We start from the raw sequence: 72,089 nt of genomic DNA, 5'->3' as shown, positions 1-72,089 counted from the left end.
TCGTTATTCAAAATTTAAACGTTATTCAACTTTTGTGTTTATCGTTATTCATAATTAAAACGTTATACAATTTTTGCGTTTATCGTTATTTAAAATTTAAAAGTATTTAGATACCTGTTTTAATTTTGCGTTTATCGTTATTTAAAATTTAAAAGTATTTAGATACCTGTTTTAAAAGTACACAGGCCGCAATTTTTAAAGTATATGACCTTTTTTTGGGGACATAATTTCCCTATTCTGAGTTTTAAGTAGGTATTGTTTAATTTTATTTATTTAATTAAATGGGTTAAACTAATATAAAGAAAACGTATGCACGTTAAAACTATAAGTATATTAGTATAAAATATAAATATTAAACATTTGATAACAATTAGACAAACACTGACGTGTGAATAAATCTGAGCAAACTGAACACCGAACACAATAGTTGAATAACTTGAGTGGTATACATTTCGACCGTAGTACAGATAGTACAGTACAATATTATTAGAGCATCACTATTATTAGCTATTGGTTATTAAATTATTCTATTAATAACTTCTTATTAAGTTTTAAAATAATATCTAATACGGGATCTCCCGGATAGGCCAGATACGGAATAAAATTAATTCTTGAATTGAATAAATAATTGAATACTACTAAGTATTATTAAATAATTGGGAATTAATTATTTAGTTTAATGGAGTACAATATATACCGTTTTGCGTTATGTTTTGTTTAATGATACATCATATATTTTGTTAAACGTTACGTTTTGTTTTGTGTTATTTATTTATTTATCGTTTTCCGTTATAATTACGTTTACAAATTTCAATCGTTTTTTATCAAATATAACGTTATTATAATGTTTGCAAGCCCTGATTTAAACATTTTTTTGCTTTTTGAATTCTAATCGCATCATCTTGGTCGAGTAATCTAATAATATGACGAACAGTTTGTATATTCTCGCAATAATAGGTAGCTGCACACGAGTACGAGCACACGAGACGACTGTATAACATTAATTGACTATACAATATTGATAATCGGCGATTAATAATCGCAGTAGAAATCGATAAAAAAAACCCAACAAAATCAGCAGATAACAAAAATTAGAACCAAATACCTACGAAATTATCTTAGTATTATATCATACCAATATATAATAGCTGTAGGGGCGTTGCATCATCGTAATCGGTCTATTTTTAATCTACAGGTACATTTACAATTTATTTGATAATTCGATTAACAAAAATCTAAAAACACATTTAGTAAGATATAATTTCCTAAAATATGACAGATTTTGATTCAAAAACAGGTAAAATGCAAAAAAAAGCTAAATAATAATTTATTAGAATATATTATTGTATAATTATAATTATACTTGTATTATAATTTAATGTCAACTAAAAACATGTTTAACATAATAACTAATAAGTTTGTACATTTAGTTTAAAATATTATTCAAGTTATCTTTTATTTACAAAAAAAACTTAATTTAATCATTCTTAAATTAAGTCTTACAAAATTAAATGATAACTATGAAGACGATAACATGCAGTTATATGTATTAAAAAATATATTAATATGTAATATAATATATTAACACAATATTATAATTTGTACCACGAGTTTGGGCCTATTCTTCAAAAATCAAATCTTTAATAGAGCCCAAAATTGTTCTACCTACTTTAAAGAATTTTATAGTGCTAAACGACTAGAGTATGTTATTAAAAACAATTTTTTTTCACACAATTTCCCTTTTCACAGATATTACAGTACCTAGGTATAGATCATGTGATATGCCTATACCAATAGTGTGTTACTTTAAAAATATATTCAAGTTCCAGAATTCGTATCATATAAATGTAAAAATCGAGACTCAATGGGTAAACCTTGATAACGCAATCAATAGGTACATTAAATAATGTAAAAATAAAATCTTAAATCATATAGAACTTATGGAAGCTATACGTTGATGGTTAATACCTTACTCCAGAGTGCTCCAAAGTTGTGAACTCTACTTCTAAAATATTGAAAGTATTTGCCGATGAGTAATAATAATAGGTACTATTAACTATTATATATTAATAAAAAAATACAGATTTAGTTAATAAAATACAAAACATTGCATAAACTGAAACATGGAAGTACACGTGACTCGTTATCCGTGGAACTCAAACATGGTCAGGATCGGAGGTTACACATGCAGAAAGTAAATCGCTAATACACATTTACACACATAAATAAACTGTTTATAAGCTTTTGTGTGGTGCGGCATAGGTATGTCACATCTGAGATATTTTGTTGTGCACATCGTATGTGGTACAGCGGGTGGTTAATCCGATTCCGTGTGATTAATAAAAAACCCTGCTCGTGTCTGTTTGTTTACCAGCAGATTGTATGTGTGATATGACGTGTACTAGCGATGTTTTCCGATTGAATTTGATAGAGAAAAATATGAAATCATATTTGAAAAAGAAAGCGGTAGGTATCAAGACCATATTATAGTAAACCATAAACGAGAAAATAATTGCATTAGGACTACTGTGATGGGAAATCCACACCTGTTACAGCTACAGTAGTTCCAGCAGACGCGGTCTTTAACAAACGTCTTTAGCCACTGGGCATACCTTTCTAATGACACCATCGTGGCCCGTCCAAACCGGTGATTTGCAACACGTCGTCTACCCCTTAATCACTCATTTAATTCCAACGTAGCGCTCCGATATTATACGAAAGCACCCAAATTTATGATTACCTACTGGCATTAGACATACAAACTACAACTACCCCACTTCTCCACCACTTCGAGTTTGATCGCTGATTAAATATACGATTTTGTACTAATACGTAATAGCTACAGCTGTTTCTATAATATGATATAATATGAATCATGTCAATATAATAGCAAATATTATTACTACACACGCATAAATAGTAGAAGATTAAGATTCATAAAATATTGCGATTAATTTGTTTTATTGATTTTTGTTACTCGATTCAATTAGGTATATAATATATGTTTCTGTACTCGTTTGAACAGCAGTTTTCCAGTTTATGGATATTTCAATATTTCATTGTTACCAATTGGCAATTGCGTTAATACTTCTGTATTTACAATAAATCATGGTATTAAAATATGGAATCTTATCAGGGCCGCATTTAAGGGGGGGCGCTGGGTACAACTGCCCCGGGCGCCAGTATTTTAGGGGCGCCAAAATTTTGTGGTCAGAAATTTCTTTACTTATGAATTTTTAAAATTGTATAGTTTAAATTATTTTTATAAGATTATTATATAATATAATTTTGTATAATAGTATTATATTATATACCAAGTACTATGCCATTTGAAATGTATTATTTAAACAATCAATGTATTTATAGCAATATAGGCTATAGCTATCAGCGATCGATAATTATTAATACACCTATTAATAGTTCCCAAACTTGTTGTGATTATGGCAATGGACATCAGTTATTTATAATAATACGGGTAATACCAATACGGTATTACCCGTATTATTATTATTATTATTATTTATAATAATACGGCGTATTTTGCTATCGACTATCGTGTGCGGCAATTAATTTAAATATTATATTATAATATAGTTTTGTACTTATGATTAAAATAAAGGAAGTTCCTAAACAATGATCTTGAATATTATTCTATATTATAAACATTATTAATTTAAATAGGTAATATTATTTAATTTTTTACTATTAAGGTTTTGTTTATTATAATCATTATTTTTTGTAATTTCTACAAAATTAAGTAAGTAAGAATCAATTAAATTATAGGTACCTATGTAGAGATTCAAAGATAATTAATGTTTAATACATGGTAAGTTGTTATGAAACAAATTTATGCAGGTCACTTTTTTGTCACTTTTATGAATAAATTCAGTTATCGCTTTTTTAAATAGCTTTAACCACTTCTAGCCCTGTATATATTTACATTGATTTTATAAAATAGTATACACAAAAAAATATAAAATATTTATTTGCATAGTTGTATATAATTTTATTTTATTTATTCATGAAGATATGAAGTACCTACTTAAATATGTTAAAAAACACAACTTATATGATGAATTATTAGCAAGGTTCAAGTGACATAAATTCCAATATATTTTTGTGGAGGGATCAAGCAATTACTAAACAATATTTTTTTTTTAAAAGCACTCGTAAAACAAATATTCTTTACTCCACTCAAAATCTAAAAGGTTAATGAGGATCTATCTCACATATTTTCCGTGGGTGAAGCAATTTTTTTTTGCACCGGGGCGCAAAATGTCTAAATGCGGCACTGAATCTTATATAGTAATAATTGCGATTTGAAACTTATCACATATTAAATTTAATATTTTATCTACTTCTAGAAAAATTAGCAAAAAGAAAAAACTGACAAATTGTCCCTACTTTTATATTTTATTACGTATGAATAGAAATGTATGTTCAAAGAACAATATTTTAATAAAGTCTTATTAATATTTCAAATCTCATAGGCCATATTTCCTATTGCATGGTCGTCTCTCTCTACTTTACATTTTAGTTCGTATGAATAGAACATTTTGTTCAAAGAAAAATTATTTTATAAAGTTTTATTAATGTTTGAAATCGTATAAGCCATATTGGTCTTCTCTCTTTTTCTCTGTGCTTAAAAATAAATTACTGCATCTTTCTATGTCATCTCAATTATATTTAATAATATTTATGTATTTTAACAAGGCAAAAAATCGACTAATGCTAAATTAAATATGTGAGAGAAAATATCAATATCTCATATAATTTTTAATTTGTGAAATACCGAAATGTTGTTTTTGATAAAAGTGCTATTTTTTTCACAGCAATAATACCCGATTACATATTTTATTTCCTTCTTCGAGTTTTTTTATTCACTTTTGAAAACAGGATTACTGATTTTCACATTTCAATCTACGAGTTTAAACCGACCATTGATTTTCAAAGAATAGAATGGTATGTTATTTTCACTTAAATTTCAAACACCCTAGAGAACAATGTCGTCTGCTCCCGTTATCCAACTAAATTCGTTTCAATTTGTTTTTCCTTGGTCTTCCTTATATATACTTCAAACATTCCGAACCTTAAGTACGTGCTACGCTGTAATGCTGGTTTTCGTATACATTCATTTCCCACGACACCGACAAATATACGTCTAAAATGGCTTCGAATTGAATGGTCGTTTATAACAGTATCTATATAATTCAACTTTCATTTTTACTTTTTGGCTTTTGACAATTATAATATGATGAACCAAAAACTCTTAAATTTTTACAAATTTTAATAATTAATTAATACTCATGTAATACGTAACCTGTTTGGATCTGTTATTCTATAATTCCATGTTTACTTAAAATAATGTCTTAAAACCAATGTAAAAATAGTAAAATAGTAAAATATACAATGATTGACTTTAATCATAATGAAAACGATAATACCTATTGAATAAATATGATTATAATATTATATACATAAATAATGTAAGAGTTTGCTGAGTACAGGCGTATACTGGCATCTGGAGCTTTCGTAAGCCACACAAACTCAGCCAATCTTCGTTAGATATATATTATTATATAAAAAAAATGTATTTAGATGTTATTTGTTTTTACAGATATTGAGGGGTAAGGAAACCTAACCCGGAAATTCACTCTTATGGAGATGAATTGTTCGTATAAATTATAGAAGCCCATTATACAACAAAATAGGGAGAGAGAGAGAGAAGCTAAACTTAATGCCAAACCAACGAAACCCGCGTGTATTTCATTATTTTCTTAGCCCAAGGGTATTTCGCTGACCCATTTTTTATACCTCTCTTCTTTTCAGTGTTATTCATGATTTATTTATAAGTCGACCGTCTACCCCAATCCTATGGTACGCCAAACTAACATTTTCCAATAAAACAGGTCGTCATTTCTGATTATGTATATAAAAGGGATATGGCCAACGCAAACTTTGGATTTGAGATTTGGCTAGAAATTGAAGTTCAAAAGATAACTCGCCTAAAGCGTTATTTTTTATTTTTTTGAAAAATAGGTGACTAGAAGTAAGCTTACCGATTTTAAAATTTGAAATTATTTATGACTCCTCCTTGCAACCTTGATATAATATATTTTAATCGAAACTTGAATCTATTAAACTTGATCTATTATTTCATTGGATAATTTTATAAAAATCGTGAAGATTTAATAAAATTGACAATAATTATAATTAATAATAATATACATTATAACATTCAATAAATTATTCCATCTAAGATAGCTAGAAAGAAAGAGTAATTGAATGTTGTTTAAAAATGATTAAGATTTTGTAAGCAACTAGCACTGGTTTTAAATTTCTTTCTTTTCATATTTTAGAGTTCAATTGTCACAGAGAAATTAGAAAAATTAATTCTTGAAAGTCGTTAAATTTAACTTTATGGTTTTTTTTTAATGTTAAAAAGTGTTTGCCGGGAAATAATCGCTTTATTATATAAAACCAAAATATAGCTCCCCATAGCTTCACTTTGAATCCAAAACAAACATTTATTATACTTAGTAAATTACCGGTGGACCCTAGGGACGTGTGGTTCTCTTTGTAAGTCTCGTTAAATGTATAGACCAAGCCTCTAGCACTTATATAAAATTACTGTTAATATACTTATTTTTTCTAAATTAATTTAAGTGACATACAACGCATTAAATATTAATTAAACAAATATAGGTGAAATAAATGGTTTCTTTTATTTTTGGTAAACGTTAAAGAACAATGTCGTATATTATTAATCACATTTAAATAAGAAATAAGATTTAATATGAGATTTTTTTTATAAAAATCCAATTTTTTTTTAATTCAAGACTTTCAATAAACAATACAATTACCTAAATTATACATATAAAAAAAATAGTTTGAAATAATATACCAAAATATTTTGAGTTGCTGTTTGAAATTTATATTATAGAAAGTCTTAACACCTAAACTAAATTACTTTTACGAATTGTAATAGTTTTATTTATTATTTTATATTGATAAATGATAAATGATAAATGATAATAGATATAGTTTAGATTTTCATCTGATGACTGATGTTTTAAATAATTGTATTTTAATAGCACTTACATTGTGGTTGATTAAAAATAATTCTAAACAATATAATTTCTTATATTTCATTCATGAAAAATGATTAAAAAAAAATGTTCTAATATTGCATGGCTATCTTCGTCAACCTGCAATGCATGATTCGACATTTCGACCCTACACAAAACAAACAATATTACACAACGAAAAAACACTAAAGTTCGTCTAATCTAATAATACATAAATGGTTTACAAATGTATTCGTTTGGAGGGTTAAATTGTTTAATTTGATGGTTTTTTTTTACTCTAATATATGCGAATGCACCTTAAACGTTTTTATTTTTAACACGGAGGAAAGAAAGGAAACCGCAAAATCCAACGTGTGCCAGGCTCGTATTATTTTTTTCCCTCCCATACAGAAGGACTTTCCGGGTCATTTCATCGGAAAAACAAAAAAACCCTTTATTCGACCCTACAACACTGAGAGCTTGTATGCATTTTTTTCCAATCCGACACAATAACAGATTGCGATTGCGTTTATGCAAAATAGCCTTTCCTGGTTTAGCACTCGTGTGTTTTCAATCAGATCGAAGTATTATGGACACGGAATAATTCCGATTCATTTTGTTTTTAACGACTCGTCATTTTTCATCGGAAACCATCTCGCCCGGAATTGTCTAAAACGAAAAAATGGAAAAATTGTATTAATAACGGAAAAGTGTAGTATTAATATCTGTGCAGGCATCGCCCCTCGCTGCCGTCTGCAGTAATAGTATAATATATTATAAAATATAGAATGACAAAAAAACCAAACAATTAATATTATTATATTCTATTTTGTAGGCTCTAAAAACAAATATTATAAAAAATACACCATTCACAGAATTCACTAAGTTTAAAAACTAATCGTCAGTAAAATGATTTAGAAAAAACAAAGATGACAATTGTATTTTTCTTTAACATTATTTTTGTTAGTAATTATTTTTATTTCATCTCTTTTTTTGTATGCTTGAGTGCAAATTTATTTTTTTTATTAGGTTTTCCCTGAAAATTCCTAACATAATACAAGTAGTCATAACACAAATTACTAATCTTCATATTTATGTATCACGTTAGAAGTACATTTGCTGTATCACTAATGTACGTAAAACAGTTTTTTGATGACTTGATTAAAAGTCAACAACAAATTTAATAGTAATGTATAAAAAAAATACTCAGTAATGGCTATAATTATTTACAATAAAAATTAGATATATTTAAAATTCAATTTTTCCAAAAATATTAAATACAAGTAGCTTGCCATAACCATATATATGAATAGTAATATAGTAAAATATAATGTCCATATAAAGTTTTTACTTCATCATCCATTTGTCAACATTAGGTATTTGTTCTTAATACCAACGGACTATACATATAGCATGATTTTATCGAGTTCCTACTTCCTAGGTAAAATATTGAATCTATACCTAAATATTTACAATACAGTATTTGCATGCATATGTAAACACAATAGTCCAACTATAAGTTAAAGTTCTAATCGTCTTTAAAGACGAGAACTTAATCATTTTTAATAAACCTAGCTTATTGTTATACCTAATAACAATTATAGATTGCTACATTTTTTTGTCACTATACACAATATTGAATTTTAAATATATATAATTACTTCTTAAAATAAAAAGATTTTATTTAATTTCTACAGTTTTCAGCCAAAAACGTTTTCAAAGCCATTGCACATTATTGTTTTATACTTCATAATACTAATGTATAGGATATGATTTGACATATTTACAACTAAAAATAATTTAGAACTACCTAATTTAAGTGTATTTTAACCAAATTTTTCATTAATTATCCATATCAACATATAATATTAATATATTGAGGATTTGAGGATCTTAAAAGAATACGTATACGTCTTTACAAGTAATATTATATAATTTATAGATTGTACTACAGATTGTTGCAGATAGCAGTTTTTGAGGATGGATAAGGATGGAATTTATGTATTTTATAATAATTATAAGCGTCAGTTGGACAGTAAATATAAAAAATAATATTATTTCCTGTAATTCATGACTTAAAAAAGACCATTTGAATAAACGACCATGCAACTAAAATTCAACTACCTATACATGTATATTGTATATAGGTACGTTTTGGTGTCTAAAAACAAATACAAATAGACAATAACAATAAATACGTGCGGGTATTCAGACAGCTGTTGATCGAAAGGTGTATACATATTGTATTATATGAAAGAATAAGGACACACAATTATGTAGGTACATAGCATGCATATTATACACTACATGGTAAATATACATATACTTATAGTGTATTATTTCAACAGCATATAATATTTAAATAAACCTTGATAAGCTTATGGAATGTATTATTTGAGTATTTGACCGCGATATATATACGTTTTTAAATTAAGCCATAAATGATAGTATAGAATAATGATATTATTTTTTCGTTATAATACACTTGTTGACTTTAAGCTAAATAAAACTATTCTAAAAATTACTCGAAAAAGCGTAAAATCTGTTCAATTTTCATTCTGTTATTGATTAAACTATGAAAATCAATAACAATATACCTATATACCTCATAGAGTCATAGGTAATCAATATTTATTGAGTACAATATTAATAGGTAGGTAGTTAATTACCTATGGCATTAGGTACTTTCTCGCATTCGAGTAAAAGACAGGAGAACGAATTAAAATTATATTGAATTGTCGTTTTGGATGAAAAACATAGTTGAATAGTACCTCATAATATTCAAAGTCAACAATAAGCGACTATTGACTGTAGTTTATGTTTTGGTTTGAGTGAAGCTAAAATGCGCGATTGCCTTCAAGTGTCAAAGCTAAACCCTATACAAAACCTTGATCTAGATCACAGATTCTTAACTACAGATGAGGTCACAGGAAAGTCTAACATCCATCAATAAAATATTATTATACCTATGTATATAGGTACTTGTACACAAATTATAAAATAAATATGTAATATTCAAAGAAATTTTAATAACGTTTTAAATTAATAATTTCATTTTTCTTATACATACATAGTATTATGTACCCATGGGCGCCTATTTACCTATCTAACATAACATATCCACCCTAACTATAGCTAGTACATTATATTAAGCACTTAAATAATATGATCTTATAAGATCTGCCATTGAACAATATATTATTGCAGTACCTATATAATATACTATTTTTATAGATCTAAAAACAACATAAGTTTTTTTTACAATTAGCAAATATTTGACTCAGTTTCATCATAAATGATTTCATGTCAAACTAAATTTCAACCAATACCATACAATATCATCCAAAGATATGTAATTTGTAAAATTGAATATTACAATTTACCAACACTTCAGAACGTATTTTAATAGTTATATATGTTTCATTTTTTTCGAAGACAAATATATTAATCTATCTTTTATTATTTTCCCACAATGGCATAGAATATTATATTATATTCAATATAGGTAATATTTAATATTTTAAATTTCAATAATTATATTTTTTCCTGGTTGTATACACAATCACCAAAAATGTAATGAATCAATAATGACTTAACATACCGATTTTAAATTGTAGTGAACTATTAAATAAATCAATTTTTGTATGCAACTCGGATTTATAGGGAGGTACTACTAAGTAACTGGATGATTTATTTTTCTTAACTAGTGAATTTTGGAAAAAAAAATAAAACCTGTGAAAAAACTCACATATCACACTCAATTATTTTTACTTTGTAATATTACTTTATTCAATATAATATTTAATTACATGAAATTTCAAGAAATTGCGAAAACTGAGGAATTAATAAAGAGACTGTAATAATAGTCTGGTACACGTACCTAAATGTTTGATCAAATTTTAGTTAACATATTAACTTTAAAAAAAGTTGCAATATCATTTGAATCCGCTCATCTTTATACGTATAACTAAAATAATGTAAGAATATTAATAAATATATTTTTAAACAATGGTACAATATTATTATTTATTCATTAAATTAAAGATAATACTAACAACAATTTCAATTTTAGTACAGGTACTTAATTATATTTTCCGTTATCAGATTGTAATTTATAATTACATTATTTAAATTTGTATAGTTATGTGCTTAGTTAATTATTCCTCTAAAGTCCTAAACCCTATTTCACTCACATAATTCAGCTGCAATCAGAAGGTTTGTGTGAGTTAATTCCAGCATTATTTTTTATTAGAATGTTTAACTACCTAATTCGGTCTGTACTATGAAATTACAAAAAAATTATAAAAATTATTTTCCAAACACATGAATATGGGATAAGTCAACAACTTCAAAATAAAACTAATCATTGTATTATGTAATATATCGAAAAAAAGTTGTCCCGGATTGGGTGAATGACTTGAAAAATTGGTCACTTGAGCGAGTTTATTTAAATTTGAAAGCGATGATAAATCAATGCGTAAAAAAAACTATTCATACAGAACTTTATATTTATTCAAAATTGAACAAGGTTTTGTTAAAAATATTAAATGGGTCATTGAACAACTCTTTTTTCATAATGTTTTAATTCGTTTTTTTGAAAATAAACTGTATACTTAATGACGTCGTTCGAATTCTATGTTACCAATATATGTTTCTTTCCTTTTAGATAAAATACAATAATAATAGATATGCTAAAGTGCTTATTACAACTATAATATGCTGAGGTTCAAAATAATTATGCTTCAAAATAAAAACAAAATTTTTTCGATTCTTCAAAATCTGAAGTTGGCTGTTATCGAAATTATTACAATAAGATATTAATTGAATGAATTCATCTGAAAATAAAAAGTGTGTCCAAAATCACTTAAATTATTTTTATTAATAACTAAGGTAAGGTGAACGTACTTGTTTGGCAGCAGCTGAGTGAAATACCTCCAATGTAACTTTTTTTAATGTGCAGGCCCCCCGGAACTGGTTTAATTCATGTAAATTGATATTTTGCTAAAAAAAATATTAATCAGCATACACAACCTGTCATGAAGAGTCATGTTTTATTCTTAGATGAATTTGTATTGCTACTATGAACAAGATATTAAAATTAAGTGAAATAATATCTTTTAACTGACGAAACACCGATGGGCGAGGTGTGATGTTGAAATTACACGATTATTAAACTGAGTAGTAATGAATAATATAACCCTATACTGATGATAAATAACAACTTATGTTGTAATAAACGTACCTAAAATGACTTAGTTATTAACTAACCATTTAGAGCATATTATATTTTACAATATTTACTCCAGACGTCTATAAACTTTAAAATATTAAACATTCAAATGGATAGCCCAAAATTTGATTATTAATGAATTTATTTCTTTCAGTTTCAAATTAAAAAAATATATTCAATATAATATTATCATTCATATGAATAGCATATAATTTTAATTTTAAAATATCAAATCAATGTACGGAGGAACAGTGAAGTAATAATATAATATGCACTAAATCTGACACACATAAAAAAAGTATAATATATTATTAATGTGCAAGTAATGCATAATGCACAGAAAATAATGAATAATATTATGCAACTCCAACTGCAGATTTTCTCTAATAATTGGGTTCACATTATGTTATGTTTCAAACACAAGTAACCGACAACCAACGTTTGAAAGTTTTCAAATAGTGCCCCAATCTTTATCACATTGAATTTCATAATCGGAACTCGGAAGCAGAATATTTTTAAGAAAATGTTTACTCGTAAAGAAATAACGTTGAAAAATAATTCACCCGTTAATATCAAAATTCCCGGTGTATTTCTCCCTCGAGATAAAGTAATTGAATCCTTAGAAACTCTTAAATCATACTTTATAATATAAATACAAGAGCAGCAATGGTACAATAATAATAATCGATCTATTTATTTTCATGTTATAATATGTTATATACTGTTACCATAGCACGAACAGTACCTACCTGTGTACGAATTTAACCAGTCCGACCTCGAATTTCGGCCAAGGTCGATCCATCTCCCAGCTGTACCTCAAGATCTTCCACCACAATACTTATAACAAATACAATATATTATAGGTATATGATTGTATATGTTGCATATTATATCCGCTTGCACATTATGTATTATACACTGTGCTATAATATCTGCACCTTTCACTCTGTTTGTACCTACACCGACTCGATCGCCTTGATTACAATAAAATATTTTATTTTTAATAATCGTATTCAACTCGCCGAAGAATTTACCGAAAATGCGCTACATTGCGACCTATATTAAATTACTATTATATTACAGTATGGTATTATGCGAGTTGAATACGTGTTAACATAATCCAGTTGTAGGTAGTTTCTTGTACTTACATAAAAGTACGCAGTATAATAATACAGTTATTTGTCATCCATCACGATTTATTACTGTTTACAAATTAATTAATTATGTAGAAGGAATGGGAAATAAATTCAAATCAATATTATGTTAAATATCAAATATGCATGGAAATATCGTGGATTTTAAACTGATCATGTCAAAAATTCTCAAGGGTTTGAAATACCCTTATATAGTCGCATACTCGCTGCTAATAATTAAATTCAAATTATTTATAAACAGTGATGCCGAGAAATTGAGAACGAATGTTATTACATTCTGTTAACGAATAAAAGCGTATAATTTAGGTATGTACATAAATCTTTCGATTAAATGTAAATAATTTGCAGTAGTAAAATTGCTAAATTCATATTTTAATAAAATCAAGTCGATCTGTAACTATAAATATTATTTGGTCACAACAAAGTTTAATCAAAAATATGTGCATAAAATATGAATGGCGTGTATTTAATGAAAAATAAATAATATTACTATACATTTATGAGTTAACATATCGTGTGACAGCCGACAGCGCAACACGTATTTTCTAAAACTCTGTGGCGGCACAGTACACAAACATAATAATCATACAACAGAATAGAATACATTTGACTTAGGTATTCTGTGACTATGCCAAGATTTTATCGTGATTAATTTAGTACCACTACACAATAATGACTTACCTTCCTCTCGAAGAATCAACTAAACAATCGTTATAGGTAACGATTAGACTTGTGGAAACTCTGACAATAAGTTGACCTTAGGACGTCAAAATACGAATGTTTTACTTCATATTACAATTATTTACAATTCACACAGTAAATCGGTAACAGGGAATGAAAATGTGTATTTCCATCAACTGCAATAACCGCGAGAAATACCATAATGGTTATAATATCAACGATGCATTTTCATTATTGAACTTCGTTCTCCTTCCGTTACGTGCACTTATTAATGACTAAGTCGGTTTTTGAAACTCATTTTTGGAAAAATATTAGCTTAAAAATTCAACACCATAATTTATTGTACAATATCCCATTTAAAATACAAGTTACTATAACGATTAATGGACAATCATAGTAAATCTTATAAAAAGTGAATTATTAGGTGTTGTACCACAACTGTATTGTGTGGTCATTATATCACTGAAATCTATGTACATAATCATTAAATTGGAGTATAAAAAAATTATGGTACATATAAAATGAATAATTATGATTTAAAGTATAATTAATTTTACTGTGTGAAGATATAATATTACCAGTCACCCAAGTCTAGAACTGTAGTTGCACTCGGACAAGACATGACGGGTTCGAAATTCATACAGATACTATAATATTAAAATTTCTAAATTATGAACATATTATTTAACGTTGTACGAGACCTGACATGTATGTAGGCAAATAACTACGTAGTTATATGTAATCAACTTTTGTCGAACGGTTTCTTCATCGATCCATTTAATTTACGCGCATTAGAAATCAATATTGTTACTCACTTACCACCATCATATACATATATACTGTATGTAAATCAATTTTTTTTTGTTTTAATAACTTACAACGTTTTAATAAATCCCGCAGGCAGTTTTTTGATTTGTTTAGTACGTTATAAATAAGTAAAAAAAACCACAAACATAACCGTCGCCAATTAGTACACGAGTAGGTCATTTGTATTAACTAATAATAGATAGGTAGCTTTATTCGTCAATTACGTAATTAATTTAAATTAAGTTTCGAAAACGTAACTGCAGCGGGTACAACAGTTCGAGAGCCGTCATAGTACAACTCACAACTATCAAGTATCAACCATGTAATATTTTGTTATTTTAGATTCTAAGAGGAGCTTTGAATGTATTGATTTTACAATGATGTGTGTTTTTATTTTTTTGTTGTGTGTCTGTCACACCGTTTGGGGCAGTAAAAGTGTTTCGATTTTCTTCAACAGCATTTTTCTGGTAGGAAAGTGAATCTTGTTGGTACATTTGGGGAATCAAAATTAAAAATTCCCAATAGTTTTCAAAAGCGATTAGAAAAACAAACAACAAATTAAGGAAAAACGGGAATTTTTAAACCAGTTTTCGAAAAAATCGATTTTGGTTTATATAGTGCAAGTGTGCAACTCTAAAAAAATTGACCATGGATACATGAAATGTTCACTGAATGTTTGTGTTAGAAGTGTCCATACTCCATTAAAATTCACCAAAATATTTTGACTAGTGTTGAACTATTCAAAGACACGTTCGATTATTATTTATTATTTATCTTTTTTTTTAAATAAAGTCGATAAAAAAATGTTAACTCTGTCAAAAATCTTGAAAATATAATACAAGTTCCTCCTAAGTTGTTGTTAGTGGAAATTAAAAAAAAAGTTGAGAGTAAGTCCACTATAATTTTTTATGAGCGTCTGAATTTCAAATTTCGCCAAAATAATTAAAAATCAAGAAAATTTTAAACTATTTTAAGTTTAAATTTAAGTTTAAATTTCATAGTTAAGGATTGAAAATTTCAAACAAAGTTCCACTCAAGTTGGTTATCCTATAACCAAAAAGTCTAAAAATATATAAACACAGTTTTTTCTTTTTAGTTATATGTATTTTCAAGTGTGGTCGAAATTACTTATTAAATAACTAAGAATAATGGTTTATGTTATTTTGTTGTAAATTAAAAATATTATTCATGGGTACTTGAAACTTTTAAAGTTTATTATTATATACTCATAATGACTTTTCAAATGTATTTTTTTTTCAAAAATGAATTTAATCTATTACGTATCACATACGTGATATTATTTTTTAATCACAGTAATATCATCAAATAAACTAAATTAGGTACTATTGTACTAAGTTATATTATAGACTGACAGAAAGTCTTCGCTCGGAATCGTTTTTTGTATACAATGATTTTATATCATTGAATTCAAATTTAACACCATCCATTACAGTGAACCACTAACAACCTACTATACAGCAGAGCGACATCCACTTACTCGCTTTTATATAAAGTATCTTTGTACTTTGGGATTTGTAAATTGAACGTATCAAAACCTTCTGATACTTATTTGTTAAATGTGTAGGCTCAACATGAAACAAATGTCATCAATTTCTAACAAAAAATAGTATCTACTATTATAATATAACTCGTATAAGCTTATGACTAGTAATTTTTAAAATGTTATAAATGAGGAACAATAAATATAGAAATTGACAATCACTGAAATTCCATTTTTATATTTAGCAAGTGTGTGTGACATGAACAATATGCTATTATTGTTATATTAAATATTACAATATTTTTAAATTAATAACAAAATACAAGAACATTCAGTTATATAAAAATAGTAGGCAAAATAATTGTTTATTCTGATTAGTTTAATACTAATAATATGAGAGTCATTTTTTTGAGCGAAGAACCTACCTTTTTATCCACCTATAGTTGCTTAATAAAAACAATTTGCTTAGGCAAGTATTCCTTATACGGTGCACTTAATAATATTATGGCACAAATATCAGTTTTGGTCTTAAACATTGGAAACGTGTACTCGTATAGTGTTAGTTATTACTTATTATATAAAGTGTATCAAATCCGGATTTTAAAATGTAATATTTATTTACTACAAAACGAAATAAACGATACATTTCGATTGAAAGTTATGTTTTCAGCGAATCTAATCACTTGGAAAACAACTCGCCCAAACACATAACAATATTTTAAAAACACTCACCCAAACGCATTATGTTAAATTTCCCAAACACATTGCTACTTTTACAAACTAGCTCAAACGCCAATCGTCCAATAATCATATAAAGTTATAGGCGGGTACCTATATTATGCATTATACGCGGTATTTTCATCGAAAATTATTGTGTATTTTTCATAGTGACGTATTGGATCGTTAATAAATATCGTATGCCAGTGTCAAGTTTATAAAGTTTACACATATTATTTTACTCCAAGCACAAAATGTATTCATTATATATACGCACCACATACACGAACTATGGTACCTATATACCTACATACTCATTTCAACATAAAAACTAACAAGCGTTGAATGTTCATTGCTTTTAAATTAGAGACGGTTACGCGGAATTCACTGCTGCAGAGATGTATACCGATCGTTTTGATTCGTACTTTTCAATGGCCTTGAAAATAAATACTCAAGATGTTAATCATCATTATAACCACCCACATTTTGCACAAGGTAAAATCTGTACATTTTGTACAACGTTCAATACGCGAATGTTTATTCATCACGTTTATATAATAATATACCTACCTGTTCTCTACCTACATGTCAGCTTGTTAATATATGTAAACACTTTATAACCCGCAAACCCGAAAATTACTCGTTTTTAGTTGTAATAATACCTATATAATATGTATGTTTGACCAAATATATTCGGAAATGTTTGCATTTAAATTCAATCATTAATCATTATTATACGGATTTATAAATTCATTGCAGGATTACTCATATTATTATTATTACATATTATTAAATTGTATTGTTCGCAATGTACGAAAGCTGTATAGGTGCATTATTATACTTGAAATTGGATATCGTACGGTTACAATGCATACTTATGTGTTTCGTTACGTGTAATCTATTATTTAAATTTTACGTACATATATAATATTCTATTCTATAAGCAACAAATAATTTAGAAATTAATTATGCTCGTATACAACACAGCATATATCTATGTATACTTATCGAGTTATAGTTACAACCTATTATATAGTTATCATTTGTTTAATAATACAATATTCAATTTAGAATTTATTATTTATTACAATATTTTAACTGCCTGCATGTTCATATTTTAATTATTTTACATTTGAATACAAAATGATATATTATACTAACTGAACAACTCAGCTTTGCTTGTGTGCTGTTTTTTGTATTATAACTTTTTTATTAGTTTATATATTTACTGTAGAGTTTTCCTTTAGATCATTACCATTATTAATATTATAATTATTTATTAGATCAGCTTTATTTATTAAAAACAATTGTTTTACAACACTGTTCCAAAAAGTTATAAGGTACGACGTCAGTTTTGATCTCATTTAACCAAGTAAGTAATAGGAACCATTTAAAGGCAAACAATTTAAGTTTCTACTGATAATCTCAAAATCCTTATTTATAGGAGCTCCTAAAAAATGAGAATTTTTAAAAATCCTTTCTTAGTGGGTCTTAACATAAAACGAAACTACTGACCAAATTTAATACTCATAGGTTCAGCGGTTCCAGCTAAGACGATGATGAATGAGGACAAATTATTTTATATACACGTACATATAGATTAACAATATAAGACGTATCTATTATAATCGTACAAACATTTTATGTTTTGAACCAAAATTGTACAGGAAAAGTATACTGAAATTATCGTCTGTATCCATAAGCGTATAAGCAACCCAACTGCTGGAAGTATTATTCGAGAGTAGAGTTGGAACTACAACTTGGAACAAACTATAACTTTTAACAAATTATTCTTGAGAACAACTTACTTATCATCGTGTAGGACAAATCGACAATGCCCGAAGAGTCGTTTGGCAGCGCATCGCATTGCATCCGATTGGTACACAACGAGCTTACTGTTTATAATCAAGTGATTTTGAGTCTTATTTTGTTTTTATTAAATCTAAACGAAACGTTGGAATTTCATCACAATGAGTTGTCGACTATCATTTTATGCGTGGTCATGGTGGATGTAGAAACGTTTTTGTTCAAACCAGGAAACTGGAATTCATATGCTCCTGAAAAAAAAAAAAAAATAATATTATCCATAGTGAATTTATACACGGTTGTCGGTTAATATCCGATGTACCTAACCAGCTGTATGTTTTATATAGATTTATCATTTAAAACAATATCGATACAAATACCGCAATAATATAGTTCTTATTGTTTATTTTTCCGCTGAGGTCATTCAATATATAATTTTGTATTATTATTTATTAACAAAAAAAAAAAAAAATTGGATCAACTGGTTAACACAACACTCGTTGTAAGACAAACATAAATGAATAATAGTAGAACATTGTTGACTTAATTCTATTCAATAACGTACGTCATAGTAAATCATTTTATTATTATACCGTCGTCCTTACGCGCCTGTCTGAGTCAAGGCGGACACTATACGGTCTCTGCAGGCATGCTCGTGACTAGCATTTGCATTTTGCTAACTTTGAGCATTTATAACGAGTTCCTAACAAGTTTATGTTCTTTTGATTAAAATACCACAGTAGTTAAGTACCTAATATATATCTGTATACAATGTACATTTTAAAATATGTAACAATATTATCCATGAACAATAGCCATACTGTTACTAGATCTTTTTCTAAACGGTTTACAAATGACGATGAACGACGAACGTTATTCCGGAAAAAATTGAATTGCTTTACTGCTACTAGATCCTAAATATTTGTGTTTATACTTAATTGTATTTGTTGTGCCCCCGGAAAAAAAGAAGACTATTGTTGCGCCCGGCAAAATAAAAAGTGATCTTTTTAATATACACTTACGCCACTGTGTGGCACATTAAAAAACATACAGGTAGTATAATATTGACCAATAACTCACTAAAGAAGTCAATACATAATAAATGTCTTTATTTGAGAGCCTGAGACGCTACAAGTTCATATACCGGTAAATAATATGTTCTTGAAATATTTAATATAAATGATATCATTATTCATTATTTATTTTGGAATAAAAAATATCAAGCTCTAATCAATTTTTTGGTAATAAAAATTAATTTTAATAAAATATATACATATTACTCTTTCATAACATCTCATAGTGACCACATTGTTTAAAAATCTGATCCTGGATTGCTTTTTGTATGCACAGGCATCCAAATATTTTCTAGATGCAAAGTGTATATTTTATTTAATAACTATTGCCATACATTTTTAAAAATCTGACAATATTATTATGGCAATTTATTTATTTGAGAATGCATGAACGACAATGTTGAAACATAGCTTATTTGAAATGGAAACATTATCGCAGGTTAAAAGAACATAAATAACGCACAGATTCAAAATAACGAAGAAACATTAAGAAAACATTTTTTTAAAACAGATCAGTTGTGTATACTCACGTGTTAGAAAATTGTATTTCAGCCTTCGGGCAATAAGCACTGTATTGATGTATTACGATAAGTGCGTATGGATGTCGACTGTCGAGTCTTTTGCAGAGGTGTTCCGCATATTTATGAACATTCACCATGCACACAGACCATGTGGCTATAAAGCGGTAGAGGAATGCAACTCATTCTTTATATTGCCTACACCGAACTCCTCAAAAATGGACAGTTTTGAGACCCCATTTAGAGCAAAATTTAAACAAATACTTATATATTAAGCATATTTTTCTATGATATTATTAAAATTTAGAACACTGCTTTCATCTTGACTGTGCCCTTCAGACACCACCCTTAACCACGCACTACCAACACGATATTTGTTAAGCTTTTTTCACAAATAATATAGGTACATTAATTAATGAACAGTCTTTGTAAACCACACGGGTGATTCAGTAGTAAAATTTATAACTTTTTAACTATTTCTGAGAAATTTATTTTTTCTGAATTTACTTTCACATCCACTTGAAACAACTAAAATGTTCTAATTTCGTCAACATAAACACCCAAATATATATCAAGGAAAATAAATATTTAGTGAGCGTGCGTGTAACTTTTCATTAATTTAATTTTTACATCATAAAAAATGTTTTTGTAAATAGTTCATTTAACTTTTTTACATTTTATACATTATGGCGCTACTGGCCTACTCTGCTATACCTATAGTACTCAACTGTGTTTTTTTTTGTCTAATAGGTCATTAAATCTTTTTGCATTTTTAAAATAGTTTTATCTGTGGACTCCAGGGGTTCTCTGCATATTTGTTTTTATTATTGTAGATACTAAATTTCATTAATTTTTTTTTTTGCATTTTTAAACAATATAGTACAAAGTTGCAAGGGAACCTTTTCCGATTTCTGGGTTTCATTTCATTTAATATTTTTTAGATTATAAAACAAAGTAACCCTTGGTAGCAGTAACCAGTAGACTTCGGGCTACATTAGTACATACATAGTTTTATAGTTCATTTATTTATTTTTAATTATTACAATTATAACTTGTGGGTGCCCGGGGACGTTTTACCCATTTTTCTCATTTTTGTATTTAACTTAATTTAATTGTTTTGAGTAATAAAACAAAGTAGTTATCTTATAATACCTACCTAGTCTTATTCTCGTTATTTATTTTTGCTTATTGAAATCATTTTGCTTACGGGTGCTCAGGTTCCTCTGCAAACTTTTTCTGTTTATTGACCATTAAAAAGTTCATATTATTTTTTAAATTTAAAAATAGTTTTGCCTGCGGGTGTCGTGGTGGTGAAGTTTTAGGTACATATAATTTTTAAACAATTATAAGCAGTTAATGATTGGTAAAGTGCAATTTACAGTCCTCACTTACATTTTCTTTAATAATATATTTAATATTTATTAGTTTATTGACTACGGATACTTAAAATAAAATAATTTTTGTTACTAATATAATGTAATCGACCACCTATTCCGTCTTGGGTTTTTGCATTAGATACTCCAAGAAACTTATATTATGACGAATGTTTGTACTTAGTTATTCTTAAAAGTCCCTGGGCTATTCAAAGTATTGAAATATTTTTATATTTTCATATTTAATGAAAAAATAATTTTCATTACCCAATATTGTTGTTTACTTTTTTATATAACTAGTATTTTTATTATTTATATAAATTGATTGAATGAATAAATATTATTTTAGTGTTTTTTTAGTATTTATTATTATTATTATTATTAGAGTAAATTAACTTCCATTTCATTAGTAAATAATCTACTAATTGAATCATATTATGAATAATTATTGAACATAAATAATGTGCAATAAAATATAAATGAATAAATGTATTACCATGATAATAATTTTGATTAGATCAATGTTGTAAACATTTTACATTAAGTATTTTGGTATGAATTATTATAATAATTATACAATTGTAGTTTATTGATATTAATAATATTTCAATATGTTTTTATTTTAAGATAATAAAAACGTAAATTTGAGATGAAGAAAATAAATAATAAATGTATAATTTAAATAACATTTATGCGTGTTTTGTTGCCTACTCAAAAGGAAAACAATTTGTGATTTTCTGTATCTCACGAAAGTTGCATAATAAAATACTATTCACTCCAATTTTTAAATTCCAAGTGAATACTTTTAGAAGCAATCAAATTAATCGAAACTTACCGGCATGTCACTACTTTAATAAGGTTTTCACATTTACTACCTAAAAATAAGGTCCTATTTTTTTTTCTATCCAACTATCCCTTTTCAACTACCCTGGAAGCACAAATAAATTACTCATATACGTAGTATAAAATTCATTAACTTTTAAATAAATGTATAAAATATTAATTGGTGAAAATAAAATAAAAATGAAAAACTGTTTGGCATTAGTTAAGTAGCTCTTATATACAAAAAATCGGTTCAGTTATGAATGATTATGTTTTTATAGTGGGCCAACCTCTACACATTTGATCTTTGAACCAAACTATTTGATTTAATATCAACTCAAGCTATTTGATTTAGTACCGAATCAAAAATAAATATATATGCATATAAATTATTAGGAAATCACAAATAACAATTATGATACTAATAATAGTGAATGCCGAATAAAATAAATACCCGTTTTTAATGATTTAAAAATAATCTTTGGAGGAGAAGATATTTTCTTGTTCAGCTCGGAATTAGGTTTTAAGCTGTGTGTGATCGTGTTTGGCTTTCAAACCCGAATATAACGATTTTTATGATATAATAATGTATGTATTAATAAAAATAAATCAATCCTCGAATTGTATACATATTCGTTTTTGTGTTTTGTACAGAGCTGGTATTTAAACCGCAAATAATACATTCAAATCGAGTCTTGCAGACGTTATACTACTGTAGACGATTATTAAAAAGGTGTTGATTAAAAATTAAAAATTACTATATATTTTATATTACCATAAAAACGATAAAATGTATGATAATTATTATTCATGAGTATACTTATCCATGAAATACCGAAAATGTTCGTAATTTGTTTCGTGGTGCCCATTACAATAATATATAATACGTAGGTGGTGGGTACCTGCAGTATAGATAAATATTTGTTTTCGAACAGATGAAACGAAAATAAACGTTAATGATCTACGTACCATATGCATATATTACACTCGAACGCTCAAATTATCAATTTGATAGTAGTCATATACCTGATATAGGTACATACGGTAAACGGTAATCTGTTTATTAACAAACGAAGCCAATGCCAGCAGATGCATCTAAATAAACGTTACTTTTTTTCATACATTTAATATATAGCAACTATATGTATAACAAAATATTATGTAAAAACTATTATTTTTTTAGTACGGTGTAAGATATTTTGAATCATTTGTATATTTTATTTTAAAAAAATTTTTAATATAATAAATATGTAAGCAATGTGTTTCAAACATGAAGTTAAATATTAAAACGATATTATAGAAATGTACCTTAATAGTATCTAATGTTACTGTGATAGTCCCTATATTTATTAATAATCTGTAGGTAATATATTTTGGTATGTCGAATTTAACCTTGCGACAGGTTAGGTTGGTTACTATATCTATAAAATATACGTATAAAATATATTACAAAATCGGGTAAAATAAAATATTTCACCGTAAGTTTTATAATATTATGTGTATTATTAGGATTTAAGACTATTTTAAATATTATTTTACTTCATCAATAGCATCAATATTATTATTGGTATTACCACGGCGGCTGATTATCGATCATCAGCGTCGTTATAAGATGCAGCCACGACTGAATCATGCAATAATAAATAATAATACAAATAATAGTATTTCAACACACTCTAGCTGCACAGGTAAAGGATCAGGAAACGAAGAAACCACGGTGGCTCGACGTTATATGTACATAAAGTCATAATCTTTATATATATGTTATAATTTCATAAAACATTATTGAAACTATCGGTTCAAACAAACGGGTTTCTCTATAAATCTTATAATATGTTTAATTCAATTCATTTTATGTATCATTATAAATACATAATATAGTAAACAACTACCACGGCGGCTGATCATCGCCCTCATAGTCGTCGTCGTCGTTATATTATTCAGCAGCAGCAACAACGGCATCATGCAATAATAATAAAAATAATAATATTTGAACACACGCGAGCTGCACAGGGAAAGGATCAGGAAACGTGGAGAGACCTAGGTAGTAGACGTTATAGGCAGCGTGTGCTCGTATATATCATCAGCTCTCTCCCCACTCGTCGTCGCCCCATTCAACGGACACCCATCCGCGTCCACCGCCGTCCGCCTACCCATCGGGCCGGAACGCGGCAAAACGTGTGTACGAGAAAGACCGTTGACGAACAGCTGCCGCCACTGCCGCCGTCGCCGCTCTTTTATAATATTATACTATTATTATGTGTCGTGTTTTTTCACCGACGCACTCGCTGCACACACGGGTCCGGCGAGTAACGTGCGTTTCGGTTATAACGGCGACGGTGACGACTACGACTACTAGCTATTACGACGACGACGTGAAAATCGATGTTAATAATAATATTTTAATTATTTCATATTTGCCTCTGTTACTGCTGCCCACAAAATCTGAGCGAGTTTTAGTCGGACGGCGCTCACGCTACAATATTATTACAGGTAAATCGTTAAGGTCGTTTTTCAATAATATAATAATATTGTAAGTGTGTACTTGACGTATTTAGTTCAATATAATTTATATATATATATACATGTGCATACGAGAAAATTACGTACACTAGTGAGATCAGAAATTTGCAATTATATCACATTATTTAATTATTAGATATTATAGGTGCTGGTAGGTTAATTAATATTTTAACGATTCGAATCGTACCTAGGTAGTTACTGTATTCATAATAATTATTGTAAACGTTTATAGGTAATTATTATATTCCCGCTTGTAATTATTATAATTGGCACATTATTCGTACCTTTAATATCATACATCTATCTCGATGAATCGAATCATAATATAATTATAATATACCATCTCCAACGCTTCTAATTGATACATTATGGACATCTTAAATCGATAAAAGATTTTCAAACCTTGCTATTAGATACTGGAAAACCACACTCTTGTCGTGTTGCATGAAAAATGTAATAATTGGATAGTTCAATAAAATTTAATGGACCAATCGTTCGGCCATGAATGAAAAATGAAAAAATTTTCGGCCAATTTTTAAATATATTTTTTTTAATATTATTTTATTAGCTCACTATTGATTCGTTAAAATATGTTTACTGTTTAGTGATTGCAGTTCTTGTGTTCATGTGTTTAAAAATTGGAATGTTTTTACTTTTTATAGACCAACGTACAGAACACAACTGTATAGATAAAAACCGTCACAACGTTACCCATATTACTATAACTTTTTTTTTTAGTTATATACGATTATATAATTGTATATTATTTTTATTTTATCTAGCTTTTATTTTATTTTCAAAATACAAAATTTATAACCGAGCTTACCTTGAAAATTCTGAAATGATTTCGTTTTCTTCAATAATTATGTATAATGTCCAACTGCGGTATCTAGCTATACCTCGAGTCATTATGCTTGAAAACGGAATGGCATTTTCACCATTTAGCTGTATATATTTAGGTATAGCATTATTGTGTGAAAAACTATATTAAGCTGCATGGTTCCTTTTTAAACTAGGTATTTGTTACTTATTGTTAGTAATAATATGTTTATTTCCAAAAATAGAAGTTAGTATTAATGCTATAAAAGTAACAAATACAAAGAATATATAGATTTTTTTAAACGTCATGGGCAATCCAATTTAAAAATTTGGTAGCAGTACTGCCGACTACTATATAGGTATTTTCTTCTATTAGCGACCAATTATAATTTGTATTATATATAACAATATAATGACTCGGAAATTGGTAATCAGATATTTCCACTGCACTGAGTGCCTATACTTACTTCTTTACTTACTTCAGAGTTTAGTCGAATGGTACGGTCTAGCACATAAAGCTAGAGACTACGGTAGTAACCGTTCCAGAGGTATATATTTGAGAATTTTCTCGAAATGTTGACACTTCTATATAGGTATGAACTTCCATCTGGTAATTTATTCAAAGTCTGTACAACTGACAATAATTATTACCCATAAATACTATATATTTTATATATATATATATTTATATATATATACCAATTTTACTGAAAATTACATTAGTCAGATATACAATGTGCGTTTTATGATATATTTATTTTAATTTATATGCAATAATATGCTTATATCTCACGTAGGTACAATACCTATCGTAATTACGATACAGTACTATACCTACAGTAGTGCAATACGGTAATGAGCAATGAACTTAAAGGTGTTATCAAGGTTAATTGTTTTTTTTATTATTATTATTATTAGTATTCGGTGCGAATTATTTACAATATAATATACACCAACATATATATATACTCCATTGTGAATACATTTAAAATGTTAATGCCATTATTTGTTTACTCTAAGTTTATTTCGTTATGTTTAAACAGTGTTTAGTATTCAACACATACATTATACATAACGTATTCGTTATATATATAGGATTACGAAATATTCCCTAAATGCTAAAACCGTAATCAACAATTTGCAACCCGGGCAAGAGGAATTTAAACTTAAAACATTACGCTTCTACTCTCCACAGTAATTCAATGCACTTTCGACGCGTGTTAATTAGTTTGAAACTGTCTTTGGGCTATTCGTTTTAACTATACTATATACCTACTATACAGATGCGAACTGTATAGGATTAAAAACTCTAATGCTATAATCAGCTAAGAATGAGGTGAAAAAAAAATGTTTGTGTACCAAGAAAAAACGACGTTTGCCTACTATTATAGCCGTCCATAGCATATATTATAAAAGAATAATATTTAAATTTTCACCTCTGGTGCTGCATTATATATATAACCTAATTCTGTAGTATAATTTTCCGTTCCATCACGTAAATGAATGTCCCGTGGAAATCACATCGATAATTTAAAATTCGTTACGGTCGGGTCACTCGGTGGGGTTATTATATTATGATCTTTAATAATAGATGTAACGTAGTAACGATCCACCCAACGTCTTTATCTCTAACACGTATATATTCGTTTATGTTATATACTTATATATTAAACTAATTTTGATTTATCAATACTTCAACAGTGTTATCGCCGAGCTCGCTTTAATATTGTTCAGTCTATGTCGAAAATTCAGTTCATTAAAAATCCAAGTAATTCCTGCATGGATCCTGCTTCAATAAAACATTCAGATGACCCATTCAGGTCATCTGTGATTTATTAATCGATTTCATCATGACAATAATTTAATGACTCGAGCTCAAAATAGTATACACTAAATCAGCGGTCGCCAACCGGTGGTCCGTGGACCACTGGTGGTCCGCGGTGAAAATTTAGGTGGTCCGCGGAAAAATTTGAACTTAACTTGCAATATTATTTAATATATATAAATAATATTAATATTAATAATCACTATATGAAAAAGTATAATTGTGTCATGTTGCTGTATCATAAATAAAAATAAAACCTTTTTTACTATTTTACATGTGTACTTTTTTATATTAATTTGGTGTACAATTTATCAGTAGTGGAACGGTATTTATGTAAAAAACTATTTTAAGCTATACGTGGTCCGTAGAATTTGGAGTATGGACTTAGTGGTCCGCTAGGTCTAAAAGGTTGGCGACCGCTGCACTAAATTACAATAACCGATATGCACAAATACGGATTACTCAAGGTTAAAACATTTTATAATCAAATTTTCAGAATATATAATCCAGTAATTTATATAGGTATACAAATATATAATATAGTACCTATAGTAGGCACTTATAGTAGAACTTAAATAGTTGTAAATTATATAAATTGTGTATGCAGTTAGGTATATCGGGGAAAAATATTTATAAGCGAATACAAAAAAATGGAAGAAAATATATAATACATAATAATGCCCATCAAATATTTGTTTCTAAACTATTAAATTGAGAGTAGAATGAATATTTCCTATATCTCTAAATATGTCAAAGCAATTGTAAAAAATATATTTTACAACAAATTTATTACAAATACTAACAATATAATTCTGAAGCGTTAGAAACGTAAAAAAAAAATGTTTAAAAAAATACACGCTACTTATAATATATACCTACCTACATAATATTATTGCAGTTAAACGTTAATACATTCAATACGATCACATACTTATTCATACTTTATGGTAGTTTTATAACAATAAATTATATTAAATATAAAATAGGTATGAGTACAAAAACTAAAAGAGAATTTTATTAAAATAAAAAAACTACTTACTCCTATTAACAGTGTGAATTTCTATCAATAGGTAAGTACTTTTTTTTTATAGTAAACAATTTCGCTCTTTCGCACATTTTAAAATAAGGGGACGGGGATAGTTAAGATTCTATTGTGGAAGTAAACAGTGTACACGTCTTATTATTCTATTATGTATAGCTGATAGTGTAATAGTATACTTGTTGACGATATGTATTCAGCAAGGACGTAAGGTATAACATTTCCGTTTTTCAACAGACAATAACACAATATATCTGGGTCAACAAAATATTCCATTCCATTTGAAACTTTAAAGTAGGGCCCGTTCAAAAGAGTCGACGGTCCACTATAACAAACACGCCATTTATTTATATTGTTTCATCGAATTTGCGCCGATTTTTCGGTGTGTGAGTGCCTATCTCCTGAGTTTTAACTTTGTGTCTTTGTGTCATTTACCACGTCGAATGCTAAACGGATTATTATATTGTTGGGTACACGTGCAGTGTAAGCTTACCGTGTCTCGCCGGTTCATATTAGATTCGATTCGCTTGTGTTATAAACATAAAAAAACACATATGACGGAAAAAGTGAATACACAACAATAAATATGTACATGGGTGGGCGATGTTGAAGGAAGTTCGTATAATTTGACTGCCGTGATGTTATTGTGAAATCGTGATCACATACAAATGTCCACATCGGATGTATAATATTATCATCTCACTTTATTAGTACCTACTATTATTGGAACTCCTATATATAGGTACTGTATTTAATTTGTATTATACATTTGCATTGATACATAGGTCATTGGTGTAATCAATCGTGAACGGAGTATATAGTCAAATAAAATATTTTGCATTAAATGCCAAGGATGAAATTAAATTAATTGAATGGCAATAATAGAAATTCAAAATTAAAATAATCACATAACTTATGATTTATAAGCAAAGTTATTTACGGTACTAACAAAATGATATGTTTTTCATTGTAAAATATTTTCTGGCAAATTTTAAATTTAAAAATGTTTTTGTGATGAAATTAAGTTAAACAAATCACACTATTATAGATGCTGCGTGTATTAGTAGACATTTTAATTAACTTTTTATAGCTGATACATCAATATCCCGTTATGGGGCATACCATAAAGACGCTTTAAAAATTAGAATATAGGTAAACTTGTTTAATTACCAATAAAACTATATACATATACTATGCTTCGGGTTACCTGTATACATCGTAAACGTTGTAATCAATAAAAATAAAAATGTATAGTAAAAGAACGGTACATAATAATATACTAAATATTAATTTTTCTTTAGTAGATAAGTGTACAAAAAAATTAAATATATTCTCAATTAAATATAATTTTTTTAAAATAATTTCAATAATTTCAATGGGTTTGTCTCGTGTACCATACATTTAAAATTGTTATTACTTGTATTGTACATTATACTAGGAGAGATCGGTACCCATCTGGTGCGTATATACTATATATCATAATATATATTAGATAATATTTTTGTATGCCAATAACTGTGGGAATTTATCTAGTATTTTAGCTAACTTCAAATAAGCCAAATATGACATTACTCTACTCAAGTTTACGGAAAAAAAACGAACTGTCGCAAAAAATTGGTACCTACTGCAGAGACTTTAACGCTTAAAAAAAAAATTAAGTACTACTACTGAAAACAATACAATATAGTTTCAGAAAACTTTTATTCATTATACTTTACGATCGGTTTTTCTGGTAAAATATTACATATTTTTTTAAGATTATCGCTTAAGTTTGGCAACTTTTTAATGTATTAAGACACTCCTTATAGCTCACAATTAATCTGTATACAACGTTGAAAGGAAAGGTATAGGTAAAAGGGTAAACACTAAGCTAAAAAATAATATTATGTAACTACATATTGTAACTCGTATTGTTTCAACGTTCCCTCTTATCCTAACTAAATTATTATATGCAGCGGAATCGAATTGTACTTCAAGAACAAAATCGAACATATCTATTTTATATAACCAATAACGCTGTTGTCGGCGCACTCTCAATCGTGTTCGATTTAGATACGAATACCTACCGGTTAATTAGTTTTCAGCAATATGTACCTAGGTACGTATAATTACCGCCACCGCCATTCGTTGTCCGATCGCCTGCTGTTCGATATGATTAATAGGACGAAACGTCGCTGCGAGTTTCGCGCGCCAGCACAATTTGAGGGGGGGATACCCGACTCGTCCCGGAAAGCACTCCTTCAACGAAGACGCACAACAACAACAATCGTCGTTATGTTATTATTATTACTATCATTATCATTACGCGTGTTGGGTCCATAGAAGAGTAATATTATTATTACTCTATCCGGCCTGGTCGATATCGTCGTCGTGATTTCGACATGAAGAGAGTCCTTGCGGCGGTATCACAGCGACGACTTGCGAAGCCGAATGACGAGTACCACAAAATATAAAATAGACGGTATATATAATACATCATGTTTAATGTATACAATATATAGTTGCGCAGAACGAAGCAAGACTATCTTTTTCTCTTCTCATTCCCATCATCGTAGATTCCATCCAATATTTTACTATTGTATGGTTGTTATTAACCAATGGTATAGTTTTACCTGTACAACAATAATAATAGGTACTGCACGACACTGCAGGCAGAGGAAAACGCTTCGCTGCGGCAAGGTCACTGCCTGAAAAATGGAAAACAATTAAATCATGTTACGACCGTAGGAAAACCGTAATTTCTCATATTTTGTTGTACCTAATTAAAAAAGTTTTTATATAAAAGTAAATTAAGTATCGTTGACAATAACGATATGAACCCTTAAGAAAATGTATGAAGTGCGGACACTGCTGCAGTTGTTCTTACCAAATCAAGAATAGGACTTAATAAACTCTCTACATTTCGTATCTAAAACGCACAAGCGCTATGTTACCTATAACAGTATAACGTAATAAAGTATGTGCGAGTCCTATGTGAGAACTTTGTGGTGGAATTAACAATGTAATATATAATATAGATAGCTCCTTATTTAACGCACACCGATTCGCCCAAAAAGTTCAACTGCACCAGCCATAAGAAGTCCTCTACAGGAGAAGAAAATACAATAAACATATTACTTACACGGTGGTTAAAAATATTAAACTGGACAAGACATTTGCATGTAGATATTAAAAATGTATGTTAAATATATTAAAAGCGAGCTAATATAACAGGCTTGATGATGTCTTTATTTGGTGTAAAATACATAAATATATATTTATTATATATTTTACATCATATTTACATATAATATGTAGTCACGGTGTGACATTAGACGTCTGCTCGCCAATGAAATATTATATGAACAATTTACTCTTAGTCGACTGTGCTACTTTTTTGAGTTCTGTGACAATACTATGTATAATGCGCTATATAATAAACACAGAAACGTCATTTTTGTTACACCTATGACGTTATTTAGCGGTGATATTATTGTTCATTGGCTACCTGTATATGAAATCGACTGCACAATCGTACATAACACTATATATTAACAATAGTACTATATAATATAGTCAATACACTTTAATACAGAGTCTCTATATATAGTGGTTTATACAAATATAATATGCAGCATTATATAATGTAACAAATCCGTCGCCTCATGACATTCTGTTAAAAATTAAAATTCACCATCATGCCCTAAAAAATAAAATTTACCCTGGTCTACATATATGTATATAAGCACTTAGCATACACACCTATTTTACATCGTATCGAGTTTTTTAGAATTTAATAATTTATAGATTATACAATGTCCAAATCAGAGACGCCCGTGACAGAGGATTATCTGCTCAGTAGGTGCAAAATACATTTGCTGTATTTATTATAACTCGTGGGGGGCTTTGCTCTGTTCATTAGAAATCTTCATATACGGAATAGTGCAATAATAATTAGAAAAAAAAATATATAGTGGATAATAGTATATAATGACATACGAGTACAAAATAGAAACCATATAAACCAGCAATGATTTTTTTTTAAACTATAGGGATTTATAATTTATGTTATAGTTAGGTGCATATACATTCTTATGGTCAATATAAGTTATTAACCGTATAATATAGTATAAGTTAATAATAGTTTCGAATAATAGACTATATTATTAATGTAATAAATATAAACTTTACTGTTATTAGTATCATTATTATAATATAGATAGTTACTGAATGTAACTTATAATATAAGTATGGCTGTGGGTTTGAAGGAAATTAATTTTATTTTTACTCTTTGTGAACCATAGATTTTTTTATTAAAAAGTTTTAATCATCATACCGTTAACATTTGAAACTTTTATTTTGTATTTTTTGTATCATTAGATATAAATTCGCATTATATCTCTGTCCTTGCATGACGGTTTCTTGTACATTGGTTCTCAGAATTTTGCCCATTATAATAAAAATTAACAACGAAGCAAAAAATTTATTTGAAAAATCAAAAATCCGGACATCCAAATGAACATCTGTTGTGTATTGAATATCCAACTAAAATTTAATTTTTTACATAATATGCTATAATAATATGTAACCATGAAGGAATGAATTATGTGTATCAAATTCAATTATACACACATTAGATCAGAGATACACTATTTGCTGAAATATGTGTAGGTGCATTCATAATTGTAAGCATCAATCATATTATTATGTGTTGCTAATGTATCCAAATGACTAAACAAAATTTTTGATTATAATTCATATCTATAATATCATTATAAATAATATGAAGCATACATTTTAAAATGTATAACATTTTTTTTTTTTTTACTCGAAGTTGAGTTTAATTTTCTTTAGCATTGAGTCATTATTATTTCTTGAAATTTAACTTCATACCACATTGCAGTTTAGTTCTAGTAAATATTTCTCAGAAAGACATGCTGTAACAATACAATACACAAACGTAACGGTATAGTATATTAATTATTGTGCTCTTATATGTATAATTGTTTTAGTTAATGTAATATTTTCATAGTGATTGATTTTAAGTCAACTTCATTTGAAATTATTCTCGATTATTAGTCGGTACAATATTCAAATCATATATATATATATTATATATTTAAAGCACTATATTATTATTCGATATACTATGCGAGTATTATAAATTGAATAGTAATTTGCACGAACTATGTCAAACGCAAAATAACATAATCGTAGTAATATCTACCTACAATTTACATGTCATGATTCGACTTGAAAATGTGTGTGTGTGTGTGTGTGTGTGTGTGTGTGTGTGTGTGTGTGTGAGCGCGTAGTCGTGTGATATAAATAATAATATTATAGAACAAAATGTATATTACATTGTAAGTGTACGTCTGCTACACAATAGTACTATTATACATTATGTTATAAAACACTAGACAGCTTTTTTTATTCTTTCGTTTGTTTTCGAACGATTTACCTTTTAGCCCGCAGTACAAAGAAAACGCGCACATTCCTGCATTTTAAGTATATATATATTATTGCCATTTGTGTTGGTGCACCAAAGTGTACCGGATGCAATTACACGTATGGAAAAAAAAAATACAAATAACAGGTCTTCTTCCCTATCTCAATAACATCTCATCATTCATTCTCGTCCGCCGTAATTCCGGCGCGAGGCTTTGATATGGGACCACGCACAACATAAATCAGTGGAACTCAAATATAGCTTCATAGTGGTGTAGTACGAGCAGCGATGTTCGTCGTCAACGCATAAAGTATAAAATTTTTAATAATATAATATTATATCGAAAACAAACAGCTGAAGGTTTGAATGGCGTTTTAGATCTTCTCGCCAGGGACAACTTATTATATAGCGGAGTATATAATATGGTTTCTACAGACCACAATATTATTGTGTCTTATCTATTTTAATAGATAACTGTAAACCGTAAAACAATGTAAGTAGTGAACACTGAGCAGCCAGCTGCATTGACAACTTTTTAAGCTTATAATACGCACTCTGTTGGTAGATGTAATACTCAGTCAGAATAATATATTCTGTTTCCAAATACTCTTGACTTCCTAATAACCTTACATATTATATTATTAAATCGGACCCCTCGTCACCGTAATCGACGGTAATAACAACACACGACTAATTCAGGAATCGGACACCGGATTCGAGCCGTGAAATTAACTATATAGGTACAGTAAATAGACACTACTCGTCGGTATATAGTATACGAGTTGAAATTGCTTATTCAATCCTATTTCCCCCTATATGGAGTATACTTCCATCGTATTTAATACTTAATAGACCTAAATTAGAAACAGCCATTGTGTGTGTATTATTGTTTTTCCGTTAGGTCGTTGCATAAGTCATCGTGGTGGGAGTATAAGCTCACTACGATATTATCATAAGTGAGAATATACATTTTATATTTGCGATCATTTACATAAAGCTGACAGTAGAGCCGGTAGAGGTTAAGGTTGTGCGCCTATAAGTATACTGCAGTGGTCATCGTACCGTGAAGGTGGATTTCAGTGGTAGGGTAAATGTGTTGTGTATATTATGTTTTTTTCCGGAGGAGAAATTACGTTTGAATCAAAATAATAACGAAAAAAAAAGGTTATTTAATCAACAATTGGATTTCGTGACGGTGCCGTGACATTTTTTCGTACGATTTCCGGCAATTCAAACGTTTTGTAAAAACCTACGTTATAAATGTACCGGTAAATCCGTACAAAACAAATATGAAAGTAAATCGCAATACATAATATAATACCTACTACATCTATTTGTCTATTGTTTTGATACCAACTAGAATAATCGTAATAATAATATATATAAATGTTAAATGACTAAATAGCCGAATACTATATATTATAATGCATTTATGCGTATCATGTCATAGGTAGGTGTATTATTATAGAATATATATGCGTTATTAGCGCATCAAGAATAGCTCCTAAATGAATACTATATAATTATGTCTCTACATCAATGTTTGTATTCTAGCAATTAACCATATAGAAAAATGACGGTTATATACTTCATAGATGTTTGGTGTTTACACATAATCCAATTTTGTTCTGCACCGGCCACGACGAACGAATGTCTTAACCGACCGGATCTAATAGCATGCGCACACCTTCTCGTCAATATTGAATAGAGCAATAACTCTACTTCCGTTAATAAGGGTCCTCAAACAATAAGCTATTATGTATTTTCGTTAACAACATCAAACACGACTCAGACGTCTGCGAGCGTATTTTGTGTTTTATATTAATCTTAATAACCATGTATAAAATATATCCACATAACCGCTACGCTCGATACATTCGTCATATATACAATACATCCAACTTGTTTTTCTTTGTAATTGTACCATTGACACTTAAGTGTAAACCCATGGTAACATATCTGAAGAAAAATGTTTGAAATCAATTACACCGGAAACGCGTATACCTATTATAATGTAATATAATATAGCCTTAGTATTGTTAAAAAATGCGTCGTATTAAAATGGAAAAATAATTTTTAAATACATTTTTGAGCAGAAATAATGTATACAACTAGTTGATAATATTATGACTTATGAGGATATATTGACGTATTTATTTTTGACGTTATAATACCTGCGATATACAGTTTAAAAATGATTGAGTACCTGCACGTAAAAAAATTGTTCTCAATTTTTTTAATTTTTTAAGAAATTTGCCGTAGCGTTTTTTACTTTGTAAAGGTAGTGCCTATTGCGTCTACAGTGAGTATCTCTACACTCGTGTGTGCATGTGTTAGTGTAACGTATACAAGTGTTTAAAGGGAAAACATGTCCGTATGTAGGTCGAAATGGTAATACAAGAAAATAACATTAATATAATATATATATATTATACATACATTACTTAAGCTTGACCGGGCTCAATTTTTTTTATAGGATCCTGTTGCTTTTCTATCAATTTTTAATGATTCCAACCACCTCGTGTTTCATTCGAAAGATTGCTGGTCCTGTAGTCCATTTCATTATCAAATCGTACATAAGCAGTAGTACCTAACCAAAAAAACAGGTCCTATTGATGAATTATTGTGTGACGAAAATATCCTTTCGTTAACGTTTAGTTGTTCGTGATTGATGTCTATTGACTGGTAACAAATAACAAACATACTAACTATAAAATGACATCAATAATTCCCTTCATAGTAGTACCTACGTCTAAAATCCAGCAACTCAACATTAAAAGTAAAAATGATATCAACTTTAAAAGAGCTCAAATCTGCATGTGAATACTTATACAATTAGATATTCACTAATTTTGGTTTAACTTTTATAATAGTTATGCAATTACTTTAAAAATGGTAATTTATTTTACAATAAATATAATTGAATTCGTTTTTATGCTTTAATTTTTCAAAGAAATGACTTTCCCCTTTTCTTCACTAATATATTTTTTACTAACATTTATACTATATGTAGGCTCTAAATGGATATAATACCGTGGCCCTAATTCAAACAGTTGTAACCGGCACTAACCACGGTATACCATGCATGGTCATTGTTTGGTCTCGTGGGAATGGTCTTGAACCTTGATGATCTGTTTTGTAAGACAGAGGAATAAAAAAAAACCCCGTTTTCCTTAAATAAACCCAATCTGGTCATAATATGTCCGCTTATACGCGTTTGATATCAAAAAATAGGGTCCCACGCCATAGTAGTTATGTAACTAATATACGTGTCAACATACAATAAACTATTATCGCTATAATAATGTCGGTGTGACTTTGGAGACGGCTGTGGAAAACCAGTTGGTATATAACCTCCGCGAAAAAATATATTCTCTCAAAGCTTCGGATAAGTATAATATTATGCCCAGTAAATCCTTATTTGAGCATCGGACACGATCGTGATCGGATTGACCATTGTGACGCTACAATAATAAACACGTACTTAACAATATCCGTACCTATAAAATGTTTCGAAAGTATTCTGTATATAATACATACCTATAGTTGAAAACAAAATAATGCAACTTGTTATCGTTGTTGTTATCGAAGTCGGTTAAACATAAATATTTTTTCTGTTGATGCAATAGCTAGTACACGTGACAAGAACATATTAGTAAATTACAGTTATATAGTGTACCTAATCTGTAATAAATATATTAGCAGCCATTAGGTACCTATATATATATATATTGTGCAGTTTGGGCCGAAACTGACACGCTCGTGCATTATTTGGAGATAATTTTCTTGTTTAAATTAAATTTAATAAACTCTGCTTTTTAATAATTACGTACCTCTGTCTGAAATTATAAAATCAATTAACATGTATAGGTACGTACGTATGTACAATATATATTTATTACACACTCAAAATTAACAACAGTTACTAATAGGAAATAATAATATATATATATTTCATATAACACTACTCGTATATCAGTAAAATATTTATCAAAACTAGAATATTATAGAACTTTGTTGACGCAAAAATAATAAATAACTGTTAACTACTCATTTGCATTTCAGTGCAGTTACTTACACAACATTAAAATGTCGTCTAAAGAATTATTTAACTATTCATTTTTACAATATACATGTAGATATGTCAAGCTATTTGCATTGGCAGACAAAACATTTTGAGTACTTATAAATAATAATATTCCTAACGCAAAAAAAACAATGCCAATTTTAATTTTGAAATACCTTTCGAAATAATTCGTGTACCTACCTACAAAATAAAAAACAATAAATAATAACCATTTTTTTAAACTCAATGTCTATTATAAGTTGTTATTGCTATTTACACATGCCACTTGGTGCAAATAATTTCCCCTTCTATACCATAATGTCCAGGAGAATATCTTTTTTTAAGTTGTTTGTTTCAACAATTATAGCGGACATTTTTCTCTAAAATATTAAAACAGTCGAGGTGAGTTTAACCGAATTAACTCTTATATGTAGGTACCTGCAGTGTTTTTTTTTTTACATAATATAAAATCTATAATGAAAACGACGGGTGACAAATGTTTGCTTTCGAGTGTTTTTTGGTTGAATATCGAAGTTAACTAACGTAAATTACGTCGTGCCGATAATCAAAAATAAGGAATAATATTTTTAATGATATTTTCGGTGACCACAAGGAACGGGAACGAGCAGAAAATATAATCTAACCAATTTTCAAACCTAGTAAAACCGGTTCAGAACGGTTCAAGTTTCCGGTATTTTTTTATGTGTAGTGAAGTTGTTAAGATACGTAATCACACTGTCAAAGATCGTAAAATTTCAATTGGTTTTTTAAACCATTTAACCGTGTACCTTATGTTTGAATTTAATTGTGACCGTTAATATATTTCAATTAATTATTAACAAATAAATATCATATATGTAAAACTACAATTAGTCTGGAGATTGAATTAACTATAATCACTTAAAATCCATACATTTGATGAAATACCTACCTATATTTTGTCATTTGCATAATTTCGTAAATACATTGAATTGAAAGTTATATGAATGAAAAAATTTCCTCTCATCCCACTTCAGATTGCTGTTCCGATAGTAATATTTCACAAGGTCGTTTGTTATTATATTATTATTAAAGGTTATAGATATACCTACCTATATTGAATAAAATACTAGTCGAAATATTTTTCCCCGTACAGTTACAAACTTTTTTATGCTTATACCTTTATTTATTTATTTTATAGAATATAATAATCTGTATACAATATTATGTTATAATACGAAAAATGAATGGTACATGATTACATTACACATTTTGCATATCATGGCAAAGAATACTAATGGCTAATGCTTAAACCTTATACCTACGTTGTATTTTTAACGACCTGAAAATAATAAATAATACTATTCACCTGTAAATATTCAAATTAATGTTATTATTCAGTATTACGACTCTTCTTATTTGACAAATTATTTTTGAAAATATTATATAATATCTATTTACTATTCCACATTTCGTACAGTGTTTAAAGATTTCAACTGCTAAGAATAATTAATACTTAAATTTTAAATATTATAAACCATACATTTTCTTAAACTATATATAGAAAAATAAATAAACCTAATTAGTGATTGTTATTTATTGTACTTTTAAGACTAGATAAAAATATTTAAATTATTAAAATATAATAACATCATAAAATGAAAATTAATTTCTAAAAATGCAAATTAATCTTCAGATTTAATTAATTATAATAATAATCAATTAACTAACTAGGGAATCTTTGAAAGTAAAAAAAAAACTCAATAATTATTTGAGGTTGGTTTTGTTAGTAAAATATGGGTTAGGTACCTAAAAATATTCTATATTTATTTTATTATAAGTAGTCAATAAATAAATGTAAATTATTATAATAGAAATAAACACAAGAGTATAAGCACAAAACGTTTTTACTATTATAAAGATATAATAAATTATTATTAGGTATAAAATGAGTTATTATTATCACTTATTAATTAAAGTATTAAATTATTATTATGTTTTAATTTTATTGTTGATGTTATTTTTTAAAAATTACAATATTAATTGTGGACCATAAATTCAGCGAGTTTTTAATAAATATAATAATATATTTAATATATTTCCTCTGCGCGTACACTCGAGTTATTTCTGATCTGGTTATGTAATATTAGTTTAAGACAGACGAAATGTTAAGACTTGTTGTCACCGCCATCAGCGAACTTGGGGTGGCATAAAGGGATAGAAAACTCGTGTATGCACATGCACACCGCACACGTACATGCGAGTGCGACAAACTTGCACCAACACATACGGCGCCAGCGTGGTGTTGTGTTTGCCTAAAAACTTTTCTTACCCCAAAATCCCCCGAGTGTTGTCTTAAGTTTTCACACTACTACCACAAGTACTATTATTACTATAATATAATAGCTGTACCTAGTACGACTTATCGTGCGTACAAACTATATATAATTCGATTACGTTTCGTAAACCAACGCAAATACCGCATGCCGCGGACAAGGACGTTAACAGTTATGATTTTCGACTACACATGCCTGTCATATAGTTGGTTGTAGTCGTGTGTAAGTGCGTAATCTTCGCATGATAATAATATCGCAGCAACCGTGCAGGTATGTGTAATAATAGAATAATAGATACAATATATAATATTATAATGATGGTGTGTGTGTGTGTGTGTGTGTGTGCGCGCGAGCGCGCGTCCGTTTAAACACTCCTGCGCCACTGTCTATTAACGATTCGACTCGTAATAATATAATATTTAAGTATGGGTAGGTACCTACTTAAAACCTCCAGCAAGAGACGTCAAAGGTGTATACGACACGTATACCCGAAGGTAAAGTGTAAATTTGTCAGTATACGAATGCGAAATTCGAGCGAATTACGCAACGGTTTCGTTAATGCGATAATAGGTATTCATTATAATAATATACGATTTTAAATATAACTACACACACACACACACACACACACACACACACACACACACACATATACACAAATTACGTACATACATTCCAACGACGCAATCCGTTGTGCCTACGCTGAAGCCATCGCACAATAGGACAGCGTGTGTGTATATTGTGAGACAGATCAGCTATGTATTGTGCTCTGGTGTGCGTGATTTTGTGGTCCATCAACGTATACAGCAGCATGTAATGTGCAGGTTCGGTTAGATTGTGTTTGTGTATAAATCGTCTCTAAGCATAAGATTAGCTTACAGGGCGATTCTCTCCACATCGATCGACAGCAACTCTGATCGTTTAAATAATTCTAAAGAATAAAAAATATTTTTTTTTTTTTAATTTCTTTTCATATATTATTGAATTCGTTAATAGACATTAACCGCAGTCACAAGACATACCTATACAGTATATAATATTATACTGTTATATTACGTGACGATTATTATATGACAGTTGACATTGAAAAATCAAAACTCAGTTACTACGAAGTTATTATTATTTATTATAGTTATTAGCAAATAAATATAATATTATCGAGTGGGAGTGACACGTTTCAGTGAGAAACATATTATAATGTTACATTAAAAAAAAAAATAATTAGTTTTCCATTTAGCAAAATTTATTCGGACAATTGCAATGTTTAAAGATACTGATTATAGACATAGATTCGCGTTAATAGAAACACTCTGTATATGCGTGTATGTAATATACGACCTGTTAAAATAGTACAGTCACGCATGTAGCCGCTGCTAATAAAAATACAAACATAATGTTATTATACGGTCGGCGATGTTTTGGACCATTATTTAAAAATCGTGTCGGCGACCACGTTTGAGATAACCGAAATAATAATAATAATAAAACAGTTAAAGTTGGTTAAGTCGTCATTGCGGGCAACAATATCAAAGTTGTTTCTGAAACACCTATAGTAGATGTAAAAACATTCCTTCCGGCGACTACCTACATTATAAAGAAAACATTTTGAATTGGAGAATATATGATTATATTATTACAGGCACTGAAACACTGCAAAGCTTGGCCATTACACACCTGTATGAATGTTTAAAAGATAACAGGGATTCTATTTATTTTTTTTTTATAAACCTTCGGACGTACATTAATTGTAAAACGAATAAGAAAGAAATTAACATAACTTTTGTATTATATAAGTATAATTAATACTGTAAACAAACTAACTATATCATTAACATAACATTATTTAATAATAACACATTTAAACTATATAATTATTGATTACCATATAATATATTGTATTGTATTAGGTATCTGAATTATTGAATTTCGGATTCTGAGCGAAAATTGATTGTTCCTATTGATTTTACAATGCATTTTTTCACCATGTCTTTCATCACATTTTAGGACAGTAAAATTGCCTCGATTATCAACTTTGGAGCCAGTTTTTGGTATAAAATTGAATCTAGTTGGTATTTTTGGGGTCCAATGTAAGTTCCCAGAACTTTTCAAAATAAACGGGAAAAATTTAGGAAAAACAGTAATTTTTACTCAAAACCAGTATTTGACAAAATTGATTTTTTTTTCTTCGGTATAACTCAAAGACAAATAACCTTAGATACTTTATATTTTCAAAAAATGTTTATTATATTACCACTGAAGTTTTATTTATTTTTCTTCTAAAAACGTCGATAAAAATGTTTTCCTATAAGTTATTGCTAGGTACTCAAAAGTTAAAAATATAAAACGATATATTAGATAAGCATTTGATGTTAAAATTTGGACGAAATAGTACATATTTAAACAAAAAAAAAAATCGATTTTAGTTATTTAATATTCTGTTGCAATTTAATAATAATATTCTTGGTACCTACTTGTAACTTTTAACATTTAACGTACATTATAATATTTTATACACACAACGAAATTTTCAAATACAATGTTTATGGAAAAAATTAATTCAACGTATTGTATTACTAATAGTAAAATAAATTACTTTCCAACAGCAATATAAATATATCATAAAAATATTAAATATATCTACTATCTAGTTATACAAAGACTGACAGACCATATTCATTCAGAATCGTTTTTTGTATGCAATGATTAATTATTGAATTTAATTATAACACGTACATTACGATGACTTACTTGATATTATCAACGTCACTCTCCGACACCTACTGTACAACCAAATATTAGAGTTACTTACTTTCCTCCTTTTCTTTTTAAGGGATCAATTTTAATAATTTTAAATTTAAAACTAAAAATATAATATATGTAACTAATGCAAACAATTAATATAATAACTAATAACACAATATAATCCTAAATTATTGATAGAATAACTAACTTTAATATATTAATATTTAATAAGAATAATTAATCTATTAAGAGCTTTAGGTTTAATTTATAAATAAAATGTTACTATGAATATTAATATTATATTAATTTATTGACAATGTGATCATTTTTAAGTTCTTAACTGAATGTTTTCCCTACTTAATCATACTAATAAATTCTAATATCTAACATTTCTTTCTATGTGTTTTTAGGGTCATATGGTGTGATATCATGAGTTCTACGGCTTCTCAAATTAGTGACTTCAATTTACTAAGACGATGTGGCAAAAGGTGAATACTGAAACTACTTTTAAAATTTCAAAACTATCTAAGAATATTATATTTCAGTTTTCATCAAAAGTATTTTAACAAAACTCAATAATTAGTTTTAAGAAATGTTAATGTAAAAAGTAATTTGTATACAAAACATTTCAGTGAAAATATGTAATTTTCAATCAAATTTAAAAAAAAAATTACTGATCAACTTCAAATTTATATTATGTAATCAAAAAAACAGATTTTAATTTAAAAGATATAATATACAATCTATGATTCCCACTAAAGTTGTTTACCAAACTTTCAAAACTTTTTAGCTTTTTATACATTATAATATGTTCAAAAATATGATATTAATATGTAGTACAAGTATATAGTTCATAAATGTCTATTCAATGAAATAATATTAATAGATTGTATTTTATAATTCATTGTGAGAACAAACATGGCTTATAGCCCATATATTAGGCATATTATATAATAATATTATGCTTGAATAATTAACCTAAACTTTGAATTTAAATTTATGTTCTATCGTCTAAAATCTAAATAATAAATATACTGCTTAGTATCGTTATATTTTGTTTAAGAAGTACAGAAGACTCTATTTACTTGGGATTTGATGTTGAAATACATAAAATAGCCATCAAAATTGAAAATGTCTTAAACTACTAATATGATTATTAACATTTGATATTTTTTAATTACTATTATAAAACACACGAGATTCCTTCTGTGGTTCTGTTAACTGTTCAAACTTTTTACTAATAGACAAATGTTATCAAACATAAATTAAATAGTACTAAAATAAGTAGAATATTTTTAATGTCCATCAATAGCACAAAAAGAGCCAAAATATTCTCAAATTCATTTCTTGCCTAGAAAATGCTTATATAATTATTTTGTAAATATATTAAATTTAATTATGATAAATAGTCATGTCTCGCCAGTTATTTACTTTTGAATTAGGAACAGTAAAAACCAAAGTTTTGCGGCGTAAAAATTATAGTTTTTCTTTATTTTACCAATTATTTTGAATAGTATTAGAAAACTTTACTTTCGATAATTAGTATACTTTACAAAATTACCAACTAGATCCAACTATATCCAGAAACCGCTCTCAAAGTTAAAGATTAATTTTTTCTACTATACAAAGTGTCTTCAGACACAATAAAAAACATCATAATAAGATCAATTCATTATTCACTTCAGTTAAAATATAAAATGAATTTCTTGCTTGATATTTATCCCAGTATTTTATTATAAACTGTAAATTCATTTTTTAAACATCGTTAACAAATTTATCATATTAGTTTAGAAGACACCTATGACCTAATAAATAAAAAATGTATGCCTATAAAATATACTGGAATATAAGAGGATCGAATTAGTTTAATTAGAACTTGGTGTGATTTAGGATTAATCGTGGACCATCCTATTGTAACTGTGTGCGTTTTCGAGAGGCGATTTCGATACACTTTGAAAATTATTTTTCAAAGAATCTTAGGTTTAGTTAGGATTTAGGTAATATGGTAGATACAACACAGATATCTGCACAATTGCAAGACGAAATACAACTAAGGTTAAATAAAGTTACTATTTACAATTATTTTTTTTATTTTTAGACATTTATGAAAAAAAAATTATTTTATATTTATTTTATATATTCAACCTGACCATGTTTATTTATCGCACTTGTATAATAGGTACCTACATAGTATAATCAAATGGTAGAAAATAAATTGTCTCCGTATAATATGGAAAATATTTAATATAAATTAATTTTAATAATATAAATACTTATAAATATTGAAAATGACAAATGTATACCTACCTAGTATATTTTATTTCCTCCATTAAAGTTTTTTTTTCATAGCAACCCCTCCCTGCTTTGGAATTCCTGGCTACGCGGCTGATATACAATGTGAACTCGTGGACAATTTATGCGATCATATGCAGATCTCAAACTGTTATGTCTAAAGTCTATGTTTAATAGTATTATATTACAAACATTATTTAATGACCAATGTTTATTTGAACAACTATCATAAATTGTTTTTTATCTAATTAGTTTTTATAGCATTGACACTAAATACTCATATGCAGTTATGCGTGTTGTACAATAATTTTTCATCAAATATAGGTATGAATTATATATATAGTATCATTGATTATAAATACTAGTATTTATAATCAATGATAGTATATACCTAATATAAGTATATACATATATAAGAATTATAAGATTTAATATGTGAAGTCGAGTATATTAAATGTCTGATATTGTTTTTGAAATAGTATACTTATTTAGTAAAAGTTTTTTTACACGAAAAGCTAAGTTATTTACGTAATATATATAATACATACCTATCATAATGTGTAAACAATGCTATTCTTGAGAATAAAAAAAATTTGATAACCTATAATGACAAACGTGAAACGACTATAATAAAAATCGAATATATAAAATATATTTATTTGCGATTTATTATTATTTATTATTCGTTCTATTTATACATGCACCTATGCAAGTATTTTCATTTAATAAAAATATCTAGTTAAGAGTTAATATTTCGCCTAACCTACTTGTTGTGATTTTTCAACACAATTTGGTTGTACGATTTTGCCTTGAAATCGTATTATAATTACGATGAACTACACACACGCAAAATTAAACTATAATTACGCACCGACTCGATGTGTATTATAATATATATGCAACGTTCGCATGTACGCGAACGCGAAAATGTCGAAAAACCTGTTCATTCATACTCACTTTGCTGTCGTTGCAGGTCGTCAAAGAAGAACAACTCGACCATCGCGGAGCTGTATAACAATTTATACGCCAGTCAAATGGTGGCAGCCGACCAAAGGGCCAAAATGTCGCCTCAAAGAACCATTTCACTGGTAAGTACCATCATAGCTCTTGGTGTAATACTATCAAAATGAATAAAGTGATTAGCACAGAAACCATTAAAGTAAAATAATAAAAAGTGTTCCCGAAACATTTGAAACACTTATTATGCTATTATTAACCGATTAAATTGTACTTGTGCGTATAGATTGTATAATAACATATTGAAATAAGGCTTAACTGGTATTGAATAATAAATAAATAAGTTCGGTGTCCGAAATAAACTATTTGTAAACATTAATTATGATTAATTCACATTTTAAATTTTTTTCCAATTCCTAGTACCTATCTATATATAAAAGAAAAAATACGGAAACCAATTTTTAGATGAATAAAGCATACCTTCAAGTATATAGATCCATTTCTCGATAATAGGAACCTTTAAGTATTAATGCACTTCGTTAAGTATTAATTATCTTCGCAAGTGTTGACAACATTGTTTAACCCAGTAACCTAACCAGTGAACGTTGCTTTCAGAAACTGTAATTTCATTCTCAAACATAATACTAAGACTATCCATACATGTAAGCTCGTATATTTCTCTTGATGTGGTGTAAGGCATAAAATATCAACTTATGTCCTTCGGGGATAGGTACAAGCATAGTGGTTTTTGTGCATTATTTAGTCACATAAGTTGGCAGAAAGTTTATCAAACTATATGTAAATAAAAGTTCAAACTATTTATATATACTTGAAATTTAGACACACTTAAAGTGCTAAATCTTTACTTTGTTTGAATGTCATAGTTATATAATACTTTATTCGACCCCGACTTCAAAGTAAATACAAAAATAAATCACTCGGACAAAAAGATATTTTTGCAATTCTTCGTCGTGCAACACTGGTGATATTCTTTGACGTTGAAATATATGAAATAATTTTACCTAACCCTTTATTTGTTATATTAATGTCTACGAACATGAATTATTGTTACATATACGAAAAACTGTGTTATTATTCAATAATAATAATAATAATAATAAAACAGTTATAAATACGAAAACCTAACGTTTTGAAGTATGTATGCACACACAAAGTTAATGTTTATTATCTTTTATAAGCAGAATAAACTTAGACTTAAACCTTCTTTATTTATATTATAGCGCATGGAGAAACAAATAAAGGAGTTTAAAATGTAAAATTGAAAAGTTTCAGAAGAAAATAAATAATAATTTTACTGGTATATAACCAAATCAGCAATTTTATATTATTCGGTTTATAAACATTAAATATGCATATAATATATAACTATATAAGGCTGGGTATATAATATTATTTCGTTAACATGCAACTGAGTAACTCGCTGTGCTGTTGTGCATCATACCCACTGCGAATATGGAACGAATCTAGAATATCCTAACGATCAACGACCACACGGTTCGTGCTACGCAGTATACCTAAATACGAAATATATATATATTATATACGTTACGTATGTAAATACAGACATCAATACAATATAATATGAGAATAATCCCCAAAAACAAATTATACTAGTAAAGCCTCTCCTCTTGAGACAATATAATATAATATCAGCGCGTATGTGCAGGTAAGCGCGGTCAGAGGCCAAGGAAACCGCGTGATTGCGGCGGTGGTCGTATATTTCATAACGGATCAGTGTATAATAATAATTACTGTTGGTAGAGATACGCATACCGCATAACGTATGTATATACGAGAAATATTCGAGAATACGGTGTATTCTGTATTTTGAATGTTCTGATATTATATTATTATTATTATATTATTATTATTATTATTATTATTATTATACTCAGACACTGCACAGCCACCAGTATCCGGCCAACCTGTTATTTGGAATCATTAAAAATCTCGTAGATGTTGTAGATTCCGATAACCGCCTCGATTGGAAATCGAACGTAATATTATAATATTATCGTCTGGGCAAGTCGCCGGCAAACTATTAATTTCGTATATAAGTATAGTAGCGAGTAGTATACGATACGGTGTCGGTGTGGGTACGTCGTGTGGGACATGCACATTTTTTCTGTTTCGCTGCAGTCATCAATATCAGAGTGTAGTTAATATTATTTTACTATGGCTCGTATACAGTAAAAATAATATGTATTTATGGTTACAAGATAGTTAAATACTAATCGCGAATTCTATTACCTATAAACGACTATACCCATGGAACAAAAAAATGTACATAACGATGATACAATGGTAAAAAATAGCACTGCCCTTTAAACTTTCAAGAAAATATAGGTATTTAATTTCACATTTTTTTTATACATATCTTATAGAAACATTAGGAAAATAAATTTGTATAATAATGACTAAAGTGAACAAGTAACTTCAATACGATTATATCAATCGTTTTATGTTAATTAATTAAATGTCAAACTCGAATGTGTGTATGCTTTATACGGCACACATAGGATCTATATCGAAAGTATATGTCATTTGAAACGTAGATCTAAAGACGTATAATTGAAGTAATTTGTGTGGTCCTAATTTATTTTAAATACTAATGAACCACTTAATATCGTTTTTATAATTTACTACATATTATTCTTGGGACATACCTACCAGATGTCGAGGTGTGCAAACCGACGAAACCCTTTCCTTCACTACCCTCTATAGTTTATACCTAACGTTTGTATTTTTAGACCAATATTATATTTATACATGAATACTGTTCTTAAATTGTAACTTCGGTCTTCATTCAGATTTTTATAGTCATGAATCTGTAAAAGCATATTATTATGTGTAATACTATCAGTCTATAGTAAGGGTGCAAAAATTAAAACATAAATGCATATCGCATACTGTATATTTAAGTCCAAAATCATAATAATTAGTAAGTAAGTTACATTTGAATAAAAAAAAGTTTCAATAGGTAATTTTCAAGATTCAGCTTGATTGAGCACAATCTATAACTTTTACCTGAAACATCGGAACTTGTTCGACTAGAAAAAAAGAAATGTTGTATTGTCGTTGCCTGGTTTTTACCATTTTTTTTTTTTGTTTGTGTTACCAAAGAGCAATTCGTAGCCTTTCAATACATAATATTATGTACCTACTGAAAACATTATTCGATTTTCGTGAGCCAAGACGAAACTCATGTAATCTATAGGGGTTGAAAAAAGAAGCTAAAAACACCCTCCGAATTTCAAGGACCCTATTGATATCGTTTTTATAAAATACGTTCAAGTAATTTCTGAGATTAACTGTTAGCACGAAACTCATCCAAATTGGCAAAGTGGAACTACAGTGAATCTACAGCGTTTAAGTTGCTGCAAAAAACAAAACGTTTACGCCTTTGATACCAAGGTGTTGTTTATGGTTTATATATTTTATATATGGGTACACGTACATTAGATATTAGATATCACGTACCTATTGTATACAAAATATTTATGCAAGTAACAATTATATTATCTTATATTGAGCTCATCGTGAGACAATCGATAAAAACATTTATATTGTTATACTATATACAGTTAATGTACGAGTAAACAATATATTTCTAAGTCTTAATAAAAAATTTTAAAATAACGTGATTAATAAAAGATAAAATATGAAATGAGGACATCTTGATTCCTGATGGAGATCAAATTAATAATCGATAATAATAGCTTTATATTCTCATTTAAGGCTGCAAAAATGAAGACAATTTCTAGTCTCATGTTATACGACAGCCATACAATAAGCCTATCAGAAAAGTTAAATCAAACAATTTCAACGATCAACAATTACAACAGTGGAATTTTGATCATTTTCTTTTTTTTAGGTCACATAGAACTTTGAGTTTTTAATTAAATTTTAAAAACAACAGATAATTACTAAAATATGTGTGATAAATAGTCATTTATATAGCAATTTCTAAAATGAGATTTTTTTATAAATTGAAGTTCGATCCTACTTTTAAAAAATGTTTACATTTCAATTTAAAAAAAAAAAATGTCAAATTAATAATTATACTTACTATTTCATGAGACATGAGAGTTCATCTTTTGAGGAAGGTTTTATATTGAAAATTAGTCGGCTCCGACACCCACGAAAAAAAACAAAAGTAGTACCTAGGTGTTATATGATAGTGTGAAATGTGAATTATAAACACAGTGCGCTGTATAATACTATATTACTATAATGAATTTCGTTTTAAATCCTAACATTGAAAATGCATACGATCGCGATTTCTTTAATCGATTGATATTTAATAAAAAAAAATAATAAAATATATAAATAAATACAAAGATAAATTAATCTTGATAAGATGATTAAAATGTTTGAGTAATTTATAATCTTAATATATAAAATTAGTTATAATTTGAAAGTTTGAAATGGTTACTAAAAGTATGATAGCACTTAGGCAGTAGAGGATAGACGAATCAATGAAAAAAATTAAAAATTAAACTTGATTCCGGCCAGGATCGAACTGGCGACCTTCTGCGTGTAAAGCAGACGTGATAACCACTACACTACGGAACCACTTACTGAAACTGTTAAATTGAGGTCTGTTAAGCGAATATACACTATAATGTAGACTTTAGAGTAGGTATAGGATATTATACTTAGGTATACTTATTAAGTAATTGTTACTTGAAATTTAAAATAAATTACTTTATACTTATTACTTTACAAAAATTTTTTTTGTTTTAATAGTTTTTAATTGAAATCTAGCTTAAATAGGTATATCTATAGATAAAATAAACAGTAGGTATACCTACTATTCTATCTCATGCTTACCTAATTCTATAATAGGACATGGTTCTAATAGAGAAAAGAAAATAGATAGGCTTTATAAAATTATTGAACTATGTTTAAAATTTAGGATTTCCATACGTACCGGCTTGGCTGGGACTGTACCGGTTTTGAAAAATTATAAATGAATAACATATTCATAGTTTTCCTCTTTCCCCTCGACAATTTTTGTAGGTAATTAATTATCTCTGATTGATAATTTTGTCGGTTACTCTTTCACTTTGTAAGCTTGCAACGTTGAGTTATTTTTTGCTTTACAAAAGTATGTCATAGAGTGCTGACCGTTGTGATTTTTGAATGGTATTCTATAGTTACCTACAAAAAAATTGTGTGTTAAAACTGGTTGATCAGAGGAGTGGTACGATTTTTTTCATAAAAATTAAATTTAAAAAAAATTTTCCCGGTTTAAGTAATTAAAATAAAATTTAACAAACACCTACCTAATTTAGATACGGAACATAAATTATAATTAAGTAATGATAATATTATAAACAACAATTCACCATATTATCTATTGAATTATTATAAGTATAAACTAGGTATACAAAGTATAGGTTTATAAATACATAATGTAGGTAATGTAACATAATATTATATTTACATGGCCAAGACCTAACTATCCATTATCTATTATCATACTACACTATGTATAGAAAACATTTTTAGATGAGTGAATTGTATCTTTACCAACAGGCCTACAGAAGTATAGAATGTTATCCTACTGTTATTTTGAACGAATTATTTTATTTGAAAACCAATTAAACTGTATTTGAAATTTATATAATATGTTGCGATAGGTAGTACATTAATAATTGTTATTTGTTACTTTATTAGTAAGCAGGTACAGCTCCTAAAAAATCTTTTATTGTATTGAAATTTTACTTTTTCTATTATTGAACTATTATTTTATAGTAGTAGGCAGCTATGCCTATTAATTAAATAACAGATTATCTCTTTTTATTGATTTACCTATTGTCCTACTATGTGCAATGTTCAAACTATGTATAAATAAGTAATAATTAATTTTTTAAATACCTATAGATATTTATTTATTTTCTAGGGTTCGTTACATCATCCACCACAAACTCAATTTATGGAACCCAGACTCTCACAACTTGAAACATTAGAAGCTAAGGTAACTTTTAAAAAAAATAATCATGGTGAATAAATTAAAATACCTATGTTTGTGATTAGTATCTATCTATCTGAAAACAATAAGTACCTATAAACCTATGTCTTATAATTATATTTTATTATAATATTATATTTACACTTTACACCTATATATCTCAAATCCCAAAGGTACAAAAGCTTTTTGTCTACATTCTTAATTATTATTAAAGCAACACAAACATACCTTAATATCTAAATATAATAAGGATAAGTACCATGTACAAATTGTACATAATTCAGAGACAGACTGCCCCAACGGGGACACCGCCACACGAAGAAATTTCCAACGGTGAGCAACTGAGCCAATATGGTAATCTGTAGCCACTAGCTGATTAAAAGAAAATGTTAGAGAATTAGAAGTAAAATGGCTTGTATAAAAAAAATGCCTAGGCTAGTCTAATCTATACTATATTAATATACAGTGTAACTTCTCCTAAAAAAACACCTCTAAATACTAAACAACACCAAAATACCAAATAGTAGAAGTTTTCTTGGAAAGAAACTACAAACTGAACTCTCTGACAAGCGAATCCCTTCGAATAACAAACAAAATGTCCCCAAAATAGCGTGTCCGGTATATAGAGGATTCACTGTAGTTTTATTCTTACAGCCAAGGCTGTTGCAAGGGATTCAGGAGTCCGGATTCTCCCCCCCCACTAAAAAAAAAAAGATTGTTTAAAAGTAGAAAAATGTATTAGCTGTGAATATTATTTATTTACTATTGTATTAACTGTTGAGAATATAATTTTATATTTTCTTTAAAGCAGTAGTTACAAGAATAAAGAGATTTTTTATTTTGAACGTAAAAAATGATGAGTGTCTAATCTATCTATATTAAAAAAAAAAGGTCAGACCCTTGAAAAAATTGTTTTCTATTATTGTCTCGCATAAAATATTACCGTGTTTCGTTAGTTTTTCCCAAATAAGTATTAGAAACATAAGATTTAATTTCCCATTTATACTCCTGCTCTCGCCCCTGTATCTACTAACTCATCGAAAATGCAAAATTGAAACCACTCCTAAGCCTAAGTAACTATATTTCTATATACATACGTTAAACTAATATATATGTAGATCTGTGAACTCTTGGTCTAAATCATGGCGATTTTTTGTTTCCAATTCGCCCCTACGTGTACAATAGGTACATATTATGTAACCTATGAATAAAAATGTCTGTGTTTATTCAGATCTATTATATATAGCCATATAGGACTTGTACTGACAAGGTATATAACTTTATTTTAGTACTGTATCAAATAGCAAATACAAACAATTCTATTTTTTAAATTTAAAATGAAAAAATATTTACGAAATATGTAATAATACCTACATTTATTGTATAAATATATTAATACATTTTTCTTTAAAAAATGTAAACTATAATTAATTATTGAATTATTGAATTAAATTATAAATTAAGATTAAATAGTTCTATAACTTAACTTTACGACGACGAAATCATACGTACTGTTCTAAATACATAATATTATCGATAAAATAATAAAAATATAATATTATTGGGTTAGTTACCTTAATTTATTTTAATTTATTTTGGTACCTATATATTTAATTTATATGTAAATAAACTATTTGTAGTAAGCTGTTGATGAGAATTGAATATAAAAACATATTTTTGTGTCAAACTGAATACTAATGCACCTATTGAACAAAAAATATTTACAAATTACCCTGCAGAGAATAAATAAGTAAAAATTACATTTGGATATATTTATCACAACCGTGGTTCGAAAAAAGGATGTTAGGATCTAGGACAATATACAATAATTACTGAAATATAGAGGTTCCAAAAAAATACATAATTACGAACATGGTTATTGTTCACCACAACTGCGCATTAGTGCAATATTTTATCTCCCCTGAGTAGAAAATCAAGTTCTTAACGAAATTCTAATCGATTATACATATAATAATTTTTATTTTTGTAAGTATATAACACGTCAAATTGTATACGAATAATACTAGAATTTTGATGTGTACAGTCTAATGATTTTGAAAACAACTATACCTAGAATAAGATTAACCACGTTTTAAAAATAAATTTCCAGATGGCTAGCATTGAAGTTTCGTTGTCTTCAACGCTAAAAAAAACGAAAAAGAGTTCAACTCCTGTCATACCGAGCAGCCCCCAACCGACTATGATTACACAAAAAACCATAACACCTGTCAAAAGCAATGGATATATGACGGACAACCACGACAAGGAAAATATTTCGAGAAACAAGTAATTTTTTTCTGTATATAATATTATCATTTTGTGATTGGTCGAGTAACCCTTTGCCTAGGTATTTAAAAAATAATAATTTTCAGCGTAAAACTTCAAACTCATCTAGTCAACGAAACCAATGAGCAGAACAAACATAATCAAAAAGTACAAAGCGATACGGTCAACGAGAGTGAAAAACATTCGCTGACCCAAAAAATAGAAAGCCTACAAAATGACATGGACCAAAAACGATTGACTATTAAAAACAAAAAAATGTCGCTGGAACAATTAGATGTTACCGAGTAAGCGAGACAACGAGTTGTTTAATGAAAATCTAAAAAAAACGTAGAAAGAAAAATTAATATAACCGATACTTTTTACATGATCATCGCGTTTAATAGTTGTTTTTATTTTTTTTATTCGTTCCAGTAACATTGACACAAGGATACAACAGGCAGAGTTGGAATATCAATTGGGCAGGGAGGAACTTAACCTTCTTAGTCTAATGGAAGAGACCAACAAACACAAGTGTCGTCTCGAAGAGATTGAACAACAAAATGAACAAAATGAAAACAATACTCTATATAAGTAAGTACCGATAAAAATCAATACTGACGCACAACCTAACTGGTATTTTTTTTAGTTATTTAGTTTCTAATCCGGGGGCAGTGATCAGCTTACAAGCTGTAGAGCTAGAATACGATCCGAAAAGCCCTAAGTTTGGCGTGGGTTCGAGAAAAGATAAGCCAGGCCTGTTTATTGACTGGACAGTTGATGATTTGGGATTTTCTAAAGGAGATAGGTAAGTCAACAAGTTTATGAAAAACACACATATTTAAAATTATTTGTAGTGTCTGAATGTAATAGTAGGTTGACAATTATTATTATTAAAGAATTATCCTTTGGCACCTTCCTATATCTATAATATATATGAATACCGGATTACATAAACAATATCACTAAACATTTAATGAACCAATAGTGACTAGTAAGCAATTAATAATCACTGAAAATCATTTAATTTGCTTACAAGAATCTAATGGCACTTGATTAAGCATATAATGAATGTACCCAGGTATGTACAACATACTATTGAATAAGAAAATATATCGTTCTCGTAAAGCATAGAACCCAAACATACAAATACACATTTATTTAGTATACATATTTATAATTTAATCTTTATAATACGAGCGTATGGGGCCTTCATTTTTAATCTTCTAACTATAGGCGATTTTCCGCTCCCTATATTAATAGACATGCGCATAAAATATTCGTGATGATTGATGCATTTTATAAGCTTAAATTTTGTTTGTTTTTATTACCTGCCACAGGTTACTGGAAGTGAACGGTAAGGTAGTGTTGTCGATGAAGAACAACCACGATCTGAATCGGCTGCTGGAGGTATCGCCCTCATCCGTGCGAGTGGTGGTCATGCACGACGGACCGTCGGCCCACCACCGGCTGGAGCTCGCGACACTCAGGCGGGAGCTGGACGCTTGCCGGACCCGAGCAGAGGAAATGGACAGGTCAAAACACGCGTACAAGACGGAAAACGTGAGGCTATCGCACAGGGTGTCATACTTGGAGGATCAAGTGTCGGAGCTGATCAAGTGTCGGTCGTCGTCGGCGGCCTCGAACGGTGGCAGCGGTGTGGTGTTCCAGAGGGGCGCCAACTCGGCGGTGATGGTCCGGAGCAAGAGCCCCAAGCACGGCGTGTCGGCCATACAGCAGTACAAGCGCAAACAGGTGGTGTACGACGATCGGCCAGTGGCAGTGCGGGCCCCTGAAGGGGGCCCCGTGGTCAAGACGCGCATCCGGACCGTACCCCGGCTGTACGGCAGTTCGGCATCAGTCGAGTCATTGGTGTCATCGGCCGACGCTGTGGTGGCCGCCTGCAAATCGTTCGACGACCTGCACGGCGTGGCCGCGGCGCACGGCAAACGAAACAAGTATCCGGCAGCTGGTGGCCGGAACAGCAGCAGGACTCGACACATACGTGAGGCCCAGCAGACGTTGTTCCGGTTCCTCGACTCCGAATCGTCCGGCGGAGGTAGCGCTGCCCCGTACTTGCTTCAGCAGTGCGGAAGTGGCAGCCTGAGGTCGCTCGATTTGCAGCATGACGCAGCGGCCGCCGACTCGCACCGGTTAAAGAGCACCGAGTATTACTCACACCTGACGGCGGCCGGGACAACCTCTTCGTCGGCCGCGGGCTCGCCACGACCCAGCCGATCTCTCAATTATGATTCGGAACAGTCAGGCCGACGGGCCCCGATGCCGCCCAAAAAACCGTTGCGGCTGTCGCTGCAGCAGCGACACTGTAGCAGCGGTGCCACGGCCGCCAAAAACGACGTCGAAGACACCGCGACGACGGTCAACGACGACGGCGACGACAGCGACAATGTCGTCGTCAGACTTCGTCACGGACACAACCACCACAATCACCACCGCCGCCGCCGCGACGACAACGACGTCGACCTGTCAGCCATAAACAACACCATGTCGTGAAACCTTCCTCCACCTACTACCTACCTATAAAATATTTTGTGTATACGATTTAAAGTTCTTTTTTGTTTGTTTAATATTAAAGTTAATTTATTTTCCTAATATAATATGAACGTCGATTGAATGTGTATGGTTTCTTCATGTTTGCATTACACATACTGATATACTATAATATACCGATGTCAATATCGGTAGCTCCGAAGTGTAGCGGCTGCAGTTCATAATTTGGCTGAGTAGGTGCTGCAGATAGCTATAATTTATTTGTAAGCTATTAATGGCTTATTTTCAATATCAGAATTTATTAGACAACCACATAACTATAGGACATTTTTTTTTTAGGGGGGATGCCCTAGTATAGAAAATGATAAAATAAACATTTAGTATAAATTTAAAGTATCTACAACTACAACTATTCGTTTTTGAATTACAACACAATGAGAAAATCTTGTATTTAATATTTAAGTCTTTTTAATAAAAAGAAACATTTTTATAAGCTTCCAAGTTCTAACACAAAACAATTTGGAAATCTTTGTGATTTTGACGAATCTTGTTAGGTGAACGCATTTAATGGGCAAAAAAAATAGTAAAAATAATTTACCTGATTACCCGGGTCGCCTACGGTCGCCCAGGGTCATTAGTTATTACTATCCACCGAAAAGCGCCGGATGGGGAACATAATTAGTAGATAATATTATCAATTGCATTAAATTTTTCGCAGAAACAAAATGTGTTGCCGGCGAAATGTATAGGCAAAATAGGTACATCACTGAAGTTTTCATTTTTGTCCATAACTACATTTAAGCTCATTGCAATAATTAGTAAACTCCGTTCGCCACAGAAAGTGATTGGGAGCCATCTAAAACTGGTCGTAGCGAGCCACAAGCACCCAAATCCACACTTAGATCAATTCAAATGAGCCAAATAATCACCTTCTTACGGTTAACGGAATAATGATATATGACAAGAACATAATACATCCAATATTTTACATATTGTCAATTACGAGTAATTTTGAATTCAAGAGTCAATGGCTGTAATTAGTTTATTAAAGAAAGATTATGCTTCAGATATGCTCCGAGTAATAAGAACATAAAAATGTATACAAAAAAGGCAGAGTTAAAATGATGGAAAAAATGGGAGGGGAACGTGGTCACCAGGTTAGGTCCAACGTATTTTAAAAAGCAAAAAAATAAAAAAATTATGCAGTAGAAACGCATACTAAAGACTGCAGTCTACATATAGTAAATATTATTCGTTGGATTTGGAAAAAACGATAGTTATAAATTAGAATATGTATGATCTTATATGAATTTTAACGAGTTTTCTATAATTTAAACTAAAATGTATGTATATTTAATGTATTAGGTTTGTATTAATTATTATTATTCTACGACCAAGACGCCGCGAAACGATAGAGTGTATTTAAGCATTGCGTGCTGAAAAATAAAATGAGCCTATGGCATTGGGTAACGTGCTTCGTGGCATTAAATATTTATTTCAAGCCTACAAATTAAATTTAAGTTCCAAAGTGTATGAAAACAATCTTACTTTAAAAGCTTAACATCGACTGTTCCGGCAAAGTCTGTGAAATGTGTGTTAGGATTGTAGTGTGTTTTTTGTTCATGTCTGCTTTGCTCATTGAAATGTTATAGAATCGTTAATCGACTCCGTCCTCTGCAATGATATTATTCAAAATATTTAAATATATAGAATTCGTAACATGGAACTCTGCTTATAGGCTATTTAGCTACATATTAGTGTCAAGAGTTTATTATTTTTTCCGGCATCAGAGCTCCTCCGGTTAATTCTATAGACATAACATCCTATTTCATATAGCACCAAGGAAGTGTGATTTTGTTATTCATAGCCCCCTTAATAGAAATTTACACAACAGTAACGATTTAATCAGATAGATACCGTCTTTATAGTTTCTTCAAGAAATTATGTAAATATTAATTTGTTGATATCTAAAACATTCAAAATCAAGTTTCTTTAAATAGATCTTTAAAATGTTAAATATAATTTAAGGTCTATTTCAATTCCTACTTAACAGTTACACCTTTAAAAAGTTCCAGTGACAATTCAGAGAAGTGTGTATAACCATATTCAATTATTTGATTAATACGTATTTTTTTGTAAAATATTTCGATAAATTACATTTTTTAATTTTATTATTAGTCATCAAACTAATTTTACCTCCGTAAAGTAATGGTTGTAGAGTTATTGTTGTAATCGTATATAATTCGTATACGATAACATACATTCTAAAGAATTGAACACGTGTTATGATTATAATAACGCATCCATCATCGCTGCAATAATGAAAAAATAAAAACATCTCTTTAATAATACAATTGTATTAAAATAGCACAAATATCAGATGATGGTGTTTTTCGAGATGAGGATCGTAAAAAATAAAGGTTTATTACAACATTTAATTTTATTATTAATTTTGTAATAAGTATTAAAAAAGTATTACCATAATTTTTGATTTAATTAAATTGAGGGTTGATCTTTAGCTTTTTGATCTGTGGCAGTAGAGGCAATGTCATCAACATGTTATGGACAATATCATAAGGGTAGTGTATTACTTTATTGTGAGTGCATAATTCTGTCAATCACATATCCGCATAAAAAAGTTGTTGAAATAGTTATAGATACATGTATTACAATTTGTGATTTACAATATATACAAAATAAAGCACCTACCGTTATCAGTAGGTACTCAAAAATATTAACGTATGCAAGCCGGGATTTAGGTACTTCATGGAGGAATAGAAAATAAAAAAGTGTGAACAATTTTTTTAAAATTTAAATGTTCTTTTTAAAAACAAAAATTACGTTTGGAAATTTGTCCTCTCAATTTGCTAGTGCTACAAGTATTTTTCAATCAATGATGAAACCATTATGGCCAATGGTGCTGATTAGCAATAAGGTGCTGGCCATTCCCATAAAAAAGTTAAATAGAGAAGGATATTTCTTATACCTGTACCTATGTGGCTCAAAAAGAGTTAAAATATTTTTAAAACATTATAGAGAAAGAAAATGGTTATTTTTTGTGAGTTATAACAAAATCACAAAATAGATTTTGTCAAAAAATGCAGGTTGTGCATAAAATTCTCGTTTTCCTTAATTTTTTTTTTCGTTATCATCAACTCTTTAGAAAACTACTGGGGATTTTTGATTTTTACCTCTCAAAAGCGCAGGCGCGTAATTAAGAGGTGTGGTAGGAGCAATTGCCATGTCCCAAAGACCGTATTGTATAGTAACTTGTAACCAATAATTTATAAAAAAAATAAAAAATTGAATTATGATTATAAATTTAAGTAAATAACCCCCCCCCTAAAAAAAAATTAGCTCCTATTTAGCTACATGCAAAAGTGTCGACTAGATTCATTTTCACGATAGAAAAGATATTATAGGCACTGAAGTAGAAAATCGAAGTATTTTTTCGTCTAATCATCGTGTTCAGACACAAAAATATTTTTTAAATAAATACACGTCATTGTAAAATATCAATGAATTCATCGCTGCGGTCAGAATCTAAAAGTAAAGTATACATAATTAAATAATTTGTTTTTGAAAAGGTTTTTTTGAACTTTTTGAAGTACATTGTATAACGCGCGCGCAAAAAATCCAAGAAAACATTCCGTCGATACTGCCAGTGTTGGCAGCACTGCCACGAGTTATCTACCGCGCACGCAGCAGCTGATCTTCCGGCTGTGGCAACCGTTCGCGGAAGAGGTCTGTCGCTCTGTCGGTACGAAAACTTCAAGTGGGGAGAAGAACCATAATATAATACAACAAAAAAAATCAGACATTAACGCACACACACGACCATCCAAGACAAACAACGCGGAAACCGTCGAATATAACCGTCAGCGTGCACGTCTTAAAGTCGTAAATCCCTTATCCAACGAGAATTAAACATGTCTGCCGTCCCAAATTTGGAAGATGAGTACGACGAGTACAACTATGATCAAGACAAATTGGTCAACAGCGGACACAGCGGTAATATTATTACGAACGAAATTATATCATCGATATCTCGGGGATCTTAACACGTTTTTACTAGGTAGTACGTTCTTAACGTGGTTTTTTTTTTCACTTCACAGGTAAGAACAGAAGCAAGAAAGAGGCCAGCGAACACACCAATCATTTCGATCCGAGCGGTCACTCTAGGAAAATCTCTGCTAAATTGCATAACACTGAAGCCAACAAGAAGGATGAGAATTTGAAGCCCCATCCAACGACTAGAAAGTGATGTACAAGAGCGCTTCCTCACCAAATATCAATGTCTTGCTACGGTTTTACTTATATTTTTTTTTTCTTTTTTTTTCCAACAAACTAATTGATTGCTCATCAGAAGCCATCGTTAATAATTGATATTAATTTTAAAAACTAATGTTCAGAAACGTATAGTCTACAATCTTTAATTGTAGATTATCTTTTCTCTCTTAATATATATATTTCTTTTTTCTTTTTTTTTTTAAGATATAATATTATCTATGGATGTTATATTTTTGAAAGGTGTATAAGTAATTGTTTATGACATCATTGCATTTCAATACATATAAGTTGATTGACAATTTTAGTTTTATTATTATTTACCTAACTGTGTGTGCGCTAGAATCTCGCTTATGAATTATGTGTTAAATTTATAATTTGAAGTTATCACTACAAATACAATCAACATTTTACTGTAAACAAAACAATAAACCTCAAGGTCAATTAGGTGACTAGGAATAACAACTTTCATTTTCAAACCGACAATATTATTAAATTATACAGCTGGTGCTTTGTTAACACTATGGTATACATTAAATAACCTTCCATTGAATGACACTTCAGATTTTGAATAATGATGTATACCTTTATTTTATATTGTCAAAAGAAGTGTGCTGAGGTTATAAAACGTGATATGGTAATGTTTGAACTGAAGTACATAATATGATAGTCACAATCAAAGAAGCGTGGATGGTTAGTACTGGTAAACAATTTCAGTTATCTGTGTGGATAGGAAGTTAGGAAGAAATTTATATGTTATAATGAAATTATAATATAAGGTACAAGCATCAAGTTATAGTATATAAAGTCATAAAAACAGTTGAATAACATTTATTTATATATTAATAAATAAAATAAAATACAGCCAAACCACTCAGACACAGTATTTTATAAAAATAAGCAAAAACTAAATAATTAAATATTTGATTTCATGACACATTCTTACATTATAATGTTCTTCTTTGATCTATAATTGGTAAATAATGTTCATAATAAATTAATTGTAAGTGTTAAAAGTTTAAAACGTTATTTACTAGATGCTAACATTAGTTCCATACATTATTAAATTGTATTAGTTATGAATTATGATTGAAATTTGTTTATTTTTTAAGAATAAAGCCAACCGGCTTTAATAAAAGAGTGAAAATAATACAAAATATTATCATAATAAGATAATAACCAATAATATGCAATACAGGTATAACAGTAAACAAATAATAACAATTAAAGAGCTAAGATCAATGTGGTTGTGGCTGAAGGAAGTGGAATGAGTGAGAATATAAAAAAAAGAGTATGATTACAAACATTGTGGGAGGGAACTAACCTAATAATAATACTTAAATATAATACCCTATATTTTTATTTTATTTATATTAATAATACCTACTATTTGATTTCTGATAAAGAACCACCAAACATAGATTCACATAATTTCTCAGATCCTTAACATTTGTTTGTCTTTTTCACATGGCAAAAGAACCATCTTCTTGCAAATTTTCTTTTCAACAAGTAACATTTGATGTTAATCTTACACTAAATTTTAAAGCGATATTTTTCAGAAATTGCTTTAACCCATATGCCTGACTAGCTGAGTATATGAAAGTTCCAAAAAATTGCCATGATTATAGTTTACAAAAATGATACATGATTAAAAGATTAGTCATAAAAGTAATATAAATTATATTCATTAGTGTTATTAACAAACACTAAATGTAAAAATTAAATATGAGGAGAGATAAAATAACATTAAGTTATGCAAATTCATAATACTTGATCCCTAAATAGGGTGATCATAAGATACTCAAATAATAAATTTCTTATATTAAATCAGTCACCTTGTATACTATATAAAATAAATATCCAATATCAATATACGCTATAAAACATTTCCCACATTGTATGGAAACCAGAACTTTGCTAAAATAATGAGGCACTTAACATAAAAAAAAAACAGTGGTTTTGTTATCACAGTGAAACAAAGTTGAAGAAAAAAAAGATCAAAAAGTGTCTCCATAAAAAAAATACCATGAAAGAACCTAAACCACCAACAGAACCTATATCATAGTATCTTCGAATATTCTACAAAGCATTAATTATACAATAAGTAAAATTAAATGTGTGAATTTAGTTTACCATATTTTTTATTATATTTAACAACCTGTACTTCAAGTATTTCATTAGCTTCTTCATAATATGGGCTTAAATATGATGCTGTTTTCATTTTCCATTTGGATAAATTTGGACGATTGACATATGGATTGAAACCAGCCATCCCTAAAGAAATTTTGAAAAGCATATTCAATCAAATAGTCATAATAATCTTCAATCAAATTTTACTTGTTTGTTCGATTTCACAAATAGCAATAATATCAGAAATGGAAATTTCATTTCCACTCAAAAACATTTTATTTTTTAGCCAAACGTTTTCTATGAGGTCTAAAGTTGTGATCATTTTTTTTTCTAATTGGGCAACTCTCTGTTCATTTACAGGTTTTCCATACATAGCTGGCCACAAAACCTGAAATATATATATTTTTACTATCAATTAAATACAAGATGTTTAGGTTAAGCCATACTTTATGTAAATAATAGAGAGCACAATCTGCTCTAGTATTTGTATGCTGCCATTCAAGGTATTCATCTACTTGTGCTTGTTTCACTGAGTCTTTAGGGTACCAGTGATCTGCCACATTATAAGTACGACAAACGTAACGCAGAATTGCTATGCTATAAAATAAAATAATAACCATATTCTTGGTTAAATTCAATACCATTCACTAGATTTATAAAATTATATTTTGACACAAAATTAAATATTAATACAACATGTTAGTTATATTTTAATCAACCAATTATTGTTGATTTTTTTACTTTCAAAATATTTTTTTAGAGAAATTATAATCATTTAAGAAATAACTAAGTAAGATAAGTGATGAACGAAAAAATTTATGTAATTAGCCTGCTTGACATAGCTAGTTTTGAAAAGAGACATTGATGACAAGTTTTTGATCGATTGTAAAATGTCGTAAGGTTATGATGTTACTTAATACTTATAATAAAAATTGAAATACAATAATAATCATAGCAGAAAGTTTTTTGGTAGTATCCAAAAACAATTACTTTTTTATTTTTTTCTCTACCAGAATCCGAGTGTAATGAATATTTTTATGGATACGTAAGCCACAAAAAAAAAATTAAGCTCATAATTATTAGTGGTCTCTATATAATATTAATGTATAAGACCCATACTTAAACTTAATAAGAAACTTTATTTTATCTGTCTTATGAACATAAGCTACAACACTCACACACATAGAGATTGAATAAGTTGGGTATTGCATAAGTGTTTAATAGTTATATTATAGTCTCCTACACATAATTAACTTTAACTGGTGTAACAAAACTACGATAACCAATATATGTGTAGATTTTAATGATATGATACAACAGTAGTATTGTACATCACATCATTCATGTTTAAAACAATACATTTTTTACCTTTCAATAAGAACAAATCCCTTATCGTTGATGACTGGTACCTTTTTAAATGGATTTATGGCCTCAAACTCTGCTGTGAACTGTTCTCCTACAACATACATAATATATTATACGAAATGTTGAAGTAATTAAGAAACGATTATTTAATCATATGATATTCACTCACCTTTCAGTAAATCCACAACCTTTCCTTCGAATGGAATTTCGGCTTTTTTAAAAAACATGTACAATGCTCTGCACGGTTGTGACAATAAATTGTAATAATATGTTAATTTTGCCATGTTATTTGAGTTAAGACTCGAAGAGTCGAAGGCTTTAGAAAGCTAAGAAATAAGAATCTCCGACTGTATTGTAAAAGGATCAAATTTCTAACGAAATGAAAATTATGAAAAGTGGTGGGAAAACGCAATGATAACAGTGTAAGAGTGTAAGACATCGTTGAGACATCGATGGTTTTGGTTCTTATCATAACCTTCAAAAAGATAAAAACTTCCATATGATTATCAGATTTTCATTCCTTCTTAGAAATAGGTGTTTTGAACTAAATCATTCCGCATTCGAAAATTTTCTGCTGCGCAAACGAGTATTCCATTGTTCGTTTTAAAATACATTTTAAATAAGGACGACAAAATGTCGGTTAGGGTGTTCTCCCGCAAGTTTTCTGCTGGCAGGCAATTGCGCGCCGTTATGGAAGAGCAGTTCACTCCCGAAAAACTCAAGTCCTGCACTTCACCTGGTAAGTGGATTTTTAGCTTTACTGTTTGCATACTTTCTAGTTTCTGTATATTGTATTAATTCGCTATGTTTTTTAATTGAATTTTAGAAGTCCTCCAAGGTTTGTCTTTATGGAAGAAAGTGACCTTTTTCATTGGACTACCAGGATGTTTGTTGGCAAGTATTTACTGCATCAACGGACATTTGGAACATGAAAAACACACATCTCGACCAGAGTTTGTGCCATATGAACATTTGCGCATCAGAACTCGGGTATGTATCTGCTTGAATATTAATTATTTGAATACAGTACAACTGCCAATTTTCTGGTGAATGAATTAACGATATTATTTCAATCTTAGTGAACATATTGTTGAGTATTAAGTGTAGTTTGGGGTCGGTTGAACTTTGATCCAGGCTATCGCACACTGATTGACTTTTAAGAAAATGTATACAATTGTTTCCAAATATTTCATGTCAATATCACAGTTTACTAGAATGCAATTTTCGGTTATCACTCATTTCAATAAATAAATGACATTCAAGAATTTCTAGGCATTAAAATATTATTAAATCAAATCATACTAAAACTATTGGTTATAGAATGAAAACAAGGTTAAGTGAATTATTTAATAAATATTTATTTTTATATAGCCAAAGACTTAGGCTCAGCACTTAATAGCCCATTACACGGCTATTAGTTCAAAAAGTATTTTTAAAGTTTATTAACTTCCATGCTTATATGAATAATCTATCAAAAGACTGGAGGACAAATAGTCCAATTTTAAAAAATTCCAAAACAACATTTTCAATATAAAAGTATAAGTCAAGTTCAAAAATCGTATTTTTAAAAAAAATATTATATTTAATTTTTAATTGTTATTTTAAATTTTGTGAATTTTGTGTTTTCAGACTTTTTTTCCGATAGCTAAAAAAATAATCCTTATTTTCTATTAAATTACATAATTGATATTTCTTGTATTTGTACCATGTTTCTTTTCCAAAAATGAATTTTAACATTAATTTTTTTTTCAGCGATTCCCATGGGGAAATGGAGACCAGACTTTGTTCCATAACCCAAAATTGAATGCCACCACTCATGGTTATGAAGAAGATGAATAAATATGAAATGTTAAATGTATTTGTATTATTTATCTGTAGTTATATGATACCAATTTAATAAAGTAAATGCTGGTTCTGTAAAAAAAATAAGTCACTCCACCAACTTATTATGTATATCTAATGAATAAATGAGACCTTTTTGTAGACTTAAATGTTTGATATTTTTAATTTAAGGTCTCTTAACATTTGTTTATGCAAATGTCTAATATCAATCATTTGTCAACTGTCATTACAGTGACGGATTCTATTTTTTTAAACAATTGATTAAATGCTTTATTTTTCAAAATTCAGACAACTTACTAGTTACTAGTAAGTGGTTTGAAATTGTAATCTACTTAGTATTTTATTTTACTATAAAAACAAACATATAAACAACTTTCACTAAGTAGAAGTAGAAAAAGTAAAATTGAGATAATTTACATATAGTTTATTATTTGCTATACATAAATGCCTGTGTTAGAGTTGTACATTTAAATAATCAGATCTAAAAAATTGGCTAATTTTTTTTACTTAATTCACTAACATAACGTTTGTATTCATCGGCAGTTTGTTCGACAACTTGATGTGCTTCTTCATAAAAAGGAGAAAACGTTGATTGAACTCTAGCTATCCATTTGGTTAAATTTGGACGATTAACTAATGGGTCAAAACCTGCGATTCCTAAGTGAAAATGGATAGCATAAATATCACACTATTATAATTTATATTAACTAATTTACTTGGTTGTTCTACTTCACATGCACCGACAAGGTCAGACACAGAAATTTTGTCACCGCACAAAAATGGTTTATCTTTTAACCAAATATTTTCTAATAAATCTAGATTTTCAATCATTCTATTTTCTAGTATTGTAACCTTTTCAGTATTTGCTGCCTGGCCAGTTTTTAACGGCCACAATGCCTTAAGGGGAAAAAATTAATTTGAATAATGATAATTATGTAATAAAATCAACGACTATTACTTTGTGCCGAAAATACTCAGTGCAGTGAGCTCTAGTATTATTATGTTGCCACTCTAAATATTGATCAACGAGAGCCTGCTTTTGGATGTCTTTTGGATACCAATGGTCAGCTACGTTATATGTTCGACACAAGTAACGTAATATTGCAACACTAGAAAAAACAAATAATATTTAATTTGGTTACATAAATTAAAAAACAATATCATAATTCATGATATTATCTTGATAATTATGATATTGCAAATTTGTACTACTCTGTGTCCCTATGTAATATGCAGATGACAAGTTTTAAATCACAAATTTCATTCAATTATAAATTAGATGTTAACCTATTACTGGCAATAAAATAGAATAGGGTATTTTTTTTTTAGAAATAATAACCTTTCTATTAAAACTAATCCCTTGTCGTCAATAAAAGGTACTTTCTTGAATGGATTTAAAATTTCAAATTCTTTAGCGAGTTGATCTCCTATACAAAGAAAAAAAGAAAAATAAGATTTACTAAAATATTATTTTCAATTATGATGTAGGTACCTTGTCTCAAATTTACCGGTTTTGGTTCAAAGGGGATGTTGGTTTTCTTCATAAATATGTACAATGTTCTGCTCGGTTGTGACAAAAAGTCATAATAAAACTTTAATTTAACCATGGTGTTAAAAAATGAAGACCAGCCAATGAACTTGTTGAATCCACCGTCCTGAGTTTCATGAAAAACTAGAACAACTGACACAAAGTGACAAACCTAGATTATTACTATGAATGCAGAATGTTTAATGACTTATAATGATAATAATAAATAATAACAGTTTAATGTTTAATTAAGAGGAGCGTTATGAGATAAATCATTTTTAAAGAAAGTTTTTAAATCATGAATAAATTACCTATTATCACAGATCAAATAAAATGTAATAAAATAGATTTTTTGCTATTACTCAATGATTTGAATTTTGATACACCCAAAATCTATGAACATTCAAGTGATTTTAAATCTGAAGAATTTTCTAATGTCCATGAAAATTGAAAACACGATATATCATCTAGAATCCAGATCTAGACTATAATATATAATATATGTATGTGTGTATTATCTATTTATATATGGTTCAGACAAGGTGGATGGTGATAACCTGAGTAATAATCATGGACAATGGTGATAACTACAGACCAACATTATAATGTAATTGACTGCCGGACTGCCGGAGTTACAGGGGTAACGACACAGTGGGTGGTTGGACGGGGTCCCCCGCAAAAGTGTTATCCAGTGATGGCTTACCACTAAGACTGAAAATCTGAACATTCTGAACTTTAAATGCTTATAATAAAGTTATAAGTTATAACTAATAAACTATTTGTCCGAAATTGATTTTTATTGATTGAAATACTTTGAATAATATTCTGCTAAGGAATATGAAATTAAAAATGCGTGATGTCATTCAAAACAACGGCCGGGCGAAGGGAGACAATATATATGCTTATTACTTATGTTCCGGCTTTAACTATTGATTAAGTAAACTTAATTTAAAAAATGTAAGTTTAAAAATAAAGTTTAAGGTAGGTTAGGTTAGGTTTATACTTTCATTACTTAATCAATGCTTTAACTGACCATCGAGTTTAGAGACTCATAATTTGAAAACTAATGATTTATTCAAATTGATATTATTATTGTAAGTAGAAAGTATTAAAACGTCGATTTACCTAGACTAACAGAAAAAAATTGAAAATTCTTTATAGAATTTCACAAGGGCACGCGGCAATACAGTGGGTACAGCGTTCCGAGTATATGCGTTGAAACGTAAAATCGCAGTTTGGAAGACTATGTTTTTTTTTTAATTTCCTTCTTAATTTGTATACAAACATTTTTAAAAAAAACGATTTTACTCTGGTGGATTTACCCTAACCCAAACAAAATGTATGTGTACTTAGTATTTCAATTATAATTAAAAAATTCACTCAACTTTAGAAGGCGGTAGTCCTCAGGTCAGATAAGGTTCGGTACAGCCCTGTCATTTTTTTAACCAACAATTATAAGTCAAGTCTTGGACCTTTGTTCCCATACTTTTAAATAATCCAGAAAAAATTAACTAAATTCTCGTTATTATCAGAGTAACAGTTGTAATGTCGCAAGATAAAAAGCTTAATGAAATAACCAAATATTAGAAGGACGTGTTTAAGGGTATAACAATAATACGCCAGAGTGAAAAATATTATGCGTAATGCATTGGTATTAACTATTAAATACGTAAGCAAAGAGTAATAATGTTTGATTCACAATAACTCTTCAATCGGACATCGGACTATCGGAGTCGTCGCTCGTCAGACTGTCAGAGTGAGATTGACGAGATACTCGACGATAGTGCCAATAGGCAGGATATAGTGCGTCAGTGTGAAACGTACGATTTCGATGATACGGGTGTCGGTAACAAAAAATAACAAATTTACGTTTTGGGTAAAACCATAGGGTGTATATTATACTCTACGGGTAAGACAATTTAAAAATAACTCTGTAAAAATTCGATATCCATCGTGTACATTATCGTGCTAAGCACAAACCAAGGTGGATATATATACAGATATATATTTTATATATAGATATCCTAGCTGAATTACCGGACGTTGCCCGGAAAAACTCCTTTTGGCATGAATATTGGTGTACGCGCGATGCATGAGATTATTTTTATCGATAAACTTCTCGGAACAATTTTTATTGTTGACCTTCGGACAAAAAAGGATGGGTTGCAGGTAGCTGAAAACTCGCGGGTCGCCACGAGCCATGATGAGCCTATGCGGCTATGCATATATTACAAGCAAAGCGTACATTGTTAGAGAACCCGATGAAAATGCTATTCTACGATTGGGTCTAATCCCAATGAGATAACGACTTCGCTATCAATTATCTGTTATCAGATTCTGTTCTGAAATTTGAATATTGAAACATTTGAAACTTGAAACCGCGGACTAAGATATATCTATTGTTCTATGATCTTAGTCCGTGCTTGAAACGGTTGAAACCCATATTTTGAAATACTTGAGATTTGTTTTACCTGTACCCATACCTTTTTTGTTTGATCTCGTGACAATACAAACTTTTGTTTTTTTCAAATCGGACACCCCCTTTTCCCCTTTACTTTTAATTATTCAGCAGATGTTTTGTTTTGAAAATTCTGATGTATCTAAATCAAAATTCAAACGATTAGTTTTTGAGTTTTGTATCTTTGTGCTTTGTGCACTAAGGATAATATGTCTATGGTAATGGGTTAAGTAGATATGGGGGCTTAGATGATCTGTAAAACTGATCAAGTACAATAAATACCATATCTAATAATATAATATAAAGTTTATATTTTTGTAAAACCATATTTAAAGATTATTATCCTATGTATAAACATTTTAATAACTACTTGTCTACTTATAAGAATTTGTATTTAGATACATCAATACTTTCAAGAAAATTATCTGCTAAATAATTTACAGTAAAAATGAGAGGTTCATATTAACATGTAATTACACAAGAAACCCGTGCCGTGCAGCACAAAACGTATAGGTATAGCCGTATAGTATAGCGATGAATAATTATAATTGTTAATAACTCCACTAAAACGCAACATTTTTGAAAATCCTATCCTATTGCTCGGTGAGAATATGAGAAGAACCTCTATTCCTAATTTCAAGTTCGTATGTTGCGTAGTTTTTGAGTTACAGCGATCAGTGACTGTAAAAGTGGTATTTGGGTTTTATATGTATAGACATCCTGGCACAAACATAAAACTATATATTTCATTTCTTATGACAATTTTGTCATGTCATTTCTGATAATGGTAATACTATAGATTTATCGTTTATGTGACACTGTACAAAACGTTAAAAATCCCTGAATAATTTTTATAAGATACGGGTATACCCTTTATTTTTTTTCAAAAATGTTTATGTACTATACACGGAAGTCTTATACTCATATATGAATTTTTTTCTTTCCCAAATTAC

At 29.0% G+C, this 72,089-nt stretch overlaps 4 protein-coding genes and 1 non-coding gene across 6 annotated transcripts; 3 read left to right on the top strand and 2 right to left on the bottom strand.

Moving 5' to 3' along the window:
• Nucleotides 1-25,009: 25,009 nt before the first annotated feature.
• On the top strand, nucleotides 25,010-57,637 carry LOC111035002. Of its 2 annotated transcripts, XM_022316472.1 has the most exons (9): nucleotides 25,010-25,242; nucleotides 43,917-43,994; nucleotides 46,772-46,886; nucleotides 52,685-52,759; nucleotides 54,864-55,039; nucleotides 55,126-55,323; nucleotides 55,451-55,609; nucleotides 55,665-55,823; nucleotides 56,356-57,637. In XM_022316472.1, the coding sequence occupies exons 2-9, from the start codon at nucleotides 43,936-43,938 to the stop codon at nucleotides 57,527-57,529; spliced, it is 2,115 nt and encodes a 704-aa protein (XP_022172164.1). In that variant the 5' UTR covers nucleotides 25,010-25,242; nucleotides 43,917-43,935; the 3' UTR covers nucleotides 57,530-57,637. The 2 variants fall into 2 exon arrangements, with proteins under 2 accessions (XP_022172164.1, XP_022172166.1); XM_022316474.1 differs by lacking the exon at nucleotides 43,917-43,994 and having other exon boundaries at nucleotides 56,356-57,636.
• Nucleotides 51,279-51,351, bottom strand: Trnav-uac. Its single transcript has one exon. It is a non-coding gene; the product is annotated as a tRNA-Val (tRNA).
• A 3,634-nt stretch (nucleotides 57,638-61,271) lies between the features above and the next one.
• LOC111034997 (nuclear protein 1) lies at nucleotides 61,272-61,889 on the top strand. The gene is made up of 2 exons (XM_022316469.1): nucleotides 61,272-61,537; nucleotides 61,642-61,889. Exons 1-2 carry the CDS (start codon nucleotides 61,456-61,458, stop codon nucleotides 61,788-61,790), a joined length of 231 nt encoding a protein of 76 aa, XP_022172161.1. The 5' UTR covers nucleotides 61,272-61,455; the 3' UTR covers nucleotides 61,791-61,889.
• Nucleotides 61,890-63,226: 1,337 nt separating this feature from the next.
• LOC111034987 lies at nucleotides 63,227-69,198 on the bottom strand. The gene is made up of 12 exons (XM_022316451.1): nucleotides 68,990-69,198; nucleotides 68,643-68,831; nucleotides 68,490-68,577; nucleotides 68,109-68,259; nucleotides 67,867-68,047; nucleotides 67,645-67,807; nucleotides 66,215-66,461; nucleotides 65,478-65,634; nucleotides 65,312-65,399; nucleotides 64,390-64,540; nucleotides 64,151-64,331; nucleotides 63,227-64,087 (listed from the first exon to the last, which is right to left on the bottom strand). Exons 2-12 carry the CDS (start codon nucleotides 68,755-68,757, stop codon nucleotides 63,924-63,926), a joined length of 1,686 nt encoding a protein of 561 aa, XP_022172143.1. The 5' UTR covers nucleotides 68,758-68,831; nucleotides 68,990-69,198; the 3' UTR covers nucleotides 63,227-63,923.
• LOC111034996 (cytochrome c oxidase subunit 6A2, mitochondrial-like) lies at nucleotides 65,787-67,299 on the top strand. Its single transcript, XM_022316468.1, has 3 exons — nucleotides 65,787-66,047; nucleotides 66,135-66,298; nucleotides 67,061-67,299. Exons 1-3 carry the CDS (start codon nucleotides 65,942-65,944, stop codon nucleotides 67,145-67,147), a joined length of 357 nt encoding a protein of 118 aa, XP_022172160.1. The 5' UTR covers nucleotides 65,787-65,941; the 3' UTR covers nucleotides 67,148-67,299.
• Nucleotides 69,199-72,089: the final 2,891 nt, after the last annotated feature.

The sequence above is a fragment of the Myzus persicae genome, unplaced genomic scaffold, assembly GCF_001856785.1.
Source record: "Myzus persicae strain clone G006 unplaced genomic scaffold, MPER_G0061.0, whole genome shotgun sequence".
In the NCBI taxonomy this organism is placed as follows: Eukaryota; Metazoa; Arthropoda; class Insecta; order Hemiptera; family Aphididae; genus Myzus; species Myzus persicae.
The sequence above is the reverse complement of the archived record's forward strand: the minus strand, read 5'-3'. Positions and strand labels throughout refer to the sequence as shown.

Coding starts and splice junctions, on each gene's coding strand:
- LOC111035002 (XM_022316472.1), top strand. CDS start 43,936: ATGAGTTCTACGGCTTCTCAAATTAGTGACTTCAATTTACTAAGACGA. Junction 52,760..54,863: donor TTGAAACATTAGAAGCTAAG/GTAACTTTTAAA, acceptor ATAAATTTCCAG/ATGGCTAGCATTGAAGTTTC. Junction 55,324..55,450: donor GAACAATTAGATGTTACCGA/GTAAGCGAGACA, acceptor TATTCGTTCCAG/TAACATTGACACAAGGATAC.
- LOC111034997 (XM_022316469.1), top strand. CDS start 61,456: ATGTCTGCCGTCCCAAATTTGGAAGATGAGTACGACGAGTACAACTAT. Junction 61,538..61,641: donor GGTCAACAGCGGACACAGCG/GTAATATTATTA, acceptor TTCACTTCACAG/GTAAGAACAGAAGCAAGAAA.
- LOC111034996 (XM_022316468.1), top strand. CDS start 65,942: ATGTCGGTTAGGGTGTTCTCCCGCAAGTTTTCTGCTGGCAGGCAATTG. Junction 66,048..66,134: donor CAAGTCCTGCACTTCACCTG/GTAAGTGGATTT, acceptor ATTGAATTTTAG/AAGTCCTCCAAGGTTTGTCT. Junction 66,299..67,060: donor ATTTGCGCATCAGAACTCGG/GTATGTATCTGC, acceptor TTTTTTTTTCAG/CGATTCCCATGGGGAAATGG.
- LOC111034987 (XM_022316451.1), bottom strand. CDS start 68,757: ATGGTTAAATTAAAGTTTTATTATGACTTTTTGTCACAACCGAGCAGA. Junction 68,048..68,108: donor CTGAGTATTTTCGGCACAAA/GTAATAGTCGTT, acceptor TTTCCCCTTAAG/GCATTGTGGCCGTTAAAAAC. Junction 66,462..67,644: donor GAATTAAGTAAAAAAAATTA/GCCAATTTTTTA, acceptor TTTTCTTAAAAG/TCAATCAGTGTGCGATAGCC.